The sequence below is a fragment of the Silene latifolia genome, chromosome 4 (assembly GCF_048544455.1).
Source record: "Silene latifolia isolate original U9 population chromosome 4, ASM4854445v1, whole genome shotgun sequence".
Lineage (NCBI taxonomy): Eukaryota > Viridiplantae > Streptophyta > Magnoliopsida > Caryophyllales > Caryophyllaceae > Silene > Silene latifolia.
Genome location: NC_133529.1, coordinates 6722625 through 6794713, shown reverse-complemented (window position 1 = coordinate 6794713; position 72089 = coordinate 6722625). Strand labels below are relative to the sequence as shown.

General features: G+C 37.9%; 2 protein-coding genes and 3 non-coding genes across 5 annotated transcripts; 3 read left to right on the top strand and 2 right to left on the bottom strand.

Annotated features, from left to right (window-relative positions):
- Positions 1-30770: 30770 nt before the first annotated feature.
- On the bottom strand, positions 30771-33265 carry LOC141652017 (B3 domain-containing protein LOC_Os12g40090-like). The gene is made up of 5 exons (XM_074459685.1): positions 33057-33265; positions 32473-32613; positions 31846-32335; positions 31574-31737; positions 30771-31261 (listed from the first exon to the last, which is right to left on the bottom strand). Exons 2-5 carry the CDS (start codon positions 32587-32589, stop codon positions 30962-30964), a joined length of 1071 nt encoding a protein of 356 aa, XP_074315786.1. The 5' UTR covers positions 32590-32613; positions 33057-33265; the 3' UTR covers positions 30771-30961.
- An 840-nt stretch (positions 33266-34105) lies between these two features.
- TRNAK-CUU (transfer RNA lysine (anticodon CUU)) lies at positions 34106-34178 on the top strand. Its single transcript has one exon. It is a non-coding gene; the product is annotated as a tRNA-Lys (tRNA).
- A 286-nt stretch (positions 34179-34464) lies between these two features.
- On the top strand, positions 34465-34536 carry TRNAC-GCA (transfer RNA cysteine (anticodon GCA)). The gene has a single exon. It is a non-coding gene; the product is annotated as a tRNA-Cys (tRNA).
- Positions 34537-49627: 15091 nt separating this feature from the next.
- TRNAK-CUU (transfer RNA lysine (anticodon CUU)) lies at positions 49628-49700 on the top strand. Its single transcript has one exon. It is a non-coding gene; the product is annotated as a tRNA-Lys (tRNA).
- Positions 49701-65854: 16154 nt separating this feature from the next.
- On the bottom strand, positions 65855-67287 carry LOC141650999 (uncharacterized). Its single transcript, XM_074458729.1, has 2 exons — positions 66537-67287; positions 65855-65889 (listed from the first exon to the last, which is right to left on the bottom strand). Exons 1-2 carry the CDS (start codon positions 67285-67287, stop codon positions 65855-65857), a joined length of 786 nt encoding a protein of 261 aa, XP_074314830.1.
- Positions 67288-72089: the final 4802 nt, after the last annotated feature.

Genomic DNA, 72089 nt, shown 5'->3' with positions numbered 1-72089 from the left:
AACTTTAAGTAATTTTATTTAATAAAAAAATAATGGTAAGTAGAGGTAGCCCGGGCGAAGCCGGGCACCAATACTAGTATTATATTAATTAAAAAACAACTCAAAGGACACATTACTTAGTATAAATACATACATTATCTCAACCACCATTCCATTATCTCACTATCTTCAAACCCTAACTGCTAAAACAATCTCCAACCCCTAATTAATCTTTCAAACAACTCCAAAGTTTATCAACAAAATGAACGATTACATCCTTAAAACTCTTACTATGACCGAGAACAACAACAGCTTCATCCGCCGGTTGCTCCACATCGAGGACAGTTTTAGGAGCTATCTTGTGGAAGCTCAAGCCGCACTCAAGGACGCCAAAAGAAATGGCTTGACAGAGCGGCCGATTTGTTGCGACTATATGACGATATAGCAATCACTGAACGAAACCTCCAAATAGCTAAGGAGGAGAGGAGGGATATCATAGAAGAGAATAAGACTCTCTATGAAAATATAAGAATTGCATTTTTAGAAATGTAATTCTTTTTTTAATTTATGTATTTATATATATATATATATATTAATGAATTATTAATTAAGTTTATCATGCATTCCTCTCTATCATCTTGCTTCTTCTTTGTTTTATTTTATTTAATTTGTTTTACGAGCTAATTAAGCGAATAATAACATAATAATGATCGATAAAAACCCATCATATATACATGCAAATGAAATAATTAAAAAAAGAAAACAATGACGATGAAAGACGATGAAACCAACAGTGATGGCGAGATTTACCTGATAATTAGAAAAAGTAAGAGACGATGAAACCAACAGTGACGGCGAGATGATAAAGCGACGATGAGAAAGAGAGAAAGAGACGATGAGAAAGTGTGTTTGCTGTGTTTGTGTTTGTGTTTGTCTGTGTTTGTGTTTGTGTTTGTGTTAGGTTATGTATGTGTTTTGTGGTCAGAGCCGATCCGTGTTTGTGTGGTTTATAGTATGGAAAGTATTGACAACGGTTGTTAAACAACAACCGTTGTTAAATAAGTTTTAACAACGGTTGTAAAACAACAACCGTTGTTAAATAAGTTTTAACAACGGGTTTAAAAATACCCGTTGTTAAATAAGTTTTCACTAACTTTGCGCCAATTTTGCGCCAAATTATTAACAACGGTTGTGCAAATTTGACCCGTTGTTAAAACTTATAACAACGGTTATATAACTGTTCCGGGTGTAATTCCGAAGCAGTTATTTGCTACCACTCGTGGCTTGTAGAATGACGTCTTTGATTGATTCCTCCTTTCGGTCTCCTGAAACAATGAACAAACTGAGGGCTCGGCTTTGTACCGAGCGAACTCACTCCGACGCTCAAGTCAGTAAACTTAAAGGGATTAAGTTGTGTGTTACTTGGCGAAGTATGTATTGTAGAGAGATAAGGAAGATATTACCAGATTATGAGGTGTTTAGGTTATATTTCGGATCCTTTCCTCAATGAGGGTTGAGGAGTATTTATAGACTTTCACCTTTTGTCACGTAGTGGCCAAGTGGCCAAGTGGCTAGCAGGTGGAAAGACTGATCTACCCTCGGCCGAGGGACCCATGGCAGGCCGGCGGGCCCTGTTGACTCGCCGCCGAGGGGTCTTGGATATGAGTACGCAGATATGTGCCCCGGCTGGCTAGTTGTCCCAGTAGAGACCGAGTGACAGTCGACAGCCGCGCGTGGCTAGACTGTCCAAGGTGTTGACTTGCTTTGGATATCTTTGACCTTGCTCAATATGTTGACTCGGTCAGCGGGTGCAGAATATGCCCCATCAATAACCATACCCGTTGTAATTAAGTTTAGTAAAAATCGCGCCATACATTCTACAACGTCTATTGTGATTTTCGTGCATAAACGTTGTTAAAGGGGCGTTGTAGTTGCCTGAATTTGTAGTAGTGAACGGTAAATATATCAACTCTAAGTTTCGGTTTTAATGTTCTTTGCTTATGAAACTAAAATTAAAATATCTTTTTAGTTAATAATTTAAAAAAACAGACTGCGAATTACCGTTTTTCTATAATTATAAAAGTTCTATTAATCATATAATTATAAAAGTTCTTTTAATCATATTATTTCCCTTCTTGGACCCCGTTTATTAACATCTTCTCCTTACCGTTTTTTTTATAATTGTTCCGGGTGTAATTCCAGAGCAGTTATTTGTTACCACCCGTGCTTGTAGAATAACGTCTTTGGTTGGCTTCTCCTTTCGGTCTCCTGAAACAGTGAACAAACTGAGGGCTCGGCTTTGGACCGAGCGAACTCACTCCGACGCTCAAGTCAGTAACTTAGAGAGGTAAGTTGTTGTTACTTGGCGAAGTATATATTGTAGAGAGATAAGGAAGATATTACCAGATTAATAGTGATTCTTAGGTTAAATTGTGGATCTCCTCCTCAATGAGAGTTGATGAGTATTTATAGACTTTCACCTTTTGTCACGTAGTGGCCAAGTGGCTAGCAGGTGGAAAGACTTATCTGCCCTCGGCCGAGGGACCCGTGGCAGGCCGGCGGGCCCTGTTGACTCGCCGTCGAGGGGTCTTGGATATGAGTTCGCGGATGTGTGCCCCGGCGGACAAGGTGCCCTAGCCGAGGCACAAGAGACAGGCCGACAGGCTGTGTCGGTTAGGCTGTCTAAGTCGTTGACTTGCTGTGGATATCTTTGACCTTGCTCAATATGTTGACTTGGTCAGAGGGTGCAGAATATGCCCCATCAATTTGCCCCCAGCGTAGTCTATGCCGTGGTATGGGCTCCGATGTATGTTGAGCGTATATTCTGCGTAAGACAAAATTTTTCTGGCCCGGCTTCTTCTACCTCGGCGTGGTTCTGCTTAGGCCGTACCATATCCCCCCTCCACATGGATGTGTAATGGACATCAGATGTGGAAAAGAAAGTGGTGCTGGCCGAGACTGAGGTTGTGAGCGCCGTGTGCTTTTGATTGCCCCCAGCCGGTGCTGACAAGCTTGGTTGATCATGTGGCCGGCGGAGAACAGATGCTTAGGAATTTGTTGAGGAAGATGAATAGGCAGAGAGATTTGAAGGGGCGTGTTGAAGACGCTTGGTTACTGTTTCATTGATTGACGTTCAATCGCTTTGCAACGATTGACATTCCGTGGCCGCATGTCCGACACGTGTCTGTTCTCGTCGATTGGGCGACGTTTCATGGGCTGTGCCCTGATTGGTCCCTCTTCATGGGCTTTCCCCTATAAATAGGGCAGTTAGTCCCTGAAATTGGCCACCAATTTCATTTTCTCTAAAATTTTCTTCTCTCTAAACTTTTAAGGGCTTCTCTTTCTTCTAATCTTCGGAGTCGTTACTTCGGCTAGTACTTTTCTTCAAGGTAAACAAACAAATTTTTCTCTTTTTAACTTGTAAGTTTTGTTGTAAACATGTCTTCTACTGGTGCCGGACCTAGTAAGCCTGCGCCGAGGGGTTCCCCGTCGCGTCTTGATGAGGAGGAGATGCTAGATGCCATCCCGATAAGGTTTGGGGGCCCTAGGTCTCCGTCTCCCGAGGTCGATCCAACGGCTTTGGAGGGTTGGGAGGATGATGATGCTGATGATGACGGTGAGGAAAGGATTCCTCCTGGTGGTGAGAGGCCGCATATCTCGGATCACGGCGAGGCCTGCATGACTGGTCCTGACCGTGCCTGGACCAATAAATTCGCCAGTTGTTCCGGTGGAACCCTTTTCGAGGGTCATTTTTACTTCGGTGAGGGTTACAAAATTGTTATCCCTGAGGAGGGTCAGACGGTCTGTTGCCCTCCCCCGGGTCATATCGGCGTGTATATCAGGCATCTGGAGTATGGGCTCCGGTTTCCTTTGAATAAACACGTCATGGCCATCATCAAAGCTATGAACGTCGCCGTGGCTCAACTGCATCCGTTGGCCGTTAGGACGATAGTTGGCTTCGTGTGGCTCTGTCTTTTTAAGAGGGAGGTCCCTACAGTTAACTTATTCCGTCGGCTTCATCATCTTCGGGCGTCGACCCCCGGTAAAGTGGGGTGGTACAGCGTGCAGATGGAGCCGGGCGTCCTCTCAGTTGAGAAGCTTTCTTCCTGCAAGGACTGGAAGGGGCGGTGGGTGTATGTCGAAGTCTTGGTTGACTATCCGCTGCCCGGTCCTTCCAAAGACCAAGTCAACTTGCGGTGCGAGAGTAAGAGGGAGCGTGAAAAATGGGTCTCCCGAGTAAGCTCAAGATGGATGCCGTAGGGTTCCTCTTGGTGCGGATGAGGAGCGGCGATGCAAATGTTGATGCTTTGAGAAGGGATGGGTACCCCCGACTCAGATTATTCTTCAGGATGAGCTGCTTTGCCGCGTCGGCCTCATACCGGCCCTCAACCAGGGTGAGTAGGGTCGGTGTGAGGCCCATCTTTGCCTATTACGCTCCTGTTTTAAGAGCTTTGTTTTACTTCTTTTATGTAACTCTTGTCTGGTTTCTTGCAGACCGGTTTGGCCAGGATCTGTCTGAGGAGACCTTGAAGAGGTTAGGGCTTGATAAGGACGGGAACGTCGTTGAGCGGCACCCTCGGTGACGCGCGTGATCGTAGACTGGCTCCCAACGAACTTATGGACAAGCAGCTGAAGGCACTGGATCCGGCGGCGGCTCAAGCACGGGTTCTCGGGGGCGTGCCGAATAGAACATCAAAGGCAGCGTCCAGGTCGGCGACGGCGTCAATCCCAACTCCCTCTTCAACCCCAACGGTCCAGAAGGAGCATGTGGAGGTCATCGATGTCTCCGAGGAGGTGGTGACCGTCGCGAAGGGCCCTCCTCCTCCAAAGAAGAGAAAAGAGCCACTGCCGGCTTCTACCGTTGCCGGGGAAAAGAGTGATTCACCCGGTCCTCCATCTAAGAGGGTCCAGACCGGTACGGACCTAACTCCGTGGTTCGACTTAGCTGGTTCATTATGCATTCCCGATGACAGACTCTCGATGTGTCAATGAATGTTGACATGGATGCGCCTGTAATTTTTTTAGATCCGCCGTCGGCAGCCGCCGTTCTTACCGAGCGGCAATTAGAGAAGCGCTGAGAAGGCGGGTGATAGGAATGTCACCGTTGACTCCGACTCGAAGGTTCCCCCGCCGAGCTTGTGGGAGGGGTACAAGAATATCCAAGAGGTCGGCGAAGTGGACTCAACCGGCCGCTCCTACATTATGGAGCAAGAATGGCCATGGCCCAGGCTGGGCCATTGATCCAACGGCTTAAGCTTGATCTCTCCGCTGCAAAGGGAGAAGCCGGGAAGGCTAAGCTTGACCTCCTAGCTGCTCGGAAGCATGCGGAGGAAGCTGAGAAGCGCCATCGGCCGAGAGGGCCAAAGTTGAGGCCGCGATGCCACCTCCGCCCGATTCTTTGGAGGAGCGGGATAGGTATAAGGGTGGCTACGACGCCGTTGTTGCCAAAAGGGAAGAATGGAGGGAGATGTATGAGGCTCGATCGGAGGCACTCGCGACACTAGGGTCGTTTCTTGCCCAAAGGGAGAAAGATATTGAGGTGCTTCAAACTAAGATCCTCCCCGACCCGTGCGCTCACTCCGGATCGGCCGAGGAAGCGACCAGGGAGGCAATCAAGAGGCTCATTCCAAGACTCCTTCCCGTGGGAAAAATTTGAACAGCCTTCGGATGAGATGGCCGATGCCGCGGAAAAAGCGGTTGCGGAAAAGGAGGAGGCGGCGAAGGCGGCTCAGATAGCCGAGGCCAAGGCGGCCTATGATGCAAAGGTGAAGGAGGCCGAAGAGGAGGCTGAAAGGCTGAAGGCATGTGGAGATGACAAGCTTTCCTCTGGGCCGGCCACCGAAGTTGACGCTGCTGCTGCCGATGGTGGGCAGCATCAAGCGTAGGGAGACGGGCGGTCGTCACCAGACTCACCCGGCGTCTCGGATAGCTTTAGCTGTTCGGGGCCAACTACTGAGCCTTTCCTCCCTGCCATCTTTTGGCGCTTCAAATGTCATGTCTGTAACCTTTTGCTTTTCTTTTCCTTGTTTTTGTACAACTTTGGTAGGTTGCGTTTTGGCTTATCCCTATGGGGACGGCCGCCGTCTGCATTCTTCTCGTTGTTGCATTTTTTGGTCTTGGCTCTGGAATCCGCAAGCATGGTGGGCCAGAAGTAGCCGGCTCGGAGAGCTTTGTGGGCTAGTGTTCTTGCCCCCATGTGATGGCCGCAGATGCCTTCGTGAATCTCTGTCGATTAGCTCCGCGTCGTGGACCGACGCACTTTAAGAGTGGCCTCGTCACACGACCTCCCGTACAATTCCCCTTCAAACACCAAGTACCTTGTCGCGATCCTCTTTATTTTTTGCGCGAGACTCGGTCCTCCGTAGTTCAATTGTCAATTTGTATTTCATTATCGGAGTCATCCACGTTGTCTCGGTCTCTATGTTACCCACCATGCCGACGGCCTCGGTAATGCTCTTGGCATTCCCGATGTCCACCAAAGACGGTTCGGTGACATTCTTGATGGTTGAACCGGCGAGTTTTGAGAGAGCGTCGGCTCGGTTGTTCTCGCACCTGGGAATGCATTGTATCTGAAAAGATTTCAACTTTGAGGTGTCAGCTTTTACCCTTTCCAGGTATCTTACCATTCCGTCGTCTCGAGTTTCGTACTCTCCTCTGATTTGATTAGCCTCCAAAAGTGAATCTGTTTTCAAAATGATGTGCTCCGCCCCTGCGGCCCTAGCTAGCTCGACTCCGGTTATCACCGCCTCGTATTCGGATTCGTTGTTTGAGGCCGAGAAGGTAAATTTCAAGGCGTACTCGAACTCGTCCCCGTTTGGGCTGATGATAAGTATCTTGGCTCCCGAGCTGTTCGTCGTGGAGGACCCGTCGGTGTATACCTCCCATACTCCGGGGTTTTGCTCTTCTTGGTATGTGCATTCGGCCAGGAAATCGCCATTGCTGTCCCTTTATCGAGGGCCTCGGCTTGTCTTTGAATGCCAAAGCCGGATAGCTCTCATCGCCCATTTGATGAGTCTGCCGGATTGCTCAAATTTTTCCAATGCTTTCTCCAACGGCTGGTCGGTTAGGACCGTCACGGGATGTGCGTAGAAGTAGGGTTTCGCTTTCCTTACAATGACGACGATAAAGAAAGGTCGCTTTTTCAATCGGCGGGTAATTTCTCTCGGCGGGCAACAATGTATGGGTGACAAAGTAGATTGGGTGTCTTTGTTGCTTGTCCTCTTCTTCGACGATCACGACGATCGATCGTGGCCGAGGTAATCGCTATGTAAAGATATAGTGTTTCCCCCAAAGATCGGCCTGGACAGGGTTGGGAGAGTCGAAGATGAGCTTTCGGTTGTTTGAAAGCCGTGCTCGCTCCTCCCCGGCCCGTAGAAGTCTTTATTCCCCTTCAACACCTTGAAGAATGGGGTGCTCTTGTCGGATGACCGAGAGATGAAACGGGCTAGAGCCGCCATCCTCCCCAAAGATCATGACCTCCTTTCGATTCCTCGGCTCCGGCAGTCTAGGATCGCCGGACTTTGTCCGGATTGGCGTCAATTCCCCGGCACCGACAAGTACGCCGAGGAACTTACCTGCCCGACACCGGTTGCATTTCATTGGATTGAGCTTCATCTTGTACTTCCTTAGTGAACAAAATGTCTCGTGTAAATCGGCTAAGTGCTCGCTGTCGGACTTGCTTTTTACAATAGCATCGTCGACGTAAGCCTCAATGTTTCGCCCTTTTTGATTTTGGAACACTTTGTCCACCAGTCTTGTGTAAGTTGCACCGGCGTTCTTTAAACCAAACGACATCATTTTGTACATGTATGTGCCGTTAGCATGATGAATGCGCATTTAGGCATGTCTTCCTCGGCCATGAACACCGATGATACCCGAGAAGGCGTCCAAAGCAGCTCAAGATAGTGTAACCTGCCGTCGCGTCGATTAAACTATCTATTCGAGGCAGGGGATATCAATCTTTGGGGCATGCTTTATTAAGGTTGGTAAAATCCACGCACATCCTCCATGCCCCCGATGATTTCCTCACCATTACAACATTAGCTAACCACTCAGGATAGGTACAAGGCATGATAAAGCCCGCCGCCAGTAATTTATCTACCTCGGCTTTGATGGCCTCATCCTTCTCGGCTGAGGAGTTCCTCATCCTTTGCTTGACAGGGCGAGCGGTGGGGAGTACGTTTAGCTTGTGAACAATTACCTCCCGCTCACGCCCGGCATCTCGGCCGCTGAGTAGGCGAAGACGTCTTTGTTCTTCCTCAGCAGATCTAGGAGTGCGGCTCTGAATTTTGGCTCCAGGTTAACACCGATAGTTACGGTGCGGCCTGGGTCAATCTCTACCTCTTCGGTCTCCGCTCCTTCGACCATGCCGACGGTGGTATCCATGCGCTCGCCCTCCTGTTGCAAGGATGGGCTCTTCCCCTTCTCTGACTTCTTCGCCACTTTGAAGGATTGCATGTTGCACCCTCTGGCGGACACTTGGACATTGACCACTTCATCCTTTTCGTTCTTTGAGACGAGCTTATGCGCTTCCCCCCGGTCCGAGACATACATCAATGTCAGAGCCCGGATGGACATTACTGCATCGGCCTCGCTCAGGGTGACTCGGCCTATGAGAACGTTGTAGGCGGACGAGCCGTCAATGACCACGAACTCAGACATAACGTTCTTGGCCGCACTTCCCTCGCCGAACCTCACCGGCAGCCTGATTGACCCAAGGGGTACCAGGCCGGCCCCAGAAAAGCTGTACAACGGGTTGGTGCAGGGGCTCAAGTCTTCAACCTTCAGACCGAGGTTGAGAAAGCATTCGCTGTACATAATGTTTGTGTAGGCGCCTGTGTCAATCAGGCACCTCTTCACCAGGTGGTTGGCTATGTCCAAGTGGACTACGAGTGGGTCGCTGTGAGGGGCGATGACTCCCTCGTAGTCCTTCTTCCCAATAGTTATATCGGGGATGTCGGAAGCGGGAGTCGTTGTGTTGGGCACAAAGTTGATGGCCTGATACAGCTCGTTCAGGTGCCGTTTGTGCCCATGAGCGGACCCACCGTTCTCGTTGCCCCCGATGACAACATGGATTACTCCTATCCGTTCGAAGACGGATTTCTTATTTGAACCGCCGGCATCAGTCTTTTGGCCTTTGGCAACATACTTGCCGAGGCTCCCCTTCCGGATCGCCTCGATGGCATTTTTCGATGCCTGCGGCGGTTGTCGATAAGGTGACCGGTGTGGCCGTGGTACTCACAAAGATCGGCTCGTGTCTCCGTCACTCCTCGGCCGGGAGGCCTCTCCCCACTTCGACCCTCGTTCTTGCTCGGGCGAAAACCTCGGCGGCGGCGACACGGCCGGGGGTGTGATCATTGTACCGCTTCGGCGGTTCGTCCCGAACTCCCCGTCGCCGCCGAGTTCTTTTCTGGTGGACTGTCGCGCATCGTGACCCATTATTGTCACGGCGTCTTTCATCCGGTTGTCCTCCCGCGGCTTTTTCTTTTCAATGCTCGGCCTCGTGGGCCTACCCGGTTTTATGGTAGTCCTCCACCTTAATGGCTTGATCGGCCATTTTCCTGGCGGAGTCTAGTCTCTGGCCGCCGCACTTGATGAGCTCATTCTTTAGGTCTCCTCTCGGGAGGCCTTTCATCAATGCGAAAGGTGCCGATTCGCTTGCTCACTCACAAATCTGCTGAACCTTGGCGTCGAACCTCTTCACATAACTTCGGAGAGATTCGCCTCCTTCCTGTCTGATAGTCAGGAGATCCGAGGTCTCCACGACCCTCCTCTTGTTGTCAGAATACTTTGGGCTAGGAACGTGTCCTTCGTGTCGGCGTAACAAAGATACCGACCCGTCGGGTAGCCCCTTGTACCAACTTTGTGCCATCCCATGCAGTGTCGTTGGGAAGACTCGGCACCAAACCTCATCGGGTTGCTCCCATACTGACATGTGAGACTCGTAAGCCTCGACGTGGTCGGTTGGGTCGCCTTCTCCTTTGTATGCTATAGGTGGCAACTTCACTTAGTCGACACGGGGTATCTAGGACGTGGCGCCGAGGGGTGTCGACCACGTGTCGAACGACACGCGACGATCGGCTCCTCGCATCCCTAGTCCGGCTCTTCTCCCCGTGGCGGGAAGGGCTTCTTCTCCGACTCGGTGAGTCGGGCTTCTTCTCCGACTCGGTGAGTCCGACTTCTTTCACTCCTCTGGGGGTGCCTCGTCGGCGCTGCGGCGACGCCGTCCTCCCGTGAGTGCGGGAAGGACTAAGGTCTACCACTAGCGCTCCGGGCTCCCCGCGTCTTGACAGGCCGCTTCTTCCAGTGCTCCATTCGGTCTCTCTTGGAGTCACATTCTCAGGCCCGGTCTCCCGGACGGGTTCCGCCGCTCTTGTCGGTGTGACAAGTGAGCCGACGTACTACCACCAGGTCCAGGAGTAGCCGCTTTGCCACGTCAACCACATGTCCCATGATGGTGACCTGGTTGGCGGCAACGGCATATCTTGTTCCTTCGTCCCGTTCGTCGTATCGGTGATACGGCCGGTGAGACCGCCCGATTTCGAATTGTGGAATGTGTCGTCTTGGTAGAATTCGTTTTCCACCAACACCTTCTCTGGTTGTTTCGACATCTTCTTAGCTTTTTGGGTGGATTTTTGGTTTTTTTTTTTTTTTTTTTGTTTGGGAATGAATGTGACTAGCTTCTAGTATCTTTCCCCACAGACGGCGCCAATTGTTCCGGGTGTAATTCCAGAGCAGTTATTTGTTACCACCCGTGCTTGTAGAATGACGTCTTTGGTTGGCTTCTCCTTTCGGTCTCCCAAAATGATGAACAAACCGAGGGCTCGGCTTTGGACCGAGCGAACTCACTCCGGCGCTCAAGTCAGTAACTTAGAGAGGTAAGTTGTTGTTACTTGACGAAGTATATATTGTAGAGAGATAAGGAAGATATTACCAGATTAATAGTGATTCTTAGGTTAAATTGTGGATCTCCTCCTCAATGAGAGTTGAGGAGTATTTATAGACTTTCACCTTTTGTCACGTAGTGGCCAAGTGGCCAAGTGGCTAGCAGGTGGAAAGACTTATCTGCCCTCGGCCGAGGGACCCGTGGCAGGCCGGCGGGCCCTGTTGACTCGCCGCCGAGGGGTCTTGGATATGAGTTCGCGGATGTGTGCCCCGGCGGACAAGGTGCCCTAGCCGAGGCACAAGAGACAGGCCGACAGGCTGTGTCGGTTAGGCTGTCTAAGTCGTTGACTTGCTGTGGATATCTTTGACCTTGCTCAATATGTTGACTTGGTCAGAGGGTGCAGAATATGCCCCATCAATAATATGTAAGCATAATTTGGAACAAACATCTAAAAATGAAATAAAGTGAGCAAGTATTAGATAAAGTTACAAATATACAGTAGTTTTTTCTATTTTTCAAAATGGTACTCCATAATTTTTTCATATTTAAATTGGCCCACTTGAAAAAATGTTCAAGATCCGGCCACTGCTGATACACTTGCAAGCAATTACAGAATCTCATAAAGAAGACAAACAATAATGATACAGACGAAGAGTTCATCTACATGCGACATAAAGTCATAAAAATGAAACGGAGGGAGTATTGTTTTTTTCTAATGATTATACTTGCTTGTACATTACCCTGCCTCCAACTTGATTAATTATATTGTTTGCCGGAGATTATGGGATTCAGATGCCTCACATATTTCCGACAAGGAATAAGTCTCTTTTAGGATGGCAGTATCCCTTAGCTAAACCATTTAAGATGTGGGATTTAGTCGCCTCACATGTTAGTTTTTTCTACCCATTTCGCCATCAACCTTTTTTTACCATTTTGGCATGAATGTCATTTGTTTACAAATTTGGCACGAATGTCTCATTTTTTTTTTACCAATCGGGTTAGTTGGCCAATTCTGATACTTATACAATTCGGAATAAGACTTTTTTGGGCTTTTCGTTCAATTAATAATTGTCATATTATTGGCAAAATTTATTTTCTTATGATTTTCGTTTGTGGGAGAGCACAAAGTAGTTGTTGAGGGCTTGAGGTATATCGCTATTGATTGCCTCAAATTACGTTTCATCCCTTATATCGCGATTACATGGAGCACGAAGTCACCTCTGCCTATCGAAGTTTATTTTCAAGGGGAGTGGATTATGGACATAACTTAAATTAGAAAGAAAAAGGAAATCCGGAATTATGGATTATTTATTTTCGCGCAAAGTCGATAGAATTAGTAATCATACTCGATAAATCGATAACATCTTACACAAACCGTATTTAGAAACTTAAAAAAAAAAACATTATTTAGTATTAGAATGAGTACATGACCGCGGTGATCCAACTTTGGTCAATGTCATACATTTGCAATTACAGAATCTCATAAAGAAGACAAACAATAATAATAGACACGATAGAGTTATAGTATCTCCGTGAAGGACATAGAAATTAACTCATAAAAATGAAACATACAATACAAGCAAGTTTACAATAATCTGAAAACCATTCAACTGTCTGGGCCAAGCACGGCATCAAAGACAACACATATTCTTATTTAAGATGCACACATCGTCTTAAGGATGTGTAAAAGCTGACTTGGCAATAACTTGGTAATCAAATATAACTTCAAGGTCAGTTGATAGTTCAAGGTGAGTTGGTTTACTATGTGGCACTGCATTAGCATTAGAATTAGCAACATGAGCGGGCACGTGGACGTCAGCTAATGAACGAGCACCCAAAGCTGTCGGAGTAGTTACCGTGAGAATGACGATAACAAACACCAACAAATATTGATGACAAGCCTTAACCATCTTGTTTAGTATTATTACAGTAGTAAATATATATTGCTTCAATATATTTGTGATTGAGTTTGTAATTTAATTTAATGTCTCTCTTTTGTATTTTGTGCCCTTATGTTGTTACCCGTATTTATATCATCACTTGCAACAACAAGGAGTAGTGATTCTCCATGATTCTGCTTGGTTGTATTACCCAGCTGGCTCAAACTTGATTAATTAATTATATTGTTTACCGGATATTACGAGATTAGGCCTGATATTATGGGATTCAGGCATACCATTCAGCTGCCTTCTAAAATAGGGCTGGTCAAACAGGCAGGGACTCGGGCCGGGCGGGTCAATGGTGGTCTGGGTAAGAGAAGGTCAGCTCGAGTGGGGACTAGGTCGGCTGGGCCTGATGGAGGTGGACCCGGAACTGGCCCAGTGTGACGATCCGCACACTTGAACCCTTAGATTTATTTACGCTTATGTAATTTCATTTCCCTTGTACATTTGTAGTAAGTATTTTCTTAATAGTTTTAGAATAGGTTTCCATAAATAGGTATATCGCTATTCTGAACTAAACTTGTAAATTCAATGTCTCCTGCTACCAGGATGTAATAGTCAAATTTCCCTCTTTAGGGAGTACTAGTGAATGAAAATCTACTTCCTACCTTGTGCCTTCGTATTGCTTGTTGTTGCTTTGTTGTGAACGACTTTTAGCCTTCACTTTACTAACAAGCCGTGTTTGTGGGATCGACACTAGGATCCCGACTCACCCCCCCGAGACCCGAGTATCGTGCTAGTGGGCGATCCCTCACTAGTACGAAGATCCTTGTCGCTTGCATCTTGCCTTGAGACGGGCAAGGGTGCGCGCCACGGTCCGGCAAAAGTAGCGGACCGTGACATTTGGTATCGAGCCCGGTCTTCGACGGGTTTTACGACGCCGCATTTGTTCATCGAGATCGAGAAAATGGGCGAAACAATCGAGGACCGAGTGGATGCCTTAGAGGACGCAATCGACGTCAAGCTTCCCAAACTCGAGGACATCGTTATGCGGATGGCTGCGAGCCTCGAGGAGTTGCAAAAGACGGTTTGTGACCTTGAGACGAAGGTGGACGGGGTGGAAACCCGCATCCTAGCGATCAGTGGTGCGATCCCCGACGATCGGGAGGAAGAGATCAATCATCTGCATCGAAAAGTCGAGATGTTAGAGAACACTTGCGCCACGCTCGTGAAAGCGGTGGCCAATGACGGAAAATCGCGGGAGCCATAAGGTGAAGGCACCTCCACCTCGTGCCTACGATGGGGCGAGGGATTCGAAAGCGGTCGATAACTTTATCTTCGATATGGAGCAATACTTCCGAGTAAGTGGGCTCGACGAAGACGCGGAAGTTGTCACTGCAAGCATGTATCTAGTCGACGATGCCAAGATGTGGTGGAGGGCTAGGTACAAGGAAATCGATGCGGGCACGATTACGGTGACATCGTGGGCCGACTTCAAGAAGATCTTGAAGGATCACTTCTACCCCGAGAACACGGAGTTTGTTGCTCGGAAGAAGTTGAAGGAAATCAAGCACACCAAATCAATCCGGGAATATGTGAGAGAATTCTCGGCGTGCATGCTCGAGATTAGCGAAATGTCCGAGACGGATAGGACATTCGAATTCATTGACGGGTTGAAGAGGTGGGCACAACAGAGGTCATGAGACGAGAATCCCAAAACTCTGTCTTCGGCCATATCACCAAGAACGCCCGCTCGACTTTCACGGGGAGCGAAAGGCACCAAGAGTGGTGGCACCAACGGGAATACTCGGTGCGTCACGAGTGGGTACAATGGACAAATGCCACAAAACAGCGCCATTTCGGTTGGGAACAGTCGGTTCCGCTCGCAAGGAAGTCAAGCCCAATCGGCGAGCACTACAAACTCGCCCTCAAGCTCGTCTTCGAAAGTGGGAAACTCTACTGCTTCCACAACGAAGAGACCGTTCGCGTGTTTTGTGTGCAAGGGTCCTCACAAGATGGCCGATTGTCCGAACCAAGCGAAGTTCAATGCCATGTTCAAGAAGATGCCGAAGGGGGCTCAAGAACGTCTTGATGGGGTATTGGCCTACTATCACCAAGAGTGTAACGAAGACTCGAGTGATGGTGAAGACCAACCACGGATGGGCTCACTTCAAAGGATTAGCGCGATGGGGAAGTACGAAGATTCCTCCGCCAAGAAATCCAACGGGCTCATGTACATGGACTTGATGGTGAATGGGAAGAAAGCACGAGCCTTGATCGACTCGGGCGCCTCCCACAACTTTGTTACGAAAGAGGAAGCTGATCGGTTGGGGCTAGTTCTGCGGGATGCTAACAGCTGCCTAAAGCCGGTCAATGGGAAAGTGAGACGCGTCCAAGGAGTAGCTAAGAAGGTCGCGGTCCAAGTGGGTGAGTAGGCAGGGGAGCTCGACTTCACCACCGTTCCGCTGGATGACTTCAAGTTAGTACTCGGGATGCAGTTCTTTCAGAAAGCAATGGTGGTATTGAAACCGAGTGACGGATCGATGCTACTAATGGGGTCTATCGTAGTGAAGACGGTAGACAGTGACGAAGACAAGGGCCAGCCTCGAATTTCGGCTATGAGGGTGATACCGACGCCGAAACAAGGGGTGCGACCTTGGAGAATGCCTAAAGGTTCGGTGGAGCCGAGGGCGAACAAGACCCAGGCTAACTACGATGCTAAGTGGCCTGGGGGACGAAAGAAGAGTCTACCCCCTCACCGAGGAGTAGACAATGAGGGCCGAGATGCCCAAAGAAGTAGGCCTCGTACCATCAGGGGGCCGCGTCGATGTGCTGAATCGACGTCCTGGTTTGCGGGTCAGTCGACCCAAGAGATAAGGCCTCGTACCATCAGGGGGTCGCGTCGATGTGTTGAATCGACGTCCTGGTTTGCGGGTCAGTCGACCCAAGAGAGAAGGCCTCGTACCATCAGGGGGCCGCGCCGAAATGCTGATTCGGCGTCCTGGAGATCTCACATTCCCTTGAATGCGAGTCATGAAGTGACGAGAGACAAGACGAAGGTCCGTTGGGGCCGATTGAAGGAATCCCGAGAGAGGACTTTTCAAGCAGCGGCAAAGTGGACTTTCCCGAGAGACAAGGAGCACGTGGTGGACTTGGAGAACATGATGTTCGGCAGCTTCTATGTCAAGGAACTCCAGCCTATTCTTGAAGGAACGAAAAGGTCAGTCATTGTTTGGGACGAAGCGCACATTCAAGCCGAGTTGTACAAGCCAATCCCCAACACTGCGTGGACAGTCAGAGCTCACCGAGGATGTCTCACCGAAGCACCATTCAAGATTTTTTGTGTTTCCGAGGGCGGCAACAGATTAGGTGGGGGAGAGTGTGACGATCCGCACACTTGAACCCTTAGATTTATTTACGCTTATGTAATTTCATTTCCCTTGTACATTTGTAGTAAGTATTTTCTTAGTAGTTTTAGAATAGGTTTCCATAAATAGGTATATCGCTATTCTGAACTAAACTTGTAAATTCAATGTCTCCTGCTACCAGGATGTAATAATCAAATTTCCCTCTTTAGGGAGTACTAGTGAATGAAAATCTACTTCCTACCTTGTGCCTTCGTATTGCTTGTTGTTGCTTTGTTGTGAACGACTTTTAGCCTTCACTTTACTAACAAGCCGTGTTTGTGGGATCGACACTAGGATCCCGACTCACCCCCCCGAGACCCGAGTATCGTGCTAGTGGGCGATCCCTCACTAGTACGAAGATCCTTGTCGCTTGCATCTTGCCTTGAGACGGGCAAGGGTGCGCGCCACGGTCCGGCAAAAGTAGCGGACCGTGACACCCAGGGTAGGGTCAAGGGGCGGGTGAGGGTTGGGGCCTGATAGAGGTGGACCCCACCCATGACTTATGTACTATGTGCAAATCAGCCCCTTAAGTTTAACTTGTAGCAAATTAGCTTCATAACTTTTCAAAAATGTGCAATAAAGCATAAATTAAGTTTTTTACCATTTTTTTAACTAAAACCAATTGTTTTCCTATTTTGGTGAGTCAACTCATCATCTAATAATATGATCAATAAAGGATTTAACAATTTATAGTTTTATATCAATTTTCTTTTATTTTAAAATATTATAGTTTATTAGAGTTTGGTGAAAATAATATAATTTGATTAAAAGATTAACTTTAATGAAAATATAATAGATAAACTAGTTGGAAAGCCCGTGCGATGCACGGGGCTTCCATTAGGATTATCTGTAAAAATATATTCTTAAGTTGATAAAAAAAAAGTCCTACTATGTTGTCATTGACGAAAAAAAAAATCGTGATTGGTATAGCTGATAACCGATGAATTATTAATGCTTTTAGCATAAATTTTTTGCCATCGATTAGTATAACATCAAGTGACATAGTTAATTAGTTATAGTACCGCTTTTTCATTGTTACAGACACAACCGGTTTTTAATTAAATACAAAAGACTTTCTCTAAAAACATGGTGGAGCTCACCAATATGAACCCTTAATAATGGAGCATATCTTTATGAGTTTTGCAAATTATTTTACAACTACATAAAATTGAATGATGTTACAAAAAAATGCAGTTATCATAATTATATATATTTAAGGCGTTGAGAGAAAATATTATATCTCTTACAACATAATTTTACCTTGACTATTTACAATTAAGAGTATTTGCTCCTTATAGACATCTCGCAATATCTCTAATTCTATTACATAGAATGCACGGGCACCTAGTAGTATTATCTGTGACAATATCAGTTAGTAGTTTATGTCATTTTTTAAAATAGTTGGGTTACCAAGTTAGTATAATAATGTCAGTTAGTAGTATATATTTTATGGCACCGCTAAAAACGTTATTTGACGTTACCATGGTTTGGTAATAGAAAACTATTAAATTTAACAAAAAGTCAAATTATGCTACAAATGGAAGCAAACAAAAACTCGGGGGTTGATTTAAATGAGGACAGATTAATCTTCAGTTCCTATAACAAAAAAGCAACAAAAGCGTTGTGGCATTTAGTATTTAACTATATCAGTTGTATACTAACATTCAGAGATATTGTTGGATTATATAGAGTTACCGTTCTTATTTTCTTAGCACCATCTATTTTTTAACGAAATAGTCTTTGACTACTAATCCTTAAAAACTTCATGCAAAATATATAATACGACATCTTAATTTGGTAAATTATGAAAACTTCTTTGTAAACAATGTCCTTCTTGTGGACTTGATACAATTGGTCTCTATCATCGATGTAAAATCTTAATCTCTCGGATGACGTTGTTCTTGAAACTACATAAAGCTGGCCATTAATAAAAATTGGTTTCTGCAAGTAAATTTCAACATGATTTAGTAACTGTCCCTAACTCTTGTTTATTGTTATGGCGCAGCATTAGAGCCGGTAAACAATGACACGACACGAAAACACGACAAGAATCTGACACGAAATTAACGGGTTTGGATTGACATTTAACGACCCATTTATGTAAGTGGGTCGACACGAACACGACACGAGATTTAATTGGGTTAGGTTTGGGTTGAGCACTCTACACACGAACCCGGCACGAATAACTTATTTACTAAATTAATCCCTAATTTTCTTGATCCTCACATAAATATACTTACACTTTCCAAATATGAAATGACACGAAAACACGACACGAAATTCACGGGTTATGGTTGAGCTTTGATGACCTATTAATGTATCTGGATCGACACGAACATGACACGATATTTAATTGCGTCGGGTTTGGGTTGAAGAGTTCGTGACCCGTTTAAATGTGACACCCGAAACCCGACATGAGTTGATCTGTTTGTCACGTCTACGTAGCATGACCTCAACGTATATATTGTCTCTACTTAAAAACGAAAGAATCTTTGTATCTGAGGAAGTCATCACTATCCTCGGGTTCAGTACCTTTTGCCGACTTTGGAACCCGTAAGTATCTTCCTTTCTACTATGAATTTTCTAGGGCGATTGATAATAAGACAGGTCCCGTTAGATAATCCTCTTACGGAGTTAATGTTCCTCTACAATTACGTAACCGGCATACCATATTTGGTACAGCAGATTATTATGATGAGTTATATTAAAAAAAAATCACGATGTATACACTCTCCCCTTCTTAAACTCTTCCACTTGGCTTCTTAGAGTTTAAACTTTTACAACTTTGACCATTAATATGTCAAAATCATGATCAAACTTCCGCATTAATAATTGTGTAAAAGCAATACGGAAGATCATTGTGAAGAAGGTGAAATGCATTTAGTGTGAAATTCCTAAGATATAATGAATCTTACTCCCAAAGTCTACACGAACTAAAATACCCGACAAAATCTCGCATAATGAAAACAAAAGCGATGCCTAAAAGTAAGGATGCCAAATGGGGGATAAGACATGACAAATGTAGGCCTTCTCATACCCGTATTTAATAGAAAAATTACATGCCCCTACTTGTCGCAAGTAAATATTTTCAAAAATATAACCGCTTCAACTTTGTCTATTCTATAACATTCTCAATAATTATGATATTATTTTACCCTTATATATGGTTGATTGACACGATTTAAAATTCAATTTGAGTCCAACATTTTATTTATATTCGCTACATCCAAGACAAATGCGATATAGTTGGACACTTGTGATAGATTTTCCTTTTTGATCAAATTAATTTACTTTTTTCTTATTGTAGAGCTAACAATAATTTTTATTCTTATGTAGAAAGCTAACATTTATTTTGAGCCAATTACTTATTTATTCTGTTCCTCGTGATTTTGGAGTATATATGTACCTTGTGTTACAATGTCTAATTGTTAATATTTATTTTGAACCAATAGCTATAATGGAGATTATAAAATTAAAAATGAAACTTAAGATCAACTACTAACAAGTAACAACAGGGTTAAAAATAAGTAAATATTGGCAAAAAAAAAAATCAACAAGTAATTAATTAGATATGAGAAAGGTCGGAGATCATGAAAAATCTCATATTTAGGTTTTATTTCAAAGAAATTAGTTACTTATTTTTTTTATTCATTCAATTTATAATATGAAATATATAGAACTTATTATGTCCTTTTATATCATTTTACCGAAAAAACAGCTACATTTCGATTAGTTTGCCAAACATTTTTGGCTTAACCAATTAAATTATCACCTCTTAATTTTTAGTTACCTTTTAATCTACATTTTTAGGTTTTAGTTAGTATGACAAAAGAAATTTAAGATATAGTAGAGTTAATTATATTTTACTCCCTTTTGGAATCCACATTCTAAAAGTTACCCTCTTTTGAATTTTTTTTTTGCTAAAATTACTCCCTTATGTTGCATTTTTCCTAAAATTGCTTCAAAACTTCAATTTAAGTGACTTATTTTATCTGTTTTTGGACTCTCCCTCTATTTGTTTACATAGTTATACCTTTCAAAGTATAAATTGGCTAAGGCATAAAAGGGAATAAGTTCAAAAACAGACGAAATAGGTCACTTAAATTGGAGTTTTGAAATAATTTTAAGAAAAAATGCAACTTGGAATTAATTTTAGCAAAATATTTTAAAAGGGAGTAATTTTAAAAATGTAAATTTCAAAAGGGAGTAAAATCTAATTAACTCGATATAGTATATGAATAATGTTTATATTATAATTAATATACCATATCATTAGTTACATTGTATATTTTGATTATCACCTACTTATATATATTAGAATAATCTGATTAAAATAAATTTAATCTACTTATATTAGGATGCTGACTTTATTAAAATATTAAAAAATCTACTTTTATTTGGATAGTTTTATTAAATTTGTTTCGAAATCTTCTCTTGTTAGGAATTCTAAAAAAGTTGGACTCTCTAATATCGCTTGAAAAGTTTCTACTTTATATATATGTATTGATTGATTAAATGGTAATTGTTTGTTTCCTTATTTAATAAATAAATAAACATAGTTATTATTAGTTTCCTTTTTTGAGAATATGCTTTTTGGTTGGAAAATAATAGAAATCACCTATTTTTTTAGTAGATAGGGGATTGTATCACAAACACCCATCTAACTCAGTCGATAGAGGCCCACCGTCGGCGTTTTTTTTTATTTGTTTTACAGAGTTTATAGTATTCTCATGTGCCTTTTGTGGCCTGCTATTATGTTTTGGCTTAAACCCAACGAAAATCAAATATAACTTAAACTCGAATAATGAAAGAAATCAGGAATATGACGGGTTACTCACTCATTTACGCTCAAAGTCGATAGAATTGGTAGTAGTCCTACTCGATAAATCGATGACATCTTGCACAAACCGTATTTAGAAACTTAACAAAAATCATTATTTTGTATTAAAATGAGTACGCGACCGCGATGATCCAACTTGTCGCAATGTCATACATACACTTGCAATTACAGAAATCTCATAAAGAAACAAATAATAATGACAATGATACAAGGACATAAGACATAATTAACTCGTAAAAATGAAACCGATACAAGCAAAGCAAGTTTACATTAATGTGGAAACCAATCAATTGCCTTGGCCTAGCACGGTAGCCATATCAACATCAGCCCCAACAACAACGTTATTAGCGTCTCCTGCATCTGTATCTACCTTTGCAACAAAAATAGAGTTAGCAGCATCAGTGGACACGTCGTCGACTCCCGCTAATGAGCGAGCACCCAAAGTTGCCGGAGTAGTTACCGCGAGAATGACGATAACAAACACCAACAAATATTGACAATAACCCTTAACCATCTTCTTACTATTTGCTTTAATTTGTGATTTAATGTTTTAACACTTTTGTATTTTGTGCCCTTTATGTTTCCCGTATTTATATCACTTTGCAACAACAACATACAAGTAGTGATTCTCCATCTTCTTGCAACCTCTTCTTTTTATTATTGTTTTTTTTTTTTCTAATTATTCTGCTGCCTCACATATTTCCGACTACTAATAATAAGTCTCTTTTAGAGCAAATCCAATGATAAGCGGATACCTTCTAACTTGACAAATTCACATCATATACTAAGCTACAATCATTTTAAGCAACTAAACTATTCAAATGGTTTAGCTACCTTTTATATTAGCTTGACATGAATCATAAATTCCAATAAATTAAAAATTAAAAATAAATCAAACCTAATTTATGGAACTAATTTTCCTATTGGTTGTTTTATATAATGGGCCAATTTAAGTGTTGGGTAAATTAATCCAACACAAGTTACAAAACTAAGTTTAATGATAAATGTTACAATGCACATGTAACATGTTAGAGTTAAATGAATATAAATTCATTTGCGTAAGAATGTGCACAAACTTATGAATTGTTTTCAATTCATTTGGGAATAACGTGTTAGGTGATTTATGATGTCAAATTATAACGTCATTTCACAAGCTATATAAAGGATGCAATTCCTTTGGAAAAATGTATCTCACAACAAATATTAAACAAGGTGACTTAGCTTGGTAGAAAATAACAAGTCGGGTTTGTAACAGCAAATTTTGTATTGCGATAACTGAAATACAAAACAAGGAAACAAATAAATTTTATTAATAAATATCAAAAAGTACGTGTAGAACTTCTAATGTATCCTCTGATTCTAATATGTCGTAAGGGGTACGTGTACAGGGTACACGTGGGGGATGCGCGCGTGTAGACAATTTTAATTGCTCTACGCGCGATGTAGATTTGATTCCTTGAGAGAGTCGTAGGTCGCGATGACTTGAATCTCTCTTGAAACTTTGAATTTGGGAATTGAATCTTCGATGCGGGCGGCACGATTTGATGTGCTTGTTGACTACTTGCAATGATTTTGACAGAGAGAATTTGTAGGAATTTTTACATTGCTCTCTCTAGCTCTTTTGCAATTATGAATTTTCCAATCCTTTGAATGAATGAGGAGAGTTCTATTTATAGAGTTTTAAATCTCCTTGTTGAACTTTGGTGGTCACAAGCCCATTTGTGGGTTTTTTAGCAACCTTGGCCCAAGTTTGATTCTTTCTGGGTTTAGTGATCCGAATAACTCCTTTTGTAATCCGAATCGCCCACATTTCATTTAATCGGGACAAATTAATTAAATTAAGTTAAAATTTGGTATTAACTCAAAATAATAAATTTATTTTATTTATTCGGCACATTAATAAATTTTCCGTGCCTACAGGGTTTGAGGGTGAGAGGCAGTATAACGGGTGTTAAAATACAATAATTTAGGAGGTTACTCACTTACTCTAGAGGTGATATTAGTGGCATTGACTAATATTGTTGGAGGTCTAGAGGTTGTTATCTTATTTTATTGTGGGTTTCGAATTGGTATTTAATTCGAGACGATTACGTTGTACTGATGCTATTTTTATAGTGGATTCTAGTCTATTTAGCTAGTGGGTTTTACTTCCGGTTTGGAAGGTTTTGCCCTGAGTTTGACCCTAAAATATCGTCTCATCTTAATATTGCTTACATTTATTTACTTTTACGGTTCAATGGTGTAGGACCTAGCTTACAATTTTAAGAAATTGCAAGCAAGTACCTAAGCTACACCATTGGCTTGCTCTTAGGATGGCAGCATCTCTTAGCTAAACCATAAGACGTGTGGGATTTAGTCGCCTCACATAAGTGAGTTTTTTCTACCCATTTCGCATAAACCATCAACCGTTTTTTTACCAATTTGGTACGAATTTTTTTTTTTTTTTTTTTTTTTTTTTTTTTTACCAACCGGGTTATTTAATCAATTCTGATAATTGTCATGTTTTTTCTACACAATTCCTAATAAGACTTTTTCGTTGTTCATTCAATTAATAATTGTCATGTTATTGGCAACATTTATTTTCTTAATGATTTTCGTTTGTGGGAGAGCACGAAATAGTTGTTGACGCATATCCGCCTCAATCGATCTCATATATGGTATTCGGCAAAACATATACGAGTACTAATCCTTAAAACATTTGTCAACCAGGAGGCATGGAGATGGAGGTGATGCACATTGGTGGGATAGTACAAAGTCGTCTAGCAATTATTTGTCTGAATTACGTTTCGTCCCTTAGGGGTAATTGTCTCGTCTATCGTGATTGATTGCCTCAAATTACATTCTGATCTCTTTTTGCATAGTCATCTAGCACATTAGTACTTTTTTTGATGTTCTAACCAAAACTAAATAACGAAATAGCGTTGGTTTCAAACTAATTTTATTGTTTCAACGGTTTTAAACAAACGAGAAAGCTACACGATTCATCCATGTCTAGGGCATGTAACTCCCTTACCCGAACTTTTCCACGACGAACTGAGTATGTCCACAGAGCTGCATCCTTAGTCACCTCTGCCTATCGAAGTTTATTTTCAAGGGGAGTGGATTATGGACATAACTTAAACTAGAAAGAAAAAAAAATCCGGAATGATGGATTATTTATTTACACTCAAAGTCGATAGAATTAGTAGTCATACTCGATAAATCGATAACATCTTACACAATCCGTATTTAGAAACTTTAAAAAAAAAAAAAAAAAAAAACATTATTTAGTATTAGAATGAGTACATGACCGCGGTGATCCAAGTTTGGTCAATGTCATACATTTGCAATTACAGAATGTCATAAACAATGCAAATAATAAAATAATAATACACACGGAAGAATTCATCTCCATGAAGGAACATACATAGACATTAACTCATAAAAATGAGACAATACAATCATTCAATTGCCTATATCAACTCGGGTTTCTTCCACAACATAAGCGGCAGTATCATATTCTACTTCAATACTATGGCCCTGGAGCATGTCAGAGCCCACATGAACATCCGCTAAAGAGCGGGCACCCAAAGCTGTCGGAGTAGTTACCGTGAGAATGACGATAACAAACACCAACAAATATTGATGACAACCCTTAACCATCTTGTTTAGTATTACAGTAGTAAATATATTTTGTGATTGAGTTTGTAATTTAATGTCTCTCTTTTGTATTTTGTGCCCTTATGTATGTTTCCCGTATTTATATCATCACTTGTTGCGCAACAAGGAGTAGTGATTCTCCATGATGATTCTGCTTGGTTGTATTACCCAGCTGCCTCAAACTTGATTAATTATATTGTTTACCGGATATTACGGGATTAGGCCTGATATTATGGGATTCGGCATACCATTCAGCTGCCTTCTAATAATAGGGCTGGTCAAACAGACGGGGACTCGGGCCGGGCAGGTCAATGGGCGGTCTGGGTAAGAGAAGGTCAGCCCGATTGGGGACTAGGTCGGCTGGGCCTAATAGAGGTGAACCCGAAACTGGCCCAGGGTAGGGTTAAGGGGCGGGTGAGGGTTGGGGTCTAATAAATGTCTTTGATGAAGCCAATAATTAATTAAACTCGGGACCAAAATTGGGAAGTAACAAACTACCCATGACTTGTGTACTATGTACAAATCAGCTCCTTTAACTTTCACTTGTAGCAAATTAGCTTCATAACTTTTTCAAAAATGTGCAATTAAGCACAAATTAAGGGGGCGTTTGGTACGGGAAAGGGTAAGAGAATGAAATCAAGAAAGGGTAAGAGAGGGAAATGAATGGGATCACCCATATTATACTTGGGTGTTTGGTTAACAATTAGAGGGAAAGGGAATTAAAAGCCAACATTCACCAACTCCACCACCATTACCCACCACCTGCCACCATTATCTACACCGACACCACCACAAGTAGCGGCGTCGAAGATCTTCCTCACGGTACCCCACGATGTACCTAATCACCGCGCCTCACACCCTCAACAAACACCACAATCCCGACCCCAAACATCTTATTCATTCTAAAAAATCCACCACAACCCTTTGAAAACCCCTCCCCCACCCCTTAAAACACCAGATCTGGTGTGGCCGGCGTCGGGCGGTTGCAGTGGTATGGCCGAGGAAGGTGTTGGTGGTGGTTGGTGGGGTGGGAGAGTTACTGAGGTGTTGGTGTGGTGTTTAGTGTTTGAGGATATGGGGTAGCATGGACAGGCGGCGTCACTGATGGTGGTTGTGTCGGCGTCGCTGGTGGTGATTGTGTCGGTGTGGTGGGTGTAGGGTGTAGGTGGCAGTGGTTGACGGTGTGAGAGGGTGTGGTGGGTGTTGGTGGGAGTGGTGAAAATAGGGAGTAGGAGGAAGAAGGGATTATGGGGTTACGGGCTTACCCAAGGGGGGGAGGGGTATGGATGAGAATGGTTTTGGGGGTAAGGGGGAGTATGGGTTACCCTTTCTTTGGGTCAAACAAACAACAACAAAAGGAATCAACCATTTTTATTCTCTTTCCCTTTCCTTATTCCCCCCAACCAAACGCCCCCTAAGTTTTTTACCATTTTTTTAACTAAAACCAATTGTTTTCCAATTTTGGTGAGTCAACTCATCATCTAATAATATGATATTATGATCAATAAAGGATTTAACAATTTATAGTTTTATATCAATTTTCTTTTATTTTAGAATATTATAGTTTATTAGAGTTTGGTGAAAATAATAAAATTTGATTAAAAGATTTAACTTTAATGAAAATATAATAGATAAATTAAATGGTAATTGTTAGTTTCCTTATTTAATAAATAAACATAGTTATCTGAAAACCATTCAATTGCCTCCGCCTACCGAGACATCAATTCCCAAATAGGCCCCAACATCAAGGGTAACTTCTCCTTTATTTGGATCTATCTCTGCATTAACATTAGTTAACAGCATCAACGGCCACGTTGTTGACGTCCGCTAATGAACGAGCACCCAAAGTTGCCGGAGTAGTTACCGCGAGAATGACGATAAGAAATACCAACAAATATTGACAACCCTTAACCATTTTCTTTAGTAGTAAATACTCCTATATATTGCTTCAATTTGTGATTGAGTTGTAATTTAATGTAACACTTTTGTATTTTGTGCCCTGATGTTACCCGTATTTATATCACTTGCAACAAGGAGTAGTGATTCTCCATGTTCGTTATTGCAACGTCATCACATATTTCCTTGATTAATTATATTGTTTGCCGGATATTACGGGATTGAGCTTCATATTATGGGATTCAGCTGCCTTACATATTTTCTTCTGGTAGGGCTGGTCAAACAGGCGGGGACTCGGGCCGGGCGGGTCAATGGGCGGTTTGGGTCAGAGAAGGTCAGACTGGGTGAGGACTAGGTTGGCCGGGCTTGATGGGGGTGGAGCTGGAATCGGCCCAGGGTAGGGTCAAGGGGCGAGCTGAGGGCGGGTAAGGGTTGGGGCAGGCCGGATAGATTATGCTGGACCCGGGGACGTATGGCCCGAGGTAAACGACAGGTAGGGCAGGGCTGTGTATGGGCCAACCAGGTGGGAGAAAAAAGGGCCTGAATGGCAGGCCGGGTAAAAAGAGTAGGTCTTTTGAGAGACGATCTCTTAATAAACTTTATTGAAAGATCATTATACAATTTTAAGAAAAGTGGTACTTAAAGTAATAAAATAGGTACAAATCATGATTAATAATAAAATGAGTAAATTTATTATGTAAATAGGTACGAAATTACTATGTCACGATCAATAATAAAAAGGGTACGAAATACAAATAAAAGGGTACGAAAGATTGGTCTCTCAATAACTTAGTGAGAGACCGTCTCTCCCAAGTTTTAGTGGGGTAAAAAAGGGCCGAACCAAGTAAAGGTGAAAGTGGTAACTTTGAATCGACATCCTGGAAAAATCAGATAATGCCTCAAAACATTATTGTCATGACCAATAATGTTGTATTTTGTGTGTGGCACGCGATTCAAAGTCAATAGATCGATCCCCGTATTTGTATTCCTTTTGTATTATTTTGTCGTTTTATTTCGTATTCTTGTCATTTTTATTGTTATCTGGGCTGTATTTAGAGCGGGCAAAAGCTGACCCGACCCGACCCGCCCGAAACCCGACCCAGTACAACCCGAAAATTGGGTGACCCGAAATTGAACTGACCCGACCCGATAACAGCCTTATTTTTTCCAACCCGAACCCGACCTGAACCGACCCGACCCGTGACCCGATATTTTCTCAACCCGATAGATGATCCGATAATGAATTAGCTTAATAATGGTTAAATAACACCAAATTGACATTCATCTTAATTATTTTCACTTAAAACTACAATTAATATACCTACCCATTATTTAAACATAAAATAACCATCTAAAACTAAATATATAAGGTAAAATATATGCTGATAACCTGACCCGACACTGATCCGCTAATGACCCGACCCGGCTTGCCACCCATTGATGACCCGACCCGAAGATGACCCGGCATGAACCGAACCGACCCGAACTCGTCACTGACCCGACATAACCCGAACCCGAAATGACCCGACCCGTAACCGATCCGAGTGACCCGATTGCCACCTCTAGTTGTACTCTGCTCGATATCACCTAACTTAGTTTTTTCTACCCATTTGGCATAAACCATCAACCTTTTTTAACCATTTTGGCATGAATGTCATTTTTTTTTTACCAATTTCGCAAGAATGCCTCAATTTTTTACTAATCTGGTTATTTGGCCAATTCTGATACTTATACAATTCGAAATAAGACTTTTCCGGGTTTTTGGTTCAATTAATAATTGTCATGTTATTGGCAATATTTATTTTCCTAATGATTTTCGTATGTGGGAGAGCATAAAGTAGTTGAGGCTTATCAGCCTCAATCTCATACTATCCCTTAATCATTTGACAACCAGGAGAGATGTAGGTGATGCACATTGGTGGGATAACACAAAGGTCATGTTCTTTTGAATTTAATTTCAGCTTATTTCAGTTCAATTCAGTTCAGCTTCATTCAGTTTAGTCCAACAGTTTTTTCTCTTCACAAATTAACTCTTATTTCAGTTCAGTTCAGATCCATTCAGTTCAGTTCAACTCCATTAAATTCAGTTCATTTTAGACAGCTTCAGTCCAAAAGAACAGGGCAAAGTCATCTACCAAACATAGTCATGACCAATAATGTTGTAAATGTCGTCTTTGATGAAGCCAAGAATTAATCACACACGGTCAAATTTTTAATGTTAAGTAGATATCACTTGGGCCGAGTGAGTCTGATACATCAACGTCTGTTGACTCAATATCCTTGTACAAGTCCACAATCACCACACGAGATGAACCCAGGTTTTGTTAGCTGAGTCCTCTCCGAACAAAAGGGGATAGTTTCCCATCACAGGGCTTCATTTTGTACAAGTGTGAAACTCAAAAACAAATGACAACTAGTCCCTGCCATTTTAGACGTAGGAACTTGGAAAATATGTAGATTTTTGATTAAAAAAAAAAAAAAGGGAAATTGTACAACTTTGAAACATTTAAAATTCCGTCTTAAATTACACAAATCTATTTCTTTAAAATAAATTTCACCAACATTACATCATTTTACTACAAGATGGTTTTAGTATAAGTTTTCAGGTCAAAGACGTTAACCTGTTCATAATAACTCAAGTTTACGACAGATGTATCTGCTAGCTTTAATATCCAACGTTTGAATTCATTGAGTGTCTATATTAGAATCTACCATAACTGTTTAATACGAGTAGTAGATTTTTGTACTACAAAAGCCCGTGTAGCTCAGTCGATAGAGCCCCACAATGGGCGTTATTTTCTTGTGTGTTAAAAAGGGATTGGATATAACTTGAACTCAAAAAGAAAGAACTCGGGTATGATGATGGATTACTCATTCACTTCTCGAAGAGAGAAATGAATATCTCAAAAAGTAAAAATGACTTGTATGGGTTGATTGACTGAACCGTAAAAATTAGATAAACGTCAAAAAAAGAGAGATTTGAAATTAATCATGGACGAATCTCCATATTTCGTTAACTTACAAGTCATATCCACGAAACAAATAATTAAATAAAGATACAAAATTTTATAAATTAAAACAAGACACATAAATATTTAAGAAAGACGGAAAGATATTTTAGATATAAATGTAAGACGATCGATCCTCCACAAGTTTGGACCCTTTGGCAGGTGTGTGCTAACTTATGTGCCTTGTTACGGTGATCCCTCAACATCTGCAGTAAAATCAATGTAACCGGTAACCTTAACATCTGCATACTGAAAAGTGGAAGTTAATTGGCGGGCACCAAAAACTGTAGTTGCAGCCACGGTGAGAATGGCAATCACAAATATGATCAAATACTGGGAAACCTTCCCCATCTTCTTTAGTTTATAAGCTTCAATAACTAATAATTTAATACGAGTAAATTTATTGCTTTAGTTTCGGATTTTAGTTGTGGCTTGCGAGTTGTGACCCTTTCGTACTGAAGTTGTCAGTATATATAGCAGTTGTAATACGACTTTTTCCGGGTTTTTGGTTTAATTAATAATTGTCATGTTATTGACAACTAATATCCGCGTCAATCTCATAGTATCCCGGCAAAACATATACTAATCCCTTAATCATCTGGCAACCAAGAGGCATGGAGGTGATAATGCAAAGGGGTTGCTATCTCGTATCGCCATTGATTGCCTTAAATTACGTTCTGATCTCTTATTGCATAGTCATCTAGCACGTTGTTGGGAACATGATCAACGCCAAATCTGGTGGGAGAAACCTAGAAACGGTTTTCTAAAGCTAAAGTTCGAGAATAGAAGGTAATAAAGCTGCTTTAGGATATTGTACAAGAGATCATAATGGTAATGTCGTTTTATTAGGAGCAAAAAAGTGCGGATCCAACCTCATACTATCCGGCAAAACATATACTAATCCCTTAATCACGGAGGCGTGTATGTAGGTGATGCACATTGGTGGGTTAGCACAAAGTCGTCTACCAATTATACCACCAAACATATATTAGTCATGACCAATAAAGCCAATAATTAATTATAATCAGGGCCAAAATTATGATGTTAAGTTTATGTTCCTTAGGGTCGAGTCTGATACATCAACCGTCTGTCGACTCAATATCCTTGTACAATTTCACAATCACTACACGAGAGTTTACAGCATTCTCTCCTCTGCATTCTGTGGCCTGCTGTTTTAGCTTAAACCCAACGAACATCAAAAATAATGGAAGTACATATAACTTGAACTCAAAATAAAGAAATCAGACATGATGGATTACTCATTACGCTCAAAGTCGATAGAATTAGCAGTCATACTCGCTAAATCGATAATATCTTACAAAACCCTTAGATTGGATGAAAATAAATGTCTGACTAAAACAGGAACATCATCAAACTTGAACAAAGTAGACATATAATGCAGCGCACTTGACTGTCATAAGAAGTTAGACCATTCGCCTTGAGACGGTCAAGGGAACAACATCATCAACAACACGATATATGTAAACAACAATTGTCGCCTTGCTTTCTACTTCATCTTTACTTATAAGCTCGAAAACACATACATCATGCTCCTCCAAGTTGTTCTCGAGCACAAACTGAGGCCAGTTTTTCCGAAGTTGGCATTGTTGTGATCTCGTCCATCTACACCCCACCATCCAACTCTCCCTTTTCTTTGGGACACGCAACTCGATCTGGTGTGGCTTCCTTAGCATATGTTGCATTGCCCATTTTTTCGGAATTGTCTGCACCAACATCACATTATTACTTAATACTGTTTGAATTTAAATGACTGAAATTTAAAAAGCGAGTATTAAAAAAAAGGAATATTCTATAATCTCGTGTTTTTTTATTTTCTACATGATAACCTCGTTTTCAACAAAAACGTCGTTGACTGGCCATAATTCACCATCAAAACTTCTGAAAGCGGCGATTTTTTTTTAAATTGACCGGCTTTACGAGATCTTTGATCTGGAAAAAAATTCCAGTTTCTGAACTCGTGGCAAGAATTACGGCAAGTCAAACTTTAAACTTTAAACAAAAAAAGTTGGACTTACAAAGTTGAATCCACGGTAAACATAGGTCCGCTTCATGATGATCGGAAACAGCGGAAATTTTGTTCTGCGGCGCTTGTGTTTTTCAGCTTTCTGGATAGCTATTTGCATCTCTGCTTCTGAAACTGTCCTCCGGTTCGATTCGTAGTACATCTGGGACAATTTTGCTGCAGTTCACAAATTTTGACAATGAATTAATCATATCTGACCGTCGACAATTGAACTAAAGAATCAAAGTAACAAAAGTAACAAAGATGCAGGACGAATTTAAATACCTCGAGTCGATTTACTTAAGGAGCTGCTACTTAGCCGTCCAAATTGATTGAAAACGGAGGATTCGCCGTCTGACTCATCCTTGTAATCTTCTGACATGTAATCATCTTCATCATATTCATCAAAACTTACGGACCTCTTCTTCTTGCCTCGACTGTTACTCGAGATTTCTTCAACGGAGTTGCCAAGGTTGCTTTGTGATTTGTATCCGGTTTTGGCGAAGTACGACTCCTCACGCTCACAACCAGATGCATCAAATATAGAAACTTTAAAAGATGAACTGCCAATGTAATGAAAGGTAACAAAGTCTCTGAACTGAATCCCGTGATCTCGAACAAAACTCGGCCAACCATCATTCGAGAACATGACACGGCCCGAGTTTTGTTTCGCTGTCGAGACTCGTACCCTCCATTTTTTTCCACTTGGTCCAACAAGGATGCACCAACCACAAAGCTTTTCCTTGAAGCATTCCGAGAATTTTTTCGGAATCAACTGTTTTGGAGAAAATTAACAAAACAAATGGAAAAACTAATGAGTTTTTGCATTACAAAACATCATTCTATTGATAAATTAAAAAAAAAAAAAAAAAGATTCAAGAGTGATATATGGAAAATTAGAGATGTTCTTACGAGTTGACGGTCGAAATCATCTGGCATGACCTTGAAGAAACTGTGTTCTGTTGCAGGAAGTTCATTCCAGTACTTGTATTTCTCCATTATGTCACAATTTTCGCACTTCCTTGCCATTGAAGCTGATGATAATCGATTTCACTAAAAAAAAAAACAGTAAAATTAACGGTATAAAACAGAGTTTTTACCGGAAGTTGAATAGAATAGAGAGTATCAGAGTATGATCAACAGTAAAAATCGAGTTATTAAGCAAATTTTAACTACAAACAATTTCATGTTTTAAGTAATTCCAATTTACTGTTCAATTCAATACCATTTTCACAATTTTCCCAGGTGAAATCTGAAAATAGCAACCGGAAAAAAACCTACAATTTTCTACATACTCTGTAAATTTTTTTAAAGAGAAACTATAAATGTAACTAAAATCTTTCTATCTTACAAAAAAAAAACATACAAATTACATGTAGAAGTAATGCTACGTATAAATTACGTATTTATGTACCATAAATCCATACTCGATAAGCGGAACGTCGTAAAATGAAGCTAAAATAAAGAGAGAAATGAAGGAGAATTAAGAAGAGAACCTGAATAATTATGTAGGCAAGAGGAGTAGAGCAATGTGGTTGAAGATCATGAGAAATGGCAAGAAGTATATGAGAGTATAATTAATGGAGAAGGTGGATTACAGGCTAGATAAGTAGATAGAAGGAATAAAAGCTCTACAATTTCCATTTTAGATGATCAGACTAACAAAGTAGAATTTCCTAAAAATGAGAAAAAGTTTTTTAACATTTGACAGTTTTAGCATTTATTCCAAATGGACAATTACTCCTACAAAATGACAATGTATATTTGATGCATTTTGGTTCATGTGATATTGTACCACTTCCGTCCCAATTATCTGTCTTACCTATATTTTTTGTGAGAGATATTTTAATCAAAGGTAAACAGATGATTGGGACGGAGGTAGTAATTGTTGAATTTATAAACTTCATTTCACGTGATCATTGTTCATACTTCAGTAGATATTTTAGCTTGAAATTTTAAGCATGCATTTGGAATTTAAGCAGAAATTTTGTTTTCGATTCTTAACAAATATATGGGATGGGATAACATACGAAAATAAAATAAAAGTAACTTCTTGATATCCCGAGACTCCATAACGATGTACTCCATCCCGTAGTATTTGTTATGGGGTCTCGGGATATCAAGAATTGAAGTTACTCTAACTTCTTGATAATATCATGAGACGTCATAAGTTATAATAAGTTCTTACTTATGACGTATATCCGCCAAAATGCCGAATATGTATCGATCGCCACCTAATTGATTACACCTCAGTCCTCACCTATAAAATGAACTTAAAGCAGACACAAAATTCTTTTATTAATACCTCAAAAATTATTCTCTAATAAAGAGCTTATATCTCACACTATCCATCATTTTGGTCCACTTTATATTTCTTTTTTAAATAGCATAAGATGTCACTTTCTTTATCTCAGAATAATAACTTATGTCATTATGATTTTTGACCTCTAAATATCAATAAAGGTGTCATTACCAATTATGGACTACGTTCAACACTAGACTGACAAAAGTTTCATTTGCGAATATGAACTACTTTGAGCAATAAGCCCGTCTAGCTCAGTTGGTAGAGCGCAAGGCTCTTAACCTTGTGGTCGTGGGTTCGAGCCCCACGGTGGGCGATTGTCCTATTTTTTTTTTTGTCTATGTCGGTTTTACATCATATTATACTCTGTAAATTTCTTGTTTTTGCTCATTTAAGAAGCAAACTGATCTGCTGAAAAGATCAGCTAATAAAATTGCATATTGTGATGATTATCTCTACGGCTATACTTATTTCTTATCCACTTCGTTTTCAACACAACTTTAAATTTAATACGGAGTATTTGCATAGTTTAAACTTTGGTTAAACGATGAGTGCCGCATGTTCTCTATTCTTGTTAATTCAAACAATAAGTTAACACACAAGGGTCCATAGCTCAGTGGTAGAGCATTTGACTGCAGATCAAGAGGTCACCGGTTCGAACCCGGTTGGGCCCTCATTTTAGTTTTGTTAAAACTTTTTTTCGTCCTACATTCTTGTTCAATACAAATTTTCATATAAAACATAAAACAACTTTTTTTCGTCCTACATTCTTGTTCAATACAAATTTTAATATAAAACATAAAACAATTTTACTATAAGATTATCATGAAAGTGACTTATATAGATCAAAATCATTTTTCATTCAACTTCCCCCTCCATCGAAATGATTTAATTGGCCTTGTAAGGAAAAAAAAAGTGTCCGGAAAAAGTGTTGGTAAAAAGAGCATGAACATTGTAAACAAAATGATTTTCAACTTTGGTTGTTAAACCATATCGAATTACTAAATATATGGTTAGGGTGTGTTAAATACTATTGTATGAAATGTTATTGCATTCATGCATCTAAACTTAAGATATATCAGGCATGCATTGCTATGAGCGGACGGAGTTAGGTGTCATGCATGACTTTCTAAATCGTACCCTCCCGGCCTAACCCCTCACTCAATCTTGATGACGCCCTAATAACTCAATCTCTGTTTTCTTTGTTCTAGGGTGAAAATCATAGAATGCTAAAGTAAAAATCTTTTATCTTTATCTCTTTACTCTTATTACATTCTACTTTAGAGACCTAGGACCAAGAGTACTAAAATTGATTTGAATGTATCAAAACACCCCATAATTAATTGGTGACGAATCCATCCATTTCAAACGAAATTCAATTAAGTCTTTCATCAAGGGAAAACCATCTATTCAAAACGGCGCAGGGCCGCGCAGGCGAATTTGTACACATGTGAGTATATCTAAAGATGTTTTAATATACTTTATGTTTTAACTTTTTAAGGGTGAAAGCCACAAAAATGACTACTCTTTCCATCCTTTATAAAAATTCCATTTGGAATCTCGTCGTATTGCCTATTAATAATCCGCAAATATAAAATACTAAAATATACACCGTTGTAATATAATGATAATTCAATCATACTGAAATTGGAAACAATTCAAGCCCTTTGATTCATTAAAAATAATTGACAAAACCACAAATTAATAACTGCGAAACTAATGCGTTTTACGTTTACTTAGAGATTTCCTTCATCTAGCTCATCAAAATATCAATTTCATCAATGTCACGTACAATAGATTATTAAATCATTAAACAAGGCAACCGCCGCAATATTGTTGATCCAAGCAAGGGCGACACAACGAGGGGCAATCGGCATCAGAGCGACATTGTTGTTTCGCATTAACTTGATAGGCAGCTTGATTACCAAAACAAAAGCAAATGCCTTCTGAACATTGTGCAAACCTTGGACCTTTACAATATTTTGCGCAATCGCTTTTTACTTTGCACTTTCCTAGTCCCCCTGCTGTGCCTATTGTCACATCTGCAATCATATACGAAATATGTTATTATAAGCTTCGGGTGATAATTCAGGTCAGATCAGTTATGACATACATTAACACGGGGAAATATGTTATTCAACTCACTAAAATACAACACAAATTCTTGTTTGTGACGGACGCTATCCGTCACAAACAAGAGACGGGTATCATTTTACCTCATAAAGTACCCACTTTTTCTCTCTCTGCAACACTATTCATGTGGTCCCCTTTCTCCACTAACCCATTTTGTTACCATTTTATCTCACAAAATATCCGTCACAAATGGTAACCCGTCACAAGGGAGACCAATTGAAAATACAATGTGCTTTAGGTTTTGAGGAGCAGGGTTATCAAAAATATATTGATTTAGATATTAAAAAAAACATAAAATGTTTTGTTGCATGCAAGAACATGTAAATTACGTTATCATGAGGAAAAAAAAGAGAAATATGATACGAAGTGGGAGCTAACTTGATGCAAGAACCAAGAGGACTAGAATCAAAGCGAATTTGATTGAGGCTCCCTTCATCTTTAGTCGACAAATAAAAATAACAAATAATTGATTTAATTTTAGAAAATGTATTTTCTTAAGTGCTTGATATTTCAAAATGTATTACTTCGTATGATTGATTGGACACATACAACCACGCCTTTATATACACATAACATATACTCCCTCTATTTTTTTATATATGACTTTCTCACATTTCGAGACCATCCCTTCTCTCTTCAATATCTCTTAAAATATAAGACTAAATATTATGATATGTATACTCATATGAAAGAGTTTTTCGTCAGGAATTTAATGGTACCATTTTTATATTTTTTGAACAAATATATTTTTGTAAATATTAAAGTCAAAGGCTTACCTCGTAAATGTAAAACGTCATATATAAAAAAGTGGAGGGAGTACGAAGTACACTTTATCGAGGAACTTGTAAGGACATGCATTTTTATTATGGGTTAAAATCATTGAACCTACGTTCACATAATTAGAAAGACATCGTACATATCCATATTTTTTGCCTAATTTATAATTCCACTATTTAAATGCTTCCTATTTAAATAAACTATTTGAACAAGGGGATATGTTTCTATTTCAAAGCAAAATCTTAAATTTGAAACAAATAAGGAATCCTTCTATATCGAAGCTTCTTCCCTTTTTTTCACTGTCTTAGTTTTAGTTTCATCCCTATAAACCTTAATTCAGTGGTCCATTTACTAGCTAAACAGGCCAGGGTTATGTAAGACGGTTTCTTTTCAGCTGCCTAAAAAAAAGTATCATGTATTCATAACCTTACAAGAAAATAACGTATTCCTACGTATTCCTATTAGCTTAGCATACTACTAGTCTACTAGCAGACACTGCCTTCGTCTCATTTATTTATTTATCTTTCTTTCTTTTTAAGGAGTGTGTTAATTAAAGGTAAATATATGATTGAGGAAGAAATTAAGGATTCTTTGGAATTTAGTCAAAATAAATTGTTAAGTGTCTCTGGTGACATAAAACTCTTTATGCGACGATGACTTATGTCAGTTTGTAAAGTTCAGTGTATAAACTTATGGCAAGTCGAGTTATAGCGAAAGGTTATAAAAGATGAAGTGTAACCAAGAGTTTTAGGGTTCTAACATAGCAGGCTGTGAGTAATTTAGATGAGAAATTAATTTTAAATTTTATATTGAGTTTGCACTGTTATGAAAAACATAGGTTAAAGTCTAATAAGGTTTTGTTCTTTTGAACTTAATTTTAACTGATTTCAATTTAGTTCAGCTCTATTAAATTTAGTTCAGCTTCATTCAGTTCATCTCCCGCAAATTATTTCTTACTTAATTAGCTTCATTCAGTTCAATTAAGCTTTTTCATCCAAAAAGAACAAGGCCAAGTCATTAAACTAGTACGTATGATTAGGTATAATTAGACACTGGATTAGGGCATGGGCATGCATATCTTTGGATTAGTAGAGATGCTTTTATATACTCCGTAAGTTTTATAAATTTAGATGGTTTGCTTGATCGAAGAGGACGAATATTAGGAATAGAATCTTCGTGTGCGCATTACTTGATCATCAAGTTGATGAATGTGTTTTATGATTGAATAATCTTGAATTTATTTGTTTTTGTTTTAAAGAGATAGTTTTTATATTATTGTTTAAAGTTTGCGATATAAATTTAAAATTAAAGTTTGAAATCAGGGTTTCAGGTTGGGGGCTACTCGTTGAAACTATTAAATTCCGTTGAAATGATACTATATATTTTACGGGTGGAAGCCATACATACACTCTTTAGATGATAGTGATAATACAGTCATATATTACTGAAAATAGAAACAATTCAAGCACTTTGATTCATTAAAAATAATTAATTGACAAAACCACAAATTAAGAACCTTGAAATTAATAAGTTCATTAAATTATGGGTAAATTATCAATTACTCCCTTATAAAATGCATTTTTTCAATTTTACTCCCTTTTATAAAAAAGTTTAAAAATTACACCCAAAATATTGCCAAAGTTTAGAAATTGCTCCCAAACCTCTAATTTTGTATGTTTATGACAAAAATGCCCCTAATTAATTTAATTCATCTATTTTACTTCTATCCCAATCTCAATTGTCCACCAACCACCATTGACTGCCCCTACCATTATCACTCACCGTCACTCCACCCCCGAACTCACTGTAGTAGGGCGACCCGTCTTTTAAACACTCAAACTATACCCTTTTAAACCGAGTACATAAATTTCTAACCCATTTTCCAAAAATCTAGAATTAATTTCCCAAATTGGAGTTAATATCACAATACATTGGGATGCTCATACCAAAATTTATCAGATTTTATTCTCATGCTCTTGAAGATTGTGATTAGTAATGCAATAAGTAGGCAAACATTAATAAAGACGGAAATTGTTGGGACAAATTAGCAATGCAATAAGGCGTCGAATATCGACGATTTTGATGGTGGAATTTGGCTAAGAGATTGTGGTGGTTAGTAGTGGAGTGAAGGGGTGAAAGCGTGGGAAATTGTGTTGGAGTTAAAAGGAGTAATAGGGGAACTAAAGAAATCAGGGGTATTTTCGTCATAAAAACACAAAAACAGAGGTTTGGGAGCAATTTTTAAACTTTGACAATATTTTGGGTGTAATTTTTAAACTTTTTTATAAAAGGGAGTAAATTTGAAAAAGTGTATTTTATAAGGTAGTAATTGTTAATTTACCCTTAAATTATCAATAATGTCGAGTACAATAGATTAAAGTATTAAACAAGGCATCCGCCACAATATTGTTGATCCAAGCAAGGGCGGCACAAGGAGGGGCAATCGGCATTAGAGCGACATTCCTGTTTAGCATTAACTTGATAGGCAGTTTTAGGGTTGATAGTACAAGAACACTCGCCTTGTGAACATTGTGCAAGCTTTGATCCCCCACAGTACTTTGAGCAATAGCTATTTACTTTGCACCCTGTCGTGGCTATTGTCATACCTGCAATTTCGAGTGATAATTCAGGTCAGATCAGTTATAACATTAACACATGTACTTCATTCGGGCTATGTGTTACGCTTAACTAGTATGCTTAGTTGATCGTATTGTCAACAAATTAATACTCTGTATATATTAATGTACAATAACAATATTTATTTTATACTGGGACATAGTTTAAGATATATATTAAAAAGTTGATGTATGGTTAAAAAATTTAAAGTTATCAATATAAATTTATCTGAATATTTTGTTCGCACTCAAAAATAATGTACTTAATGATAATAATAGAGAAAAAAATCAATGTGAATTGATTTCGTTGTATGCTCGCAAATACATTTCATTTTGTATATGCATTCATGAATTATGAGGCATCAGGAAAAGTAACAGAAAAAAACTTAAGCATCTAAAAACAACTTATGCGAAAATCAGCGAACTTGGGTTAAAAAAAAGGTACGTTGCATGAAAATGTAAACTAGGTTATCATGAGACCAAAAAAACAAGTTAAGAATCGGAGGCTAACTTGATGCAATAACCAAGATGATTAGAATTGAAGCGAATTTGATCGTGGCTCCCTTCATCTTCTTTAGTTGACAAATAAAAATTGCAAACGATTAATTCACTTTTTGCAAATGTATTTTTTTAGTGTTTGATATTTCAAAATGTATTACTTCGTATGATTGATGGAACACATACAACCACGCCTTTATATACACATAACATATACAGAGTACACTCTATCGGGGAAGTTGTATGGACACGCATTTCTATTATGGGTTAAAATCAGTGAACCTACGTTCACATAATTAGCAAGACATCGTACATATCCAAATTTTTTGCCAAACTTATAATTCCATTATTTGAATGCTTCCTATTTAAATAAACGATTTGAACAAGGAGATATGTTTCTATTTCAACGCAAAATCCTAAATTTAAAAGAAATAAAGAATCCTTCTAGATATCGAAGCTTCTTCCCTTTTGTTCACTATCTTAGTTTTGGCCCTGTTCTTTCTGGCTTTTTAGAGCCGAATCGAATCGAATCGAATCGAATGGAGCCGAATCAATCGAATCTGAGCTAATCGAATCAATAGAGCCGAATCAATCGAATCGAATCAATGGAGCTTTGAGCTGGATCAATCGAATCGAATAGAGTTTGAAATAATCAATCGAATCAATAAAGTCAATTGAAATGAATCGAATCAAATAATCATATTAATAATAATAATAATAATATTTAATATTATTGTTATTATCAACTATAATAATAATAATAATAATATTCATAGTATAATACTATTTATACTAAAATTAATATTTTTAAGAAAAAAATTATAATATTATACTCCCTCTGTCCCGGTAATTTGTTGTCCTATTCCATTTTGGGGTGTCTAATTCAATTATTGTCTTTTCTATTTTAAGAATGAACTTGATGAACAATTTGGTCATTCACACTCAATTTGGTCCGCTTGTCATTTTATAATTGGCCACTCCTCTTTCCTTGGTCTTTGTGCCAAAACCAAAGGACAACAATTGACCGGGATAGAGGGAGGAGGATATGAATAATCATAAATTATAATAATGAAAAAATAGTAATTTTTTACTAATAATATTCCTAATAACAATAATAAATAATAATGTCAATATTAATAATGATATTAGTAAAAATAATTGTTTCGAATAAAAACACTCAAGTAAGCGTTGCTCGAATCCGGGTCGGGTCAACGCGCTCCTCTCAGACGATGGCACCTCGAACCTATGCTTGCTCTCTCCGGATGGATCTTTCACGCGTAACAAATAGGGCCTCGAGAGGGTTCGCACAGGTCCTTCTCGATGCCTTACTGCATCGTTGGATAGTTGGGACCTTGCTTGAAGCTAAGGTTTCCGTGCCCTCTCATAGTAGTTCGAATAGTCTTACTTCTAGAGAGAGGAAGTTGTTGGTGAGAAGTATTTTACCATTGATGGGTGAATAATGAGGTATTTATAAATTTCTATGTGTACCTCAAATGATGGCTGGCAAGCATAGTTACCATATTCGCTATGAATACGCGCGCCTTATCGATTCGCGATTCGCTTATAGAAAATGTGTTATATGTATTTTCAGTAATCAATTGATAGAATTCGCTTTTAACAATTCGTGATTCGTAGAGTATCAAGCGAATCCGTAACCATGTTGGCAAGCGTGTTGACTTGTATGACCCCGTATTGCTCTTTGGTCAAGTCGGTTGGCGTGCCCCATCAATAATATTAATAATAAATGTTATTAATTTTAATAATAATAATACCAATAATTATAACAACAACAACAACAACAATACTACTACTACTAATAATAATAACAACAATAATAATAAATAATATTATTATTATTAACATTATTAACATTATTATTCATTTTAACAATAACAACAACAATATTATTCATTTTAATAATAATATTCATAATAATAATAATAAATAAATTATTAATAACATTATTATTAACACTATTATTAAATATAATAATAATAATAATAATAATAATAATAATAATAATAATAATAATAATAATAATATTAAAGAATAATATTAAAAAAAATAGTATTATTGATAACAAAATTAATAATAACTATTAAATTTAAGATGAGTAAAAGGAAATGAGTTTGAACTTAATGGAGTCGAATCAATTGAATCGAATCAATGGAGCCGAAATGAGTGAATCAATCAATCAATCGAATGGAGTCAATCGAATCGAATCGAAATAATAAGAATCGAACTAAGTCGAATCAATCAAGTAGGGTGAAAATAAGCCGAAAAGAATAGGCGCGTTTCATCCCTAAAAACCTCAATTCAGTGGTCCATTTACTAGCTAAACGGGCCAAGGTTATGTAAGACGAGTTTCCTTTACAAGTGCCTAAAAAAAGGCTCATATATTCATTACCTTACAAGAAAATAATGTATTCATATTAGCTTAGTGTACTACTGGTCTACTAGCAGACACTGCCTTCATCTCATTTATTTATTTATCTTTATTTCTTTTTAAGGAGTGTGTTGATTAAAGGGAAATATATGATTGAGGAAGAAAGTAAGGATTCTTTGGAATTTAGTCAAAATAAATTGTTAAGTGTCTCTGGTGACATAAAACTCTTTATGCGACGATGACTTATGTCAGTTTGTAAAGTTCAGTGTATAAACTTATGGCAAGTCGAGTTATAGCGAAAGGTTATAAAAGATGAAGTGTAACCAAGAGTTTTAGGGTTCTAACATAGCAGGCTGTGAGTGATTTAGATGAGAAATTAATTTTAAATTTTATATTGAGTTTGCACTGTTATAAAAAACATAGGTTAAAGTCTAATAAGGTTTTGTTCTTTTGAACTTAATTTTAACTGATTTCAATTTAGTTCAGCTCTATTAAATTTAGTTCAGCTTCATTCAGTTCATCTCCCGCAAATTATCTCTAACTTAATTAACTTCATTCAGTTCAATTAAGCTTTTTCATCCAAAAAGAACAAGGCCAAGTCATTAAACTAGTACGTATGATTAGGTATAATTAGACACTGGATTAGGGCATGGGCATGCATATCTTTGGATTAGTAGAGATTCTTTTTATATACTCCGTAAGTTTTATAAATTTAGATGGTTTGCTCGATCGAAGAGGATGAATATTAGGAATAGAATCTTCGTGTGCGCATTACTTGATCATCAAGTTGATGAATGTGTGTTATGATTGAATAATCTTGAATTTATTTGTTTTTGTTTTAAAGAGATTGTTTTTATATTATTATTTAAAGTTTGCGACATAAATTTAAAATTAAAGTTTGAAATCAGGGTTTGAGGTTGGGGGCTACTCGTTGAAACTATTAAATTCCGTTGAAATGATACTATATGTTTTACGGGTGGAAGCCATACATAGACACTCTTTAGATGATAGTGATAATACAATTATATATTACTGAAAATAGAAACAATTCGAGCACTTTGATTCATTAAAAATAATTAATTGACAAAACCACAAAAATTAAGAACCTTGAAACTAAAGTGTGCATTAAATTATCAATTCATCAATAATATCGAGTACAATAGATTAAAGTATTAAACAAGGCATCCGCCACAATATTGTTGATCCAAGCAAGGGCGACACAAGGAGGGGCAATCGGCATCAGAGCGACATTCATGTTTAGCATTAACTTGATAGGCAGTTTTAGGGTTGATAGTACAAGAACACTCGCCTTGTGAACATTGTGCAAGCTTTGATCCCCCACAGTACTTTGAGCAATCGCTATTTACTTTGCACCCTGTTGTGGTTATTGTCATACCTGCAATTTCAGGGTTGATAGTACAAGAACACTCGCCTTGTGAACATTGTGCAAGCTTTGATCCCCCACAGTACTTTGAGCAATCGCTGTTTACTTTGCACCCTGTCGTAGTTATTGTCATACCTGCAATTTCAGGGTTGATAGTACAAGAACACTCGCCTTGTGAACATTGTGCAAGCTTTGATCCCCCACAGTACTTTGAGCAATCGCTATTTACTTTGCACCCTGTCGTGGCTATTGTCATACCTGCAATTTGGAGAGATAATTTAAGTCGGACCAGTTATAACATTGACACATGTACTTCATTCGGGCTATGTGTTACGCTTAACTAGTATGCTTAGTTGATCGCGTTGTCAACAAATTAATAGTTTGTATATATTAGTGTACATTAACAATATTTAATTTATACTCGTACATAGTTTAAGATATATATTAAAAAGTTGATGTATGGTTAAAAAATTTAAATTTATCAATAGAAATTTATATGAATATTTTGTTCGCGCTCATTAATAATGTACTTAATGATAATAATAGAGAAAAAAAATCATTGTAAATTGATTTGGTTGTATGCTCACAAATACAATTCATTTTGTGTATATATTCATGAATTATGAGGCAGAAGGAAAAGTAAAAGAAAAAAAAACTTAACCATCTAAAAATAACTTATACCAAAATCAGCGAACTTGGGTTAAAAAAAAAGGTATGTTGCATGAAAATGTAAATTAGGTTATCATGAGACCAAAAAAACAAGTTAAGAATTGGAGGCTAACTTGATGCAATAACCAAGATGCTTAGAATTGAAGCGAATTTGATCGAGGCTCCCTTCATCTTTAGTCGACAAATAAAAATTGTAAACGATTAATTCACTTTTTGAAAATGTATTTTTTTTTTTGTGCTTTATTTTTCAAAATGTATTACTTTCGTTTGATTAATTGTACACATACAACCACACCTTATATACCCGCAATATATACACTCGATTGGAGAAGTTGTGCGGACATGCATTTTTATTATGGGTTAAAATCATTGTACCAACGTACCTATAATTAGTAAGACATCATATCCATATTCTGTATCTCTAATTTATGATTCTATAGTGGCTATATGCTTCCTAATTCAAATAAGCGATTTGAACGAGAGGATATGTTTCTATTTCAACACAAAATCTTAAATTTGAAAGCAAATAAGTCTATCTAGTCACATATATTCATAACCTTGAAAGAAAACTATTTTTAATCCCGTGCAAAAATATACGGGTTATTTTTAATTCCGTACAAAAAAAAATATGCGGATTACTTTTAAATTTCTAATATACGAAATATATTAATATGAACATAATTAGACGCAATGTTCTCAATTCATAATTAAATTACATGATGTATAATAATAACGCACACTAAAAATTTTAAACTAGTGCGGACATAACTTATAAGTAGATACAGTTGAATTTTCAATAACTTTACTAAATTAGTTTTCTAGTATGTTATTACTCCTGTTTTTTTTTTTTTTTTTTTGGCATATAACTTTCACACATGTCAAGAGTCAAGACACTCATTAAATATGATATGTATAAAGTATACTTGTATAAAAGAGCTTTTCGTGAGAAATTTAATGATTACACTTTTAATAATTTTTGAAGAAATATATTTTTTAAAAATTAAAATGAAAGACTTACTTCCAAATTGTCATACATAAAAAACGAAGGGAGTATTTGAATTCAGTTGAATAACATTGTTTTATCTAGCGCATAAAAAATAAATAATAAAACTAAGAAAAATAGTAATAATAATTCTTAATAATAATAAATAAATACTTGTAATACTCTCGGGCCAAATATGTTGTAACTCAATTTCCAACTAGTATTCAGTTGAATAAAAATATTAATAACGACAATTACAGTAATAATAATAAATAAATTATTATTATCTAAGCTGCCCAAATAAATTATGAGCAACAACTACAGTAAATGATGAAAACAAAATATTACTAAATACATAATATTTTGTAATTTATTGATTTGTAATTTTTTTAAATTCATCCTTAATTAAGGAGTATAAGTAGATTAAAAATAGAAGCAAAATAGGAGAGTGAAAATTAATTGTGCTAAAAAATAGGAACCCACGTTTTAGAGTTGAAAAACTTCATTTTCCCCCTAATTTTCAGGAGCGAATGAGATTTTTTTAGGGGTATTTGGTTCAACCAATATAGGTATGAGACTATGAGGTATGAGTTGGAATGAACCAAACTCATACCATATGTATGTTTGACGAAAATGAAGGTTTCATACTCATACCTCAAACCCATGAGGTATGAGTTTTTCATACGCAAGGGGGAGGGTGGGTATGAGATTAATAATACACATGGTATCAAACTAAAAATAACAAAAAATGATAAAAATAACTATGTCATATTGATAAAAAAAAACGTTAAAATTCACATGGTACCCTCGAACTTTGCCATTTTTCACGTAGTACCCAATTTTTTAAGTGTATGCACATAATATCCTTGAAATTTGATTTTCAAGTACAACATGTCATTTTTATCGTTTTTAAAATTTTCAATTGAACATAAATTATAGACCAGAAATCGGAATTGACTAATTTTTTTTTTCCAAATTGATTAACTCTTCGAGATCTATAAATTGATAATACAAAATTGGTCATTCGAAAATTTATGATCGAAGATATGTTTGATTTGGTATTTTCGTTAAAAAAAACCTTATAAAATGTCAGTCGACACTTTTTTTTTTCTCAAATCGCAGATTATGACGAGATAATCATTTAACGAAAAAAATTGGGCGATTCTGAATTCCGATCTAGGAGTTATGCGCAATTGAGTTTTTTTTTAGAGCGACAAAAAAGATATGTTGTGCATGAAAATCAAACATGGAGGGTATAATGTCCACAAACTTAAAAAGTTGGGTACCATGTGCAAAATGGCAAAGTTCGAGGGTACCACGTGAATTTTTCGAAAACAAATATGATTTTTGACCTCTAAAAATCAATAAATTTGTAATTACCAATTATGGACTAGGTTCAACACAAGACTGACAAAGGTTTTGACATGGCTGTCGCAACCCTATCAAAAATAAACCAACTGGCTCTAACTAATATAGTAGAGGTAAGTCGGGTATCGTACTCACAGGGAGGCTATTATATCTACTTGTTATTCTAGTCCGTCACGGTAACAAATTAAATTGGAGGTGTTTAAATTGTTTTCTAAACTAACAACTGAAGTAAAAGGCAAAGAAAGAGACAATAATAAAATAGCAAGAATTGAAACAAGATGTGATCAAAATAGAGAGAAAAATGCTAGGATGTCGGTTCATCATATGATATCACACAATCCTATTAAGAGTAGGTCAGTCGGTCCGATGTGAGAAGGGTAAAGGAAAGGTCCTTCCGGTCCGCTATCCGCCCTAAAATACTACTAACTTAGCTTCCGCCCTCATTAGTGTAGTCTATTGTTCATAACAGGTCTATTCAATCCAATCTTCCGATTTAGGTTTGAATTTAACCAAGTTAACTAGTTTAGAAGTGTGACACCCTCATACTCCAAGTGCCTTACCATGACCACTTAAGGTATGAGAACGCCACCATCTCGGTTATCCGAGGCAATGATAATCAAATAGACAATAACGAAACGTACTTTAATAATAATAAATTTTAAGGCGATATAACCAAATCCGAAACTGATAAAGAAAATACAAAGGTTCTCAAATATTAAAGCAACTAGCTAAAGAACAACGTTCGACACGGCGGAAGACTTCTAAAACAACTCGCGATGACTCAACCCAGCTATCCCATGCGCATAAACCATACCTGCTCAATAACTGCTCACCACCCCCGAATGGATCACCACAATTTTTAAAACATTTAAACGGGGTCAGTACTGATTACATAAAACAAATACCATAAAGGAACAATATCACAAACAGCTCAAACGGCTCAAACAAATCTCCAATCTCCAATCTCCACACAACTGACTACACACTAAAGTGTGTAGCTATGCCAGAGTACCCATCGCAAAAAGTAGTCCACGCCGCCAGTGGGGGACCGTAGCCGTACCCACCAAATCCCCGCTCATCTCCATCGAGCGATAAACCCAAGTTCATTAATGTGCACATCTCCCTTGTGACGGGAACCAGAAGGGGCGAATCAAGGGCGTGAAGCCACTCCCGCAAGTGACTCCACTCAGCCAGGGACGCACCCCGAAGATCACATACAGATACACAACCAATCAATAATATATAATTAACAACCACCAAAATCAAACCAACAATATAATTAACCAACAATCACCATCACAAACACCACACATTATGTAGCCAATACTGAGTAAGGAAACCCTACCTGGAATAGCAATCGCCAAGATCATCACAATCAGCTAATCAAAATCGTTCTTCAATGAAATCAATTCCTATCAAACATACAATCATACAATCACAATCTAACATCAACAATACTCCCAAAACCCCCAAATTACTCAATTAGGGTTTAAACCAAAGTTAACGGATCAACATAAAAACGGTACAAGGATCTTACCCACAACGCTACGGACTCCACGGCGCAAAGAACACTGAATTCCAACGACTCAAGCCTTGGGATTTGATAACAATGCGAAGAAGGAGAAGTAACGTAACTTGTTTTTGTCTTTTATGAAACTTAGAATAGGGTAAAATGAAAAGAAACTGACAAAAGATGCTTTTATATCCTTCTCGCGCTACCATCAAAACCCGGCAAAATAACACGTAAGAATCACTTACTCGATCGAGTAAGTGACTTACTCGATCGAGTGCCCCTTACTCGATCGAGTGCCACACCTACTCGATCGAGTACCCATCAGGCAAACTACTGTTTCGTATAAAAACATACTTACTCGACAGAGTAAGTCCTATTCGATAGAGTACCCAAAGACATAGAAAACCGTAGTATTACAAGAAGCGTGCACTCAACTAAACAATTACAATTAAATTGTTATGAAACAATTCTCACAATCAAAACCGTCTAATCTAATTATAATATTATTGTTTTACTATCATAGCTCCCCTAATCCTAGAAATAAGGGATTTATCTATGCATATTCATAGTGAAACAAACAACGATAGATAAAATAGAAGACATAATATAGAGATGATGAAGGAAAAATAACATAAACCAATAAGAATACTAATTAAAACAGAAATTAAGTACAAGAAATTAAGAGTGCAAAAGAGAATTAAATTAAATGAAGAGAGTAAGAAAGATTACAAAAGTTCGAATCCGGAATGTAAAGAGCAAAGCAACGTCGCAAAGGAAGATGTCTACTGAGTAATTAAGAGTAAAGTACGCAGAATGAAAGATGATTCAAAAGATGACCTAAACCTAATGACGTCGTTCCTTTATATAGGAAAGATATTTATTAAACACGCACTTAACTAAATAAATAAGTTCTCGCGATAAAATCTCGCGTAAAATAGCAAAGTGATCGATCGAGTACTTTCAGACTCCTCGATCGAACACTATTCCAGCAAAACCTCTCGATCGAACAGACACCAAAATAGCACCTCTCGATCGAGAACAGCAGGGTCTCGATCGAGGTCGTCTCAGCATCCATATGTACTCGATTGAACAGAATGGCCAACAAAAGGCTTTGATCGAGTCCAACACCACTGAACTAGCTCCTTGCTCGTTGATTTGACTTTTGAGACGATTTCACGCTTCCCGAGGTAGTTGTAACTCCGCTCCAATTCTTCCATCTCCGTAAATGCAAGCTAAGGGACGATAAAGAGGCTCAATTCCGCCTTCTTTGGTACATTCCTGCAAATAAAGTAAAGCAAATCAAAGTAGACTATCCGGGGGACATTTATAGCATAATACTACAAGAATCGCATAGAAATACGTGCAATAAAGGTTCAAAAAGACTATATAAAATGCACGTATCAAGTTTGATTTCGGAATATGAACTATTTTGAGTAATAAGTCCGTCTAGCTCAGTTGGTAGAGCGCAAGGCTCTTAACCTTGTGGTCGTGGGTTCGAGCCCCATGGTGCGCGATTGGGGTGTGTTAAGCACTATTATATGAAATGTTATTGCATTCATGCATCTAAACTTAAGATATATCGGCCATACATTATTGCTAGAAATCGCTATGAGCGGACGGAGTTAGGTGTCATGCATGACTTTCTAAGACGTATCCTCCCGGCCTAACCCCTCACTCAATCTATGTGAGGTCATAACTCAGTCTCTTTTTTTTTTTTATTATTATTCTAGTGTGAAAATCGTAGAATGCTAAAGTAAAAATCTTTTATCTTTATCTCTTTACTCTTATTACACTCGACTTTAGAGACCTAGGACCAAGAATACTAAGATTGATTTTAATGTATCAAAACACCCCATAATTATTTGGTGACGAGCCAAACTACCCACGTCGTTTAACCCTTCTTAAAAGCAAACTTAGGCCATGTTCTTTTGGACTGAATTGTCTGAACTGAACTGAACTAAACTTAATGGAGCTGAACTGAACTGCACTTATCTGAACTGAATTGAGCTGAAATAATAATAAAAAGATTATACTAATAAAAATAACAATAATACCAATAATAATAATAATAAATGTTATAATAATATTATCAATTAATAATAATAATAATATATTCATATAATATAATAATAATAATCTAATAAGATATATAAAAAATAAAATAGTAATAAAATAATAAATATAGTAATAATAATAATAATATATTAGTAATATAAATGATAATATTATTAATAATAATATAATGTCCATTTCAAACTCAATTCAATTAAGTATTTCATCAAGGGAAAACCATCTATTCAAAACGGCTCAGGGTCGCGCGAGCGCACATGTGACTGAGGTGAGTGTATCTAAAGATGTTTTAATATACTTTACTTGTATAGTTTACATGCTACAGCACGGTATTTTTTAGATTTGTTTTATGAAAATACTTTCTTATCAAATTAATTGCAGAAATTAACTGTACTTGCAGTTTAATGTTATAATGTACTCCGTACTAAATATAATCTTAGTAAGAGGTAGAAAACAAAAATTTACTACCATCAAAAGACACTTTAAGTTAAGTTATTTTTCTCTTAAACTATTTTTATTTTACTGTTAAAAATATAATGTTAGTATATCATTACTTGATATGACATTAAAATACAATTAAGTGATGTAAGATTTAACTAAAATGTCTATTAACCTTATAACGAAAACAGGTAAAAACAGTATACTACGCATTTAAAAAGACAATTTACAAATAATTAAACTAATATTTTTATTTTTATTTTTAATACAAATAATACATAAAAATATGTTACGTTTTTTAGAAAATCATATTTAGAGTCTAACTAATGAAGGATAATATAAGAACCAGATTTGCGTAATTTTAGAGTGTAAGTAAAGCGATGAACAATAATTATGGTAAAGATTGCATAATAAGCAGATTTGCATAATTTTATAGTGTAACTGATGAAGGATAACACTTATGGAAATGATTGCATAATAAATTAGAGATAATGATTGTTTTTTTTTTTTTTTTTGCAAAAAGAGGTAAAATATAAATGTAATATTGTTTCGATGTATAGTTTTAAGAGTTTTTTTTAGGCGAGAAAACTACAAGAGTTTTTATTCTCTTAGTAGTGAGGGGGTGTTTTAACTTTTTAAGGGTGAAAGCCACATAAACAACTCTTTCCCTCCTTTATAAAAATTGCATTGGAATCTCGTCGTATTGCTTATTTATAATCCGCAAATCTAAAATACTAAAATATACTCCGTAGTAATATAATCCTCTATTTAATAAATGAATGAGCGAAACTGTAACTTTTCCCGCCTAAAACATATTTTCTAGAATAGTGCTTGGTACGTTTAGCATATACTATAGGTGTGGACATGATAAGTTATAAATGGACATAATTTTTTATATTTAAATATTTATAACATTTAATATTTCACATTCTGCACAAATTTATCTTCGGTCTTCTTAGGTTAAGAAAAATATTTTTTTACAGAACTAATTGATAAAAAATTATTAACTTTTTATGATAAGAAGTTGCGGCTAAAAAAATATGGTATTAGTAAGTATTTGCTAAAATTCATTGACTTTTTATGATAAAAAATTGCAGCTATAAAATATTTTATTAGTAAATATTTGTAAATTAACATCATTAATTTCTCGATAAAAAAACAAAAATAAAAATAAAAAAATACTCATTTTATTACTTCTTACGATTTAAATTTTTATTTATTTCTGTAATCAAAATACATTAAGGAGAATCATGAAAAATAAGTGAATTGTCAATTTAAATTCTATATATAATAAACTAAAAAGCAAAACTCTATAAATACCGTGCATGTATTGCACGGGGTCTATATTAGCAACTCTATAAATACCGCGCATTCATTGCGCGGGATCTAAACTAGTGATAATTTAATCATATTGAAATTGGAAACAATTCAAGCCCTTTGATTCATTAAAAATATTTGATAAAACCACAAATTAATAACTGCGAAACTAATGCGTTTAATTAGAGATTTCCTTCATCTAACTCATCAAAATATCAGTTTCATCAAGTCTCGTACATACAATAGATGAATGTATTAAACAAGGCAACCGCCGCAATATTGTTGATCCAAGCAAGGGCGACACAACGAGGGGCAATCGGCATCAGAGCGACATTGTTGTTTAGCATTAACTTGATAGGCAGCTTGATTACCAAAACAAAAGCAATTGCCTTCTGAACATTGTGCAAACATTGAACCTTCACAATATTTTACACAATCGCTTTTTACTTTGCACTTTCCTAGTCCATCTGTTGTGCCTATTATCACACCTGTAGTCATATACGGAATATGTTATTATAAGCTTCGGGTGATAGTTCAGGTCGGATCAATTTTGACATACATTAACACGGGGAAATATGTTATTCAACTCACTAAAATACAATGCCCTTTAGGTTTTGAGAAGGGTACGTTATCAAAAATTTATTGATTTATAAATTAAAAAAAAAAAAAAACATAAAATATTTTGGTGCATGCAAGAAAATGTAAGTTACGTTATCATGGGAAAAAAAAGAGAGAAATATTATAAGAAAGTGGAAGCTAACTTGATGCAAGAACCAAGAGGACAAGAATCGAAGCAAATTTGATCGGGGCACCCTTCATCTTTAGTCGACAAATAAAAATTACAAACAATTGATTTAATTTTTGAAAATGTATTTTTTTTAGTGCTTGACTTTTCAAAATGTATTACTTCGTGTGATTAATTGGTCACATACAACCACGCCTTTATATACACATAACATATACGGGGTACACTCTATCGGGAAAGTTGTATGGACATGTATTTCTATTATGGGTTAAAATAATTGAACCTACGTTCACATAATTAGCAAGACATCGCACATATCCATATTTTTTGCCTAATTTATAATTCCACTATTTAAATGCTTCCTATTTAAATAAACGATTTGAACAAAGGATATGTTTCTATTTCAACGCAAAATCCTAATTTTTGAAAGAAATATGTCTACCAATCTCACGTATTCATAACCTTAAAAGAAAATAACGCATTCGTATGTATTTCTGTTGAGAGCGGATTCTCTGACTCATTTTATGTCATTATCCTCTCCTTATAACACATCAGTAATTTAAGCGAAACTCTTTTTAATTTTATTATGTGAAAGATGATATATCGCAAAATAAAAGTAATGGGACTGGAAATGGACATAAAAATGAGACAGATAGTCTCTACAAGTCACCAAAGACACTTAACAATTTATTTTGACTAAATTCCAAAGAATTTTTACTTCTTCTGTCTCAAACATTTATTTACCTTTAATTAAAATACTCCTTAAAAAGAAATAAAAGATAAAGAAAAGAATGAGACGGAGATAGTGTCTGCTAGTAGTACGCTAAGCTAACATGGGGCACGAGATGGGACACAAAATGAGTTGAGATCATCAGTCCCATTATTATGTCTCATCTCTTGTCTCATTGCTTTCATCCTGTGAAACATCTTCTTTAATATAACAAAATTAATAGCAATTTCTCTTAAATGACTGATATGTCACAAAGAGAGTACAATGGGACACAAAATGAGAAAGAGGATCAGCTCTTCTCTGGTGACATAATACTCTTTATGCGACGATGATTTATGTTAGTTTGTAAAGCTCAGTGTATAAACTTATGGCAAGTCGAGTTATAGCAAAAGGTTATAAAAGATGAAGTGTAGCCAAGAGTTTTAGGGTTCTAACATAGCCGGATGTGAGTGATTTAGATGAGTAATAAATTAATTTTAAATTTATAGTGAGTTTGTACTGTTATGAAAAAAACATAGGTTAAAGTCTAATAAGGTTATGTTATTTTGAACTTAATTTCAACTGATTTTAGTTTAGTTAAGCTCGATCTATTCAGTTTAGTTAAACTTAATATCAACTGATTTCAGTTTAGTTCAGCTCAATCTATTAAATTTAGTTTAACTCGAATTAATTTGTTTTTGTTTTAAGGAAATTGTTTTTATATTGTCAAAAGTTTGCAATATATATAAGAGTAAATAAAAATAACCCCCTTTTAAAATTCAGTTTTTAAAAATTACTCCTTTAAATGCACTTTTATCAAAAGTTGTTTCAAAACTCCAATTTAGGTGACTTATCTCGTATGTTTATGAACTTATTCTGTTTGTACCTTAGCCAATTTGTACTTGGAAAGGTATAACAATGGAGAATAAGTTGAAGAACATACGGATAAGTCACCTAATTTGGAGTTTTGAAGCAATTTTTAATAAAAGTAGTGTATCTTAAGCAAGTAATTTTAGCAAAAAATTATATAAGGAAGTAATTTAAAAAAACAGAATTTTAAAAGAGAGTTATTTTTAATTTACTCTATATATAATGTATTTGTTTTTGCAAGCCGGTGTTATTAAAATTAAAGTTTGCAAAAATCAGGGTTTGAGGTTGTGAGCTACTGGTTGAAACTATTAAGTTCTGTTGAAACAATACAATCATATATTACTAAAATTGAAAACAATTCGAGCACTTTGATTCATTAAAAATAATTAATTGACAAAACCACAAATTAATAACCTTGAAACTAATGCATGTGTTCATCAAAATCTCAATTCATCAATAATGTCGAGTACAATAGATTAAAGTATTAAACAAGGCATCCGCCACAATATTGTTGATCCAAGCAAGGGCGACACAAGGAGGGGCAATCGGCATCAGAGCGACATTGTTGTTTAGCATTAACTTGATAGGCAGTTTCATGGTTGATAGTACAAGAACACTCGCCTTGTGAACATTGTGCAAGCTTGGATCCCCCATAGTACTTTGAGCAATCGCTATTTACTTTGCACCTTGTCGTGGCTATTGTCATACTTGCAATTTCGAGTGATAATTCAGGTCAAATCAGTTATGACATTGACACATGTACTTCATCCGGTGTTAGATATTTGAGTATGCACGAATAAGGATTGACAATAATGAAAACCGCACCGAATCGCTATGCTTTCCTAATAGAACAATTCGACCCTTACTTTAGTGCCTGGGTTGTATCGAACTTTCTATTGAGATAAGACGGTTGCCCTCTGTATTCGGCACAGAATACAGAGATATAATTAAGAAGTATTTTGTTGTAGAATGTTATATGTTCCTTGATGCAGTAGAAGATTTCGTTTCACTGTCCCTTTTCCTTCTCATCCCTTTGTCTATTTATAATAACAAAGGAGGGTATAGGGAGATGTATTTCTGAAGAGTCACAACTCTTCAGAAATTCCGGTTTCAATTAATTAAAACCCGAGTAATTTAATTACTATCAACCTCCGTCATAGTTATTCGAACCGAATAACTATACCGTAATTCCGTAAATAATTATGCGAGTGTACACTCCGTACTTCCCGAACTCACATTATATTATTTAGAAATTACCCATCTACGAACCAATCTTAATTACGCTAAATGAACCGGTAATTACTCTTAAATCACCAACATTCCTCCCCCATTTAAGCGTAATTCAAGAATTTAAATAACCTAACAAACATACCAATTTATGCATAAATGAAAATGTCACGAAGATTGAATTTTCACATAGTGAAATTACACATTCCAAATATTCGAGTATCGTGGTGTGACTAAGCATTGAACCCTTTCTACCCATTTTGAATACTTGAAGATAACTCACACATAAATTAATTTACTTCTAAAAATTACATAAACCGACACTTAATTAAAAGCCTAGTGTCCCATATCTATTCATGAACATTTCAGGAGTCAAACCCATACTCCTTTGAAGCGGCTGTACTTCATGTTCATATAGGTTGATTCTTTTCATCGTGTTCTTGCAAACACACTTTTTCAAAAGATCAACCTTACAACATGCAAGTCTAAGCACACACCTCGGGATATAAATTATTGTGTGCTTCAATCTCTTAACAATAGGCCTTCCACATTGAATTCAGCCTCTAACGTTGTATTAGAGGGGAATTGGGTATCCTATCGCCAAGGATCTTATACGAGTTTTAGACCCATCCCGTCAACCGACTTAATAACCAAGTCCATAATTGACCCTTCATGCAAAGTGATCGACTAAAAACTGAGATCTCACAAAAGACAACCAAGATTATCCCCATTTATGATAGTCCATAAACTGTGTTATAGCAAACACCCTGGTTCACCGTTATTTACTATCACAAACATAGATGAAATTGGTCTAATACTTTTAAGTAATACCGTAGATTAATTAATTTCCTTAGCTACTTAGCCTTAACCGGTTATGCTAACACTGCGCATACCAACTCCAATGTCAAACTCATAATGCAAATTCGCTTCCTGGAAGTCCATATACTCATGATACTTTCCAAAGTAAAATACACTACCACTAGTAGAAAATCACCTTCTACATTTGGTACTTTAATTTGCAAAATACTATCCCTCTAAAACCGAAGGAGAAATGACATAGGACAAACCATAATTCATGGTTTACTTTATACATTGTCACACTTGCTTAATCCCTTGCCAAAGATGAGTACTAGCTATACTAGTATACTTACACAACTTGTCAAACCGCAATAACTAAGCCCTTGTGAAGATCCGAGTCATGACTCCATTTTCACTATTGGATAAAACCGTCATTCTCGACTCTTGGGAGTATTAATCGGAGAATAATAATCATACTCTCACCCTTGATTCTAATACCAAGGATCATACCACCTCCCCCATGTCCTTCATAGAAGAACACGATAATAGAACCACCTTTTACAAGGTAAATCATCTTTGGTTTATTGCCAAATATCAACTTGTCAATAATCTTACAACAAATGACTACTCCTTTACCGGACTCGTCAAATAACTATACATTCAATGCTATTGATGTACTTCTAACATGGTTAAACCATCATGATTCTATAATCTCACCATGGTTATCGCAAACCATCATTCCCGAGATTATATGGTAAAAACAATTACATAAACAAACTTTGAATGCTTACATAAAACATTACATGTTAAACAATCATTACAAAACAGTTAGCACACTAACAACAATATTAAATAACCGATCAAATATCCATTGATTAAAACATCATAATACCCATCTCATTAAACTTGTTCCAAATAAATACCAAGGACTAACAACAATGAGACGAAAAATAACATAAAATATGTCCCTTTTCATGGGTAAGTCTCCAACAACTTCCTTAAATAAACCAAGGGTGGCTGAAGTAACCATTAACCGGAACTATCCACCACCCAACAACATATACACTTTGCTATTGAGCCATACAAGCAAGCAACCGTGTGATACCGTTCAACCCGCATTACCATGTATAATATCAAGGAGGATTTCACTAGAGATATTCACACCCACCTTTTACATTCAATAGTACACCGCTATTGTTATAGTACACGTACAATTCATACAATAAATAATAATATATCCATTGTTGTAACTTAATTAATATGAATTGTTACTACCAAAGAGAATCCCTATTAACCATACTATAAATATATCTTACTCGTACATGTATAAATAAGACATGGAACCGCCTTAAACGCCCTTCTTGTAAAAGGCATCAATTATTACGGTATGATTGATTACCACATAATAAAAACAATGATTGAAACATGCTCTGCAATTTTCCTGCAGTACATAAAAATAGCATTTGACAACTACCATATACCATGGCGACTAATTCATGATATCATACCATACATAATAATGCCATAATAAAAACATGTCTGAACTTGAAAATAAGCATCTAAACAAATCATTATTCATTCTAATTTATCATAATAAACATTATACGACACATGAATTACACTTTGACGACTATCATACCAACATGAATCATCGTCATTCATCATATTTCATTGTAAAAGGCATTGTTCCACAACTTCTTCCATATGACATATAGTCAATACATACAATCACTTAATAAAGTACCACTATTATGATTTATATACTTATCAAAAATGTTAAAAGTCCCAAGATATCCAATACATTATATCTTAATTACATGGTTAAAGACGACATATATCCTTGTTGTATCCTCTTAAAATATCATGATCACACAAGCATGCTACATGTGGATCAAAGATGGAACAAAGATAAACTGATCATTATTCATCCAAAGAGGCATTCAAAAGTAATTTTTATTCAAATGAATCAACCATCATAATTCATAAAAGAACATCAAATCAACGGACACCATTGCATGAAATTCATAACCCCAATAACCATGATGTAAACACACTCTAATCATGTATCAAATTCAAATTAATAGTCTATGCACTTAATGCTCATTATAACAGCACATTAAGAATCAATTACAAGTATCAAGACTTGCAAGCAATATCACGCACGGAGTAAGTGATAATTACGGACTCTTGATAAAGTATCATATGAATCAAAACAAGAGTATAGTTTACTTATCTTGTGAAGTTTCCATAATTATATTGCCAGTAGTTATAAAACTGATCAATAACATGATCAACGTCCCAAATATAATCCAGAATAAGGTGTACGTCCCCTTTAGCATGTCAAAATTCTCGAAACGAATTCACAACCTTTAATACTCCACGGAGATGTAGATGTCTCCTGCAATATTAACCATTGCACCAATAGACTTTGACATTGTCCAGTAGTATTCATCATCACAAATCGAAAATACTCATAAGAATCCTTCATTGTTATTCCTTGACATTCGTCATCTTGACAGATTTCAAAATTGTTCTATTAGATTGTTAGATATTTGAGTATGCACGAATAAGGATTGACAATAATGAAAACCGCACCGAATCGCTATGCTTTCCTAATAGAACAATTCGACCCTTACTTTAGTGCCTGGGTTGTATCGAACTTTCTATTGAGATAAGACGGTTGCCCTCTCGTATTCGGCACGAAATACGAGATATAATTAAGAAGTATTTTGTTGTAGAATGTTATATGTTCCTTGATGCAAAGAGAAGATTTCGTTTCACTGTCCCTTTTCCTTCTCATCCCTTTGTCTATTTATAATAACAAAGGAGGGTATATGGAGATGTATTTACAAGAGTCACAACTCTTCGAAATTCCTGGTTTCAATTAATTAAAACCCGAGTAATTTAATTACTATCAACCTCCGTCATAGTTATTCGAACCGAATAACTATACCGTAATTCCGTAAATAATTATGCGAGTGTACACTCCGTACTTCCCGAACTCACATTATATTATTTAGAAATTACCCATCTACGAACCAATCTTAATTACGCTAAATGAACCGGTAATTACTCTTAAATCACCAACATCCGGACTATATGTTACGCTTACCTAGCATGCTTAGTTGATCGCGTTGTCAACAAATAAATAGTCAATATATTTTAGGGTACACTAATAATATTTTATACTCGTACATAGTTTAACAAGATAAATAGTATATTACATAATAAATTAAAGTTGATGTTTGGTGGTAAAATTTAAATCTATCAATATAAGTTTATCCCGATACGTACTCTATTCTCACTCAAAAATAATGTACTTAACAATGATAATAATTGATAAAATTAAATTAAATTGATTTGGTTGTATGCTCGCAAATACATTTATATATTCATGAATTACGATGCAGGAAAAGTAAAAGAAAAAAACACTTAAGCATCTTAAAATACACAAATTTAGGTGACGGAACTTGACAATAACATACATATACAAAAATCAACAAACTTAGGTTAGAAAAAAAACACGTTATGTTGCATGAAAAATGTAAATTAGGTTATCACGAGAACAAAAAAAAGAATTGGAGGCTAACTTGATGCAATAACCAAGATGATTAGAATCAAAGCGAATTTGATTGAGGCTCCCTTCATCTTTGGACGACAAATAAAAAATTACGACAATTGATTGATTTTTTGAATATGTATTTTTTTGTTGATTCTTAAAAATGTATTATGATTACTTGCACATATATAACCGGCCTTTATATACACATAATATATACGGTGTATAGGAGTACACTCCATCGGGGAAGTTGTGTGAGCATGCATTTCTATTATGGGTTAAAACCATTGCACATACGTTCACATAATTAGTAAGACATCGTATATATCCATATTTTTTGTTAAATTTAAAAGTTCGAAATATATATGTTTCCTGTTTCAAATAAATGATCTGAACTAGATAATATGATTCCATTTGAATGCAAAATCCTAAAATTTAAAAGAAATAAGTCAATTAATTTCATGTATTCATAACCTTAAAAGAAAATAACGCATTCGTATTCCCGTTAACTTAGCACTACTAGAAGATAAAGATTAGTTGAAAGATGTTTCCTCTCTCGTCATTATTTTTGGTGTCAAATGAGATGTAAGGCCAGTACAATATAAATGGAAGAGGTTTTGATTTGAACCCTTGGCCTATTGTTACGGTTCATCAGTTTTAATCACTAGATTAAAAAAGACTTAAAAGTCAAATGTTATGGTCTTATGTATGTAATGTACTAAAAATGTTTTATTAGTATGAATGTATGATGGTTAGGAGTTAGGACTTATGAAATGTTAATTTGAACTGAAATGAAATGCAAGATTTGGGACTTTGTGTGTATTTTGGTATTGAGTTTGTACTCTTTGGCTCGTGGATCGTTCTAGGTCGGTCTTTTTTGGTATATTTCTTGATCGAACTTTATATAGCCATATATGTAGACCTGGCAAAACGGGTCACTCGGGTCGGATACGGGTCGGGTCAGTTTGGGTCGGGTTATTTCGGGTCTGCCACATATTTCGGGTCGGGTTGGGTCGGATCGGGTCACTTTCGGGTTTTGGGTCAATTTCGGGTGACCTGTTGTCGGGTCATTTCGGGTCGGGTGATTTTCGGGTACAGGTCATTTTGGGTCAGGTTGCTTTTGAGTTAATGGTTAAGCACTTAAGTTAATACTATTTTGATTAAGAAATACTATTTTGCAAATTTAACTATTTATTAAGGATTATTGTAACCAATGAAACTTTATTTTGATATATATAGTATTAATATGAGTTAGTACTAGTCGTTTCGGGTCATTTCGGGTCACTTCAAGTCATTTGGGATCAGGTCAGTTATGAGTCGGGTTTTTTCGGATTGGGTCACCTCGGGTCGGGTCAACATTGGGTCAGACAATGTTCGGGTCGGGTCTGGGTCGGGTCGGGTCAATTCGAGTTTCGGGTCATATTCGGGTCAAGCAAGTTCGGGTCATTTTCGGGTCTCGGGTCAGCTTTTTCGTGTCGGGTCATTCGGGCCTAACCCATTTTGCCAGATCTACATAGATGTATAGATTGTAGAACTCTTGTACTCCCTCCGTCTCGGTTATTTATTTTTCTTTGATTTTGGCACAAAGACTAAGGAAAGGGGAAGAGGCCAATTACTAAATAACAAGTGGAATAAATTGAGTGTGAATGATCAAATTACTCATTAAATTCATTCTTAAAATAGAAAAGACAACAATGACTGAGACACCCAAAAATAGAAAATGACAACAAATGAACGGGGCAGAGGGAGTATGTTTTAATTTTTTAATCTTGTTTTTTTAATATTTACCTTTTGTGAATTGTGGTTTAATGCTTTTATCTCAATATAATATTGGATATCAACGAACAATTTTAACTCTATCAAATATCTAATTAATTTTTTTACAAAAAACATCATCGTGATACCTCGTGTATATACCTTTATCCTTTCTATGCAAGCGCGGTAAAAAATAATGTACCTACATGGCTACACGGCTAATTGGCTACATAGAAGAGCAACATAAATATAAAACCTAGCAATTAGGCCCCTTGAAGTCTGAAGTAAAAAAAAAAAAAAAAAAAAAAAAAAAAAAGGATGTCTTTCAGAAAAAAAAAAAAATCTTGATAAAAAAATGCATAAAGATTGTAAACAGATTGATTTCAATTTTGTTTGTTAAACTACATAGACTTACTTAAATACTACTCCCTCCTATTCATTTTAACTCTCCCCTTTCCTTTTTCATCTATTCATATAACTCTCTCACTTTCCTTATTTAGTAAAGTTTTATATTTATTTTAATCACCTTACCCCACAACAATACCTCACAATCCTCATATTTTATCTTATTTTAATCACCTTACGTCCTTACCCCACAACAATACTTATTTTAATCATCTTACCCCACAATAATACCTTCCCCTCTCCAATTACCTTACACCACCACAATACTTTACAATAAAATAATCCTCCCCTTAATTTGCGTGCCTTTTTAAAAGGGGAAACTTAAAATGAATAGGAGGGAGTATATGACTACAGTGTGTTAAATACTACTCGTATTGTGCAAATATCCGACATACATTGTTACCATAATCACAAATTTTCATTTGTAACGGTCGATATCCGTCACAAGTTTGTGACAGGTCAAATAAAACTCACATTAGAGGATAAAGACAAATTATTTGTGATTCCCTATGCATTTTACTTTTTGTCTTATCTACCATGTGAGTAATACTTGACCCGTCATAAACTTGTGACGGATATATCTGTCACAAGTGAGACCAATTGTAACATACTTCTAATTGATAAGTAGAGATCGTTACAAGTGGAAAGTGTTAGTTTTGGTAATCCCTTGAATTGGGATGATCGTCTATTATCAAAATATATAGTCAGAGTACAATATTGTTAGGAGATATACATGCCTAGATTAGAGGATATGGTTAGCCTAAAATAAGGAGATATGGTTAGCTAGCTATGGATAATATTTACATAAAATATGGACTACCAAATATCATAGATATTTGTCTAACACGCCCCCGCAGTTGAAGCGGCAGGAGAGCGAACGCTTAAACTGGATCGAAACCGAGTGAAGAAATGACGAGGTAGTCCTTTGGTGAAGATGTCGGCATATTGATATTCGGAGGGCACATGTAGGACACGAACTTCACCTAGCTGAACCTTATCGCGAACAAAATGAATATCAATCTCAATGTGCTTAGTTCGCTGATGTTGAACGGGGTTGCCAGAGAGGTAGACAGCGGAAACATTGTCGCAAAAGACAAGTGTCGAGCGGCTCAATGGAACATGAAGCTCAAGAAGTAAATTTCGAAGCCAACTCGTCTCAGCAACGGCATTGGCAACACCACGGTACTCGGCCTCAGCACTAGATCGAGAGGTCGTCGCTTGACGTTTAGAGGACCAGGACACCAAATTATCACCCAAGAAAACGCAGTATCCAGAAGTGGAGCGACGAGAGTCCGGGCAACCGCCCCAATCGGCATCGGAATATGCCGTTAGATTAAGTGTGCGTGAGGGACGAATAGTTAACCCATGGTCAAGAGTGCCTTGAATGTAGCGAAGAATGCGCTTTAAAAAATGGAAATGCGAGGCACGAGGATCATGCATGAATAAACACACCTGTTGAACACCATAAGAGATGTCGGGGCGAGTGATAGTCAAATACTGTAGGGCACCAGCAAGACTACGGTATAAAACCGGGTCCTCGACCTTAGGACCATTATCAGCGCTTAGTTTGGAGCCGGGTTCAACTGGGGTAGAACATGGTTTACACGAGCTCATTTTGGCGCGGCTGAGAATGTCTTTAGCATACTGCTGTTGGGAAAGAAATAGACCGTGGCTCTTACGAGTGACAGAGATACCCAAGAAATGATGAAGATTACCCAGATCGGTCATGGCAAATTCCTGGGATAGGCTGGTGATAATGGACCGTAGGAGCGCAGGTGTGGAGGCCGTAATAATGATGTCGTCAACATATAATAGCAGGTAGGCCATGGCAGTCGAAGTCTTGTAAATGAACAAGGAAGAATCACATCGGCTGCTAACAAATCCCTGTGATAAAATAAACGTGGCAAAACGGTGATACCAAGCTCGAGGAGCCTGCTTAAGGCCGTAGAGAGACTTACGAAGTTTGCACACGTGATGTGGATTAGAGGGATCAACAAAACCCGGTGGTTGATGCATATAGACCGTTTCCTCCAAGTGACCGTTCAAAAAAGCATTTTTAACATCAAGTTGGTGCATAGGCCAAGATTTAGACACGGCAAGACTGAGGACGGTACGGATTGTAGTAGGCTTCACAACAGGACTAAACGTCTCATCACAATCAACTCCGATCTGTTGTGTCTTACCATTAACCACAAGGCGGGCTTTATAGCGTTGAAGAGAACCGTCTGCATGAAATTTATGACGGAAAAGCCACATACAACGGATAATAGATGCATCTTGTGGGCGAGGGACCAAGTCCCAAGTATGATTGTCCCTTAATGCGGAAAATTCGTCCTGCATAGCACGATTCCAGTTTGGGTCTCGCAAGGCAAGGTGAGGGGATTTTGGGATGGGAGAAATTGAGGATGTGACGGTATAGGCAAAGTCGGGGTCGACATTGGGTTTAAATATACCGTTATTTGCACGGGTGGTCATGCGGTGTGAGGGTGGTGGGGGAGGGGGTGGGGGAGGTGGAGGAGGGGGTGGTGACGTGGGGGGGGGGGGGAGGAAGGGGGTGAGGTAGGGGACTGGACGTGGGTAGGGGAGTCTATTTGCGGGGATAAAGGAGAGGCAGGGGATTGAGTGTGGGCAGGGGATTGTATTGTCGGGGAGGCAGGGGTACTGGGTGGGTTTGTTGCGGTGGGGGTTGGGCTTTGGGGTGGGTTGGGTGGTGTGTCGGTAGGGGTAGGGTCTGGGCTGATTGTGTCGAAAAGGATGGGTATGATGGGGTCAGTGGACTGGTCGAGGAAGGAGTAGGTTGAACGATCAGGTTTGGTCGTTTCAGTGAAGGGGAAACTGGTTTCGTCGAACGTGACATGGCGAGACACATAGACACGACCCGTGGAAGTATCGAGACATCGATAACCACGTTGACTCGGGGGATAGCCCAAGAAGACACATTTAATGGAACGAGGAGCTAGTTTATGTGGGCGAGTGGAAGAGAGATTAGGGTAGCATGCGCAACCAAAAACACGGAGGTGGTCGTAGGACGGATTTTTGAGGTATAAAGCGGAAGTGGGGGTACGGAATTTGAGGGTGGATGTGGGGAGAATATTGTGGAGATGAGTTGCGACATGAAGGGCATCGACCCAATATTGTGGAGGAAGGGATGCGTGATGGAGAAGTACAAGGACAATTTCGTTGAGGCGACGAATCATTCTTTCGGATTTGCCATTTTGAGGTGAGGTATGAGGACACGAAAATCGAAAAATAAGACCGGTGGCAGTAGCAAATTTAGAGAATGTGTTATTATCGAATTCACGGCCCATGTCGCACTGAAAAGATTTGATATTTCGATGAAATTGAGTAGACACAAATTGGCTAAATTGTCGGAATTTTTCGAAAACCTGAGATTTAAATTTAAGGGGATAAACCCACACAAATTGAGTAAAATTATCAATCAAAACCATATAATATTTATAACCGGTTTTACTCAAAATCGGGGAAGTCCATAGATCGCAGTGAACAATATCGAACGGGGCAATAGTAGTTGAGCAGGAGGATTGAAAAGGAAGTCTTTTGTGTTTACTAATTTGACATGATGAGCAAAGACTGGAATAATGAGTACTATTACAACCAATATTATTGTGCGAGTTTAAAAAACTTAAAATAGAGGTCCCGGGGTGGCCGAGACGGGAATGCCACACGTCATTGGTGTGCGCAAGAAAAGCTTGTGGCTGACACGATTTGAGACAGGGCGGACTGGTGGACACAGGGTAGAGCTCGCCAGTACTGTCACTCCGCAGTATCATTTTCCCAGTCGGAATATCCTTCACAGAAAAGCCAAACGGATCAAATTCAACACTAACATTATTATCTTTTGTGAATTGTCGGACGGAAATAAGGTTTTTAATAATGTTCGGTGTGTGTAAGACATTGTGAAGGTGGAGGGTACGGGAATTTGTGGTAAGGTTCGATGTGCCAGAGCCCAAAACTGGAATTGTGTTACCATTACCAACATAAATGGAACGAATTTTACTCGAATTAAGCGGAGTAGAAATCATACCTGGGTCCGAAGTCAAGTGGGAAGAAGCACCTGTATTCATGTACCAAGGCTCAACATAGTTTTGCACGGCCAAGGCTTGAAACGATTGGCTGAGATCAGTCGGTTGAGGAGCCTCTATTTCCAAAACATACGCCTGACCAGAGGGACGAGGGGACTGTCCGCGGTACTGAGAAGGGCGAGGTTGGTTTGGGGCAGAGAAGGGCCACGGCTGGGACCAGCCTGGGTATGTGGGGTAAGGGCATGGTGGAGGGGTCCAGGGGTACGGCCATGGTGGTTGTTGTGGCCACGGGGAGGGTGTGGAAGGGCCGTATTGTGGAGAATTGGAGGGAGAACGATTATTGTTATTTTTATAGGCATTATTATTATTATTATTATTATTATAACGGCGGTTGTGACGATTGTTATTGTGACTGTGGCTGTTGTTGTTGGGTGGACGAGGTTGGGTGGCCTTTGGGGTGGTGTCGACCCAGGGTTCAACAGTAGGGGTGGCAGGGGCAGCAAGAGCTGTAGCAGGCTCATCACGGCCTGAGGTACGGTGTAATTCTAACTCAAGCATACTACGGGCTGTTTCGAAATTAGGAGTAGTTTGATTAATGTAAGAGGCAACAGTATCATACTCACTTGGAAGGCCACGTACCAGTTGTATGACGAGGCGGCGGTCGGAGACAGGAGCATCAACGTCTTTGAGCATCCCGGCAAGCTCGCGAAGGCGTTGACAATAGGCATCCAACGAGGGCATAGACCCGAAACGAAGATTATTAAATTCATTCTCGAGAGCGGCAGCGCGAGCCCCTTTGTTGTTGTTGAAGATGTTTTCAACCCGTAACCATGCTGCGCGGGCCGTCGATTCATCTTCAAGCACTCGAGGGAGGAGTTCGTCGCTTAATGTACCGTAAATCCATTGCAAAACGTGCGCATCGACTTCACACCACGAGTCGTAGGACTCGTCAGTTTCAGCGGGGGCCGGGGTGCCATCGATGTGGGACAGCACCTTGTACCCTCGGGCGTGGAGTTTAAAAAGGCGAACCCACGATGCGTAAGTGACCTTGGTGCCGTCAAGGACACAGATTTTATTTTGGATATTGGTTACGGTATAGACCGGATGCAGGCCGGGTTTAGAGGATGCCGAAACATCATGGGTTTGGGAGCCAGATTTGGTCATGGTGATCGAAAGATTTGTGCGTGAGGCAACGGTAATTTCGAAAAATTGCCGTGAGGAAAAACACAGGCACAGGGGAACAGGGAGAGATCGAAAACTCTCCTAGAACACTGATACCATGTTAGTTTTGGTAATCCCTTGAATTGGGATGATCGTCTATTATCAAAATATATAGTCAGAGTACAATATTGTTAGGAGATATACATGCCTAGATTAGAGGATATGGTTAGCCTAAAATAAGGAGATATGGTTAGCTAGCTATGGATAATATTTACATAAAATATGGACTACCAAATATCATAGATATTTGTCTAACAGAAAGGTCAGGTGTCATTCATCTCTTACTAAGTCGTTATCTTTGTTTTTCTTATTTAATCACAAAAGTTATGTTTTACGGGTGAAAGCCATAGAAAGTCGACTCAATAGGAGATAGTAGATGATAATGATAATTAAATCATAGTACTAACATTGGAAACAATTTGAGCACTTTAATTCATTAAAAATAATTGACAAAACCACAAATTAACCTTGAAACTAATGTGTTTACATTGCAAATTTATGTCGTCTAACTCATCAAAATAACAAATTAGGAACAAAACATGCAATAAACTAAGGTACTTAAATAAGGCAACCGGCGCATAGTTGTTGTAAGCAAGGGCGACACGGCAAGGGGCAATCAGCATTAGAGCGACATTGATATTTAGGATTAACTTGATCGACAGCTTGTTGACTCATACCAAAACACGCGCCTTCCGAACATTGTGCAAACCTTGAACCTTCACAATACTTTGCACAATCGCTATTTACTTTGCACTTGTCCTAGTCCCCTGCTTTTGTGGCTATTGTCATACCTGCAATTTCAATTGATAATTCATGTTAGATCGGTAATGACATTGACACATGTTCTTCATTTGGTCTACATTTAAGCATCTTGAAATATGTTAATTTGGATAACAAAACTTGACAATAACATATACGAAAATCAGGAAACATGGCTTAGAAAAAAAACAAAACGTCATGTTGCATGGGAAATGTAGATTTATAAGTCATCATGAGACCAAAAAAAAAAAGTTAAGAATTGGAGGCTAACTTGATGCAATAACCAAAATGATTAGAATCGAAGCGAATTTGATTGAGGCTCCCTTCATCTTTGTCGACAAATAAAATTACAAACAATTGATTAAAATTTTGAAAATGTTTTTTTTTTTTTTGTATTGATTCTTCAAAATGTATTATGATTAATTGCACACGTACAACCAGCCTTTATATACACATAATATATACGGAGTACATTCTACCGGGGAAGTTGGGGGGGAATGCATTTCTATTATTGTGGATTAAAATCATTGCACCTACGTTCACATAATCAATGAGATATCGCATATTCCCATATTTTTTGTTAAATTTAAAATATCAAAGTGTATGTGTAATTGTGTTTCTGTTGGGTTCCTTATGTTGATGATAACATGCCCATTTGATTTGTGTTATCTTAGTTTACCTTTTCAGGGTTAATGATGTAATCAAGCTTGGATTAAGAAGTGTTGGAGTTGTTATTAATCCCATTGTAATTAGTCGTGTGTCATCTAATGTACAAGTGAGAAAGTTAAGTATAGCAGAGTAATAGACACAGTCCAGATGACTGTTGCTTCAACAAGCAAACAGCTGAGTGGACTAGGCCACAACTCGTAAAACTTGAAGCTTCCTTTTTCTCTCAAATGCTTTCACGTGATTATCATTTTTCAAAGAGAAATTCAGATTTTTTTATTTAAGGAGGTAGTATCCAATAAAGAATGGTTTGAATTATTCAAAATGTTTCCTCTTTGTGCAAATTCAATCCCTTGGTTTTTAAGAAAACAAAAGTTGCTTTTTGCCATTTTTGTGATTACTTGTCACCTTGTGACTTGTCTCACATCCTTTGTTTTCTGATTTTGCATGAACATTTAAGGTTATCTTTCAAACCTTCTTTCTCTATTCTCACCTTTGCAAAAGACTCCTCTTTGGTGCAAGTGTTTGGGTGGCTACTATTGCTCCTCACATGCAAAGCCTTTTGACCCTTCAAAACCCTAGCAACCCCCTTCACTCACCTCCTCTATAAATACCGAGTCCCTCTTCATTAAATCCCTAAGACTTTCTGAATTAATTCTTTCATGTTTTGCAAAGTGTTTTAAAGCTTAAAATCGTGTCTCTTGCAAAATCCTTTTAAAAGTCTTCAAGTGTCTTTCGTTTCTACAATCGTGGCCACTTGTTGCTTTTCTATACTAAACTCTCTTGCTTAAAAGTGTTGATCTTGTAAAAGTTGTCCACCTCTATTCTTTGTTAAGAATGTGTTAGTGGAAACTTGATCCTTTACATTTTAAGTGTGTTAGAAGAGTTTAGGACGGAGTAGTCTTTAACTCTTGACAACCGGAGTAGGTTGTGAGTTGGCAATCGGAGTAGATTGCGAGTTAGCTTGTCATAGAACGGAGTAGTTCTTGTACTAGCTTTGCAACCAGAGTAGGTTGGCGTCTTTTATTACAAGGGTCTTTTAGTTGTCGGAGTAGATCACTAAAGGAAAGTAATAAAAAGGTAGATTGGACGTAGGCACTTTAGTATTTGCCGAACCAATTCAAAAACTCGTGTTCATTGTTTATCTCTTTAATTCCGCTGCTTTCTTTCTTTCTTTGTTTGTTTGTTTTGTTTCGCTTAAACTTAGAAGCAACAGTTCATCATACTGTCATATTTGGTCTGCAGTAATACTCCACAAACTGAGACAAATAGATACAGTCAAAACGATTGTTGCTTTCATACTTCAGCAAACATTCATCGCGATACTTGTTCAATCTTTCAATATTATTCAAAGTATCCTCTAAACTCTTTTGTTCACTTAACTTACTTTAATCCAATAAAGTTGAAGTTAAAATTTTAAAAAGGGTACCTAATTCACCCCCTCCCCCTCTTAGGTACTTGAATCCATAAACTCAACAATTGGTATCAGAGCCTCGTGCTCTTGATCGAGGCTAACCGCCTTAGAGTTTGATTCGTGGGTAATGGATTCCGAGAAACACTCCAAGATCCCGGTCTTTACCGGTTCGAATTTTGGATGGTGGAAACTCAAAATGGAACATTACATCAAAAGTATCGATTATCAATGTTGGAACATCATCCAAAATGGACCTCTTGCCATTGAGGAAACCGATATTCTTAACGGTTTCACCAAGACAAAAGAGGAAAGAAATTACAATGAAAACGACTTCAAGCTTGCCGAAAAGAATTCCAAAGCAATGTCGATTCTTCAACGTTGTGTTGGTGAGGGGGAAGTTAGTCGAATCTCCGGGTGTCCTACGGCAAAATCTATTTGGGATTCCCTTGTACTTGCATATGAAGGGACGTCCCAAGTAAGAAAACACCGTATTGATCTTCTCATGCAACAATATGAAATGTTTAGAATGTCAAAGGACGAGTCTTTAAATAATTTTTCTTCTCGTTTTTCTTGTATTATTAATGAGCTTCAAAGTCTAGGAAGGAATTTCGAGTCCGAGGACATCATTCGAAAAATCCTTCGTAGTCTAACCCCTAAATGGCAACCTAAAGTCACCGCCATAGAGGAAGCTAAAGACTTGTCAACCCTATCTCTTCATGAACTAATGGGATCACTAATGGCTCATGAGTTTAATCTCGATAAGCATTCTAGTGAGTCATCAAAGGGAAAGAGTCTCGCCCTCACATCTTCTCCAAGTGATGAAGAAGATGAGGAGGAAGACGAGTTTGCTATGTTCACAAGGAACTTAGCCGGGTTGGTCAATGGACAAGGTAACAAAAAGTTCACTAATAATTACTCGAAAAAACGCTTTCCTAAGAGACGACCTACTTCCACCATGGGATGCTTTAAATGTGGTGATAAAACTCATCAAATTAAAGAATGTCCCAAGTGGGAAGAAATCAAATCTAAGGAAAGAAGAGAAAAGGTTAAAAGGGACTACAAACATAGAGTCATGAGTGCTATATGGGGAATGTCCGACTCAGGAAAGATGAGGAACTCATCGAGGAGGAACTTGAGGCTAAAATGTGTCTTGCAAATCATGGTAAAGAAAAGGTCTCAAAAAACCCAAAACTTGAACACCTAAGATGTCTCATGGCTAACCCCGATGATTCCGACTCCGATTCCGACAACGAGGTAAACAATCTAAAGGCCAAGGCTAGAACTTACTCCAAAGAGAAAGTATGTAAGCTTCTTGATCAACTTTTTGATAAGTGTCGGTCTCAAACTAATAAGCTTGATATTATGCAAAATGAGATTGAGGAAATTGCTCAAGAGAATTTTAATCGAAAAATGAACTAAACGCAAGCATCACAAGCATTCTTGTCACTTCTGAGGCATATAATGAAGTCAAAAGAGTCAACAAGTTAAACAAGCATTTGACTAAAGAACTAGAGCGTCTTAGGTTGACCCCCACGGACGTCTCTGACCTTGAGAATGTCAACACAACTTTGGTGATGCAAGTTTCCCAACTAACCAAGGAACGTGATGACATTTTGAAGGACAAAGATGCTCTTGAAAATGAGATCTATGACCTTGTAGTTGAAGTTGTAGACTTAAGAGAAACAGTCTCTAAGACTGTTGTTCCCGACCACGACTTAGACAAGTTTAAAAGAAAAAGTGAATGGTTGGAAAATGAAAATGAGTGTCTCAAAAGTGAGGTTGTTTGTCTCAAGAATGAAATAGAAGATCTCCATGATAGGCTTACTTTCTTTCAAAAAGGTATGCCCGAATGTAGCACTTCTAGGTCTTCTCCTCACCATAGATCCGATGAAGTCGTTGATCTAAG

Bases quoted from the DNA above. Each gene is read 5' to 3' on its own strand.
- LOC141650999 (XM_074458729.1), bottom strand. From the start codon at position 67,287: ATGACCAAATCTGGCTCCCAAACCCATGATGTTTCGGCATCCTCTAAA. The intron at 65,890-66,536 runs GTCACAATAACA...TTTTCTGTGAAG, and splicing joins ACCCAACAACAACAGCCACA to GATATTCCGACTGGGAAAAT.
- LOC141652017 (XM_074459685.1), bottom strand. From the start codon at position 32,589: ATGGCAAGGAAGTGCGAAAATTGTGACATAATGGAGAAATACAAGTAC. The intron at 32,336-32,472 runs GTAAGAACATCT...TCTCCAAAACAG, and splicing joins ATGATTTCGACCGTCAACTC to TTGATTCCGAAAAAATTCTC. The intron at 31,262-31,573 runs GTAAGTCCAACT...ATGTTGGTGCAG, and splicing joins TTTACCGTGGATTCAACTTT to ACAATTCCGAAAAAATGGGC.